Raw genomic sequence first — 54,207 nt, 5'->3', positions numbered from 1 at the left:
CTTAAAACAGCTCGTAGTCATGTTCGTCTGTGAGTATTCTCTTCACGCCTTCCGACATCTTATTTCCATAACAAAAATTAGGAAACAAATAAACAAATAATGATAAATGGTAATAAACATCTTATCACATCGATTATAGAGAATGTCAAAATGATAAAGATATAAAGATATATCTATATAAAGATTTTCAGAGGATGTGAACGACATGCAGAAGAAGGCTAATTTCATTTGTTGTTTCGATAAGTCCTTCCTAAAACAATATATCTCCACATGACAGCATTTGTTACATTTTTCGGGATTCCTTCTTAAAAAATATTAGTCCTTCTTACATATATCAGAAGTTGTAAATTTATCATGTCAATATCAACGTGTTCATGGACAGAAGTAGAGCCTAATCCAATAGGCGGAATAAAAAATTGATTTAATTATATTAAAGATTCATGATAGTAACCTAATGATAATGACAAATACCTATTTCAGATGGGCAATAAAATAGAACGAGGTCCATCAAAACTTGTGTGTGTTCGGTGTGTAATCGTATTTTTCGTAATAACGATTGGTTAGCCGGTGTGAGCTCCGCCTTATTTCATTCGCCATGTTCCCTGAAATAAGATAGCGTAGCATCGAATAGCGAATCAGAAGAAGTATATAAATGCGTTTTTTTTATGTATTAATAAATGAGTAAGTATGAACACATACATATGTACCTACACACATATGTATGTATGTCTGTTCTTGCTAACCAAGTTCCTTAGAACTAATTGCTGATTTCACAAGAAAAAATATTACTGATGCGGTTTTTTTTTTAAATTTTTGGTCCATTCGTTATTTCATTAATAATATGGAATATTTATATATATTATAATAAATAAGAAATTCATACTGACACGTTTTCTAAAGAAATTCAGAGTAAAATATTTGCCATCTTTTGATCGTCTATTTGCAAATATTTAAGTGAATATTTAACATCTTTATCGATCGATTATTTGGTAACTTAAGAAAGTTTTTGGTTGCGAATCCAATTTATTTATTTTTTTTTTTTCAACCATCTAAGAATTTCTTAATCAAATTTTTTGATAGCTTCATCATCCTCTATACTTAAAAGTCGTGTTTAGTTTTTATTCAAGTTTGTAAAAACATATTCTACATACATAGTAGGTTTTAATGAGAACAAGTTTCGTTCTGTCTGATGTATACATACATATATTTAAATCTTACAAGTTTGAAACCTAAATATACAATCAATCCATTTCGGATTATTCTGCAAAGAGTTAGAAAAATTCTGCGTATTTTGGTTTTTGGCGGAGAACGACGTATCAAAAAAATCGAACAGTGGTTCAAAAAGGGTTAAAATACACTGTTTACGAAAGTGGTGTTATGTTCACTTATATTAATCCTATGAAAAACAAAACTCTCTAATGAAAACGAAACTCTCTTGTCTCTAGACTGGCAGTAACTTGAATTAACTCTTTCATGTCATAGATACACGGTACGAAAATGGGAGAATTTTATTTTTGGTGTTGCCAAGAAAAGGGGAAAACAAATCCTCGCAACTTGGTAGCATTGTGCTCTATATTTATTGCACACACACAAAAAACTTTTGCACATTAAAAAAGTCAAGTTTTCAGTTTCCACTTTTGATAGCGTTGCGTTTATCTTCGACTCTCCTTGTGTTTCTTTGCTGACTCCTCTCTGGATGTATGTTTTAATTAGCCCGCAAAGCAAACAACCACACACACACCCACACATACAGCCAAAACAAATTGAGTGAGGAACCCAAATAAGGGAAACAAGGACACAGAATGAAGGACGATAAGAGAGCGTAAAATAAAGATATATTTATGCATAGCTATGACTTGGAAACACTACAATCATATTTAGATTGTAATTGTAATAGGGCCATCCAAGAAAGAAGTTAAGCTCTGATAAAACTAAAACAAGTGGAATCAACTTAATCAACAACTCAACTTAGCTCAGGTTGACACAATCCTTTCTCTCTTACCATTTTAACTCGCTTTATCCTTTATGTTTCTTTTCATCCTGCAAACGAAATTCGACGACAATTACCAAGGAAGGACGACGGCAAAACGTTATTTGCTTAATGCGGCAATTATGTTTTTTTTGTGTGTGTTGGATTTGTGTAAGTCTATCTGATGGTTGTCCTGGACAACAAAACCTATCTGCCCACATACATTCGCATATATGTATGTACATATGTTCATGTGTGAGTACAGTGTCATTGGAGCAATTTTTATGCTAGCTAAAGACTGCGAAAATTTCTTGTGATAATGATTATCACAGCAGCGTGGTGCTAGTCTTTTTGTCTCCTTCTATTGTTGTCTTTTCTTTATGAAAATTTTCCATTTTCTCTTCTTTTATGACATTTTTAATGACACATGAAATTTTATATGTCATATTGTGTGTGTAGTAGATGAGCTTTTTGCTTAAAATAAGTTGCTAAGTAGCAAGGGAAAATAGTTAATTTTTCTTAAAAAAGTTAAAATTAAGTACTGAAGAAAATTTTTGATTTTGAATTATGCAGCTTAATAATTTAATTTTCTTTAAGCAGATAAGTATCCATCGAAATAATTTTTATTACATTTTATTATCTTAACTTCGACTTGTAGTTAATTTCGATTTTAATAGTTTTATAATCACAAACTTTCCCGTCTTTGTTATAGTTGTTTATTTTATTTTCGTTGATTAAGGTAAACAAAGAAGTGAAAGAACTTTTCGGCAATTGGCTGATTGGTCTTTTATCCGAGGCCCTAAAGGACCTCACGTCATAGCTGCATAAAACCTATTGTTTACTCATTCAATTGAGTTTAATTTGGTTTTTTATTTAGTGACGCAAATGTATACATATATGCGGGAAAATCTCGTTGCGTTCTGACGCGGGTAATTTAAATATGAAAATATTTCATTATCAACTTACTCATTTTTTCAATAGCATTTTAAAAGCTGTCTAGGAAATTGGGTTATTGGAACGATTCAATGACCTAATAATAATGGAACATTTGACACCTAAAACACATAATAATAAACAAATAAGATTAATTAAAATAATTCTCAAGAAAATAATATTATAATATTCCCAAGAAATTTTAAATTTCTTGGAACATCAGAACTTATCAGCAAATTATCGATAATTGCAGTGACGCATACTTGGGTTCTGGCTAGATTTCTGGGAAGTTGAGTCGCTTTAACTAGTTGGGAATTACACTAACTGCAAAAAGTGTAGAGTACACAAACGTATTTTTATTACTAAGTACTTTTTTTGTGAAAAATGCTGGATAAAAGTAATTCCAAGAAACTGGAACAACAAATCTTCTTACGTTTCCTTCAAGCATCAAATAAATATCGCGAGCAGCATCGCCTGTTATACTCGGCACTTTCTATTGAAATACTCATAAGTTGTTTGTAGTTTAGACAAATATAAACTGTTCAATAGTTTTGTAGGATCTGATTAAGTTAGTTTCTTTTTTTAAAGTAGAAGCTGTGATACAATTTTTATGATATATTTTTTCCATGTGTTTTCTTAAGTCTTTTTTGTGGCGGATTGTCTACTTTTCGCAGGTAAATATAATTTCTAATATTAGGTTGACAAGTAGAGCAACTAAAGTCAAGGTAAATTGCCAGGTTTGTAGCGCCAAATTGACACGCGCTACTATTTAAGGTTTTGGGCGCAATGAGTCTTCATTGTTATGACTGGCTGTCGCAGTAACTGAGTAGAATAACTCAATAAATGGTATTGTTGCTGCTGCTGTTGCTGATGTTGTGATCCAAGCAAGCGAGGCAACAACCGCGCACATATTAAATAAGCAATATGAACAACTAACAGGGAGCGAGAAAAGCCGTGGGAAATTGGTCGAGGTCGGTTTACCGCAACATAAATTATGGCAAACGCTTGGCTTGCCTCATCAGTCAGGCGTCGCATAGTTTTATTAGCTACGACGTTGAAAGCAGCAATGGGGACGACTATAGCATAATTTCATGGTAAACAGCTTAAAAATTTGCATATGTACATACATATAGACTATGTTTGTGTGTGTGTGTGTGTGTTGAAGGAGAGAGCCATAAAGCCAACTTGCGTTTGCCTAATTGAAACTGTGTGGCTGCCAAAATTGAGACAATTAGAAGCAGCAGCACCAACAAAAAACACCAAAAGGAATTTTCTCGAAATGGTTTTTCTCTCCATATGCAATCTTGATTACCAGCCTCTTGCATATTTCTCAATTTACAGTTTTGCTTTCGAAAAGGAAATTAAATTATGTCATCGTCAAGGAAAAGGCAGTGCAAAAGAGTTATGCATCAAATGAAGAACATTATAAATCTTACGAAGTAAGCAGTTTTCTACTCCTCCCCAAGAACGGTCCTACATTTCCAGCTGTCAACTGTCTTAGGCCCTAATCTAAAATGATAGAAAATGCTATATTTCTGTTCTTTTTTCTTGCATTTTGTTTTGATTGAATTGAGAAATATCGCTTACACACATAAAAAGTAACTGATGAATATGTAAATAACTCAAAAGTGTGTATGTGTACAAGGACGGAAAAGGACTCGATGTGAAACGACACATAGAAATAATATTCTAACTCTAAAATATCATTTAAAAATAGAGATTCTTTGTGCAATATTTATACCCTTGCAGAGGGTATTATAAAATTGATCAGATGTTTGTAACGCACAGAAGGAGACGTTTCCGACCCCATTAAGTATATATATTCTTGATCAGCGTGAGAAGCTGAGTCGATATAGCCATGTCCGTCTGTCTGTCTGTCCGTCCGTCTGTGCGTACGCGTTTTACTCAGCCGTCTTAAGAGCTATCGAGCTGAAATTTTTTTCCGGGGTTTTTATTACCCGGGAAAAATAAAGTATGAAAACCATAAGGATCGGACCACTATATCATATAGCTCTAGAAGAACTAGAAGAAACATTTTCATAAAAATCGAGTATGCTATGAAATTTACATATGTGATAATATGAGAGTAAAATTGTTTTGTTTGTATATTGATGAATTGAGTTGCAGAAAACAAATTTTGAACATGTAAAATTATTATTACCAAGGACTGCAAGGGTATATAAACTTCGGCATAGCCGATTTTAGCTTCTTTGATTTTTTTACTTAAAATTATATTAAATGAGATTATGATATTTCATCGTGGTTGTCGAGAAAAATAATACGTGTTTCTTTGAATCTGGGAATAAAAAATGTTATATTTTTCACTATAATTTGAGCTCGGTTAAGTAACAAAAGTCTTTTGGAAAATTTAAAAAACACTTTACTTTTTATACCATACACCCATATGGTGAAATGGTATATTAAAGTCGCCAAAATGTATGTAACAGGCAGAAGGAAGCTTCTCCGACCCTTTAAAGTATATATATTCTTGATCAGGATGAATAGCCGAGTCGATCTAGCCATGTCCGTCTGTCCGTCCGTCCGTCCGTCCGTCCGTCCGTCCGTCCGTATGAACACGCAGATCTCGGAGACTATAAGAGCTAGAGCCACCAAATTTGGTATGTATACTCGTGTATTATGTACATATATAGAGTTAATTGGAATTTCGGCCACGCCCCCTTACGCCCCCAGGAATCACATAAAACTGTTTTTCTTAAAAAGTATAACAGAGACATCAAATTTGGTTTATATACTCGTTTAGTTGGCTGATTTTCTTAAAAACTATGACAGCTACCCACATCAAATTTGGTATGCAGACTAGCTTAATAGACGCGCAGAAACTGGCTATTTAAAAATTTTGCCACGCCCACTTCCGCCCCCGCAAATTAAACAAAACTGATTTTATCAAAAACTAACAAAGCTAAAGGCACCAAATTTAGTATGTATACTGGCTTAGTATGCGCGCAGAGTATATATATTTTCATATTTTGCCACGCCCACTTCCGCCTCCATAATTAAGAAAAAACCGATTTCCTCCCGTAGTTTTTTGACCATCGCATTCAAATTCGGCAGACTAATTAATCTTATCTATTTCTACAAAACTACCAAATTTTATTGAAATCGGACTAGAAACATGCAAAATATGCGTATGAACGTATTTTACTAAGCGGTCCACAAGGCCAGAATTGGCCGTTGGCTAGTGGCGGCGCTAGAGTGCTCGTGTGTTTGTAGAGTCAGCGAGATAGCACATAGTATGAAGCATGTAAAAACAATTTAATAGACATACACCCATGATGAATATAATAGGTACACCCTTTAAAATTTAATTTAAATTAGCACAACTTTTTTCTTTTACCTTAATTACCAAAATTTAAATGCACATTTGTTTATTGAACATTTGTGTATTCTTTACCTTAATTTGGAAATGAAAAGTTATTTTATTCAAAAGTTACAACAAAAATATGAAATTTCAGAATTTCGTGCTTGATGAAAATAATAGGTACACTTTAATTCACTAAGTCATATTTAATTTTTTTTGTTTTCAAATCACTGAAAATCTATTTTTGTTTCATTATCTGATTAATATGGAATGTATCCACCTTAATATTACCGTTACTTTTCCCATCCGATTGGGGATACTCTTAATCAAAGCTTGGCAGGACTCTATCGAAATCTTCTTCGACGCACTCCCACAATTGTCGGTTGTTGCCACTTTTTTCTGTTCGAGACTGATCCTATAGCTCACCCCACAAGTTATCGATGAGATTCAGATCACGAGACTAACTGGGTCAAGAGAAAACCACTCCTAACCTAGGAAATTCGGACACTTTCGAGTCCTTGAGAGCCATTGGATCCAAAATGGACAATGATATTAATGTTTTTCCAATTAGGATTTGACTACAAATGGCTAATCTATCAGTTCGTATCGCAAGAAGGGTTCCTTTGATGCGAACCAAAGATTTGATCATGTAGCAAAGATTTCTTAACGACTACTTCACATGGGCAGCATCTGAAGTTCAAAAAAACCGGCCTAATATCCTTCTTAGCAACGAAACTAAAATTTATCTTTTCGGAAATGACTGTTCCTAACATTTAAGGCGCCCTATAACCAAAAACTTTGATCACCGCTACAGTGGTGCATGGTGTTAAAAATATTATAGTGTGGGGTTGTTTGTCTTGGTCAGAACACTATCCAATATTCCTAATATCTGACATGATGGGAGCAGCTGACTATAGGGATGTCCTGGAAAATATTATGCTAGCATATTTAGAGGAAAAAAAGTCCCTGTGGTGGGTTTATCAACAGGATAACGACGTAAAACACACCTCCAAAATTTTAAAAACTTGGTTAGAGGTCAATATAGTGGTCGCTCTTACCTAGCCCACTTAGTCTCCGGATCTGAATCTCATCGATAACTTGTGGGGTGAGCTATAGGATCAGTCTCGAACAGAAAAAAGTGGCAACAACCGACAATTGTGGGAGTGCGTCGAAGAAGACTTCGATAGAGTCCTGCCAAGCTTTGATTAAGAGTATTCCCAGTCGGATGAGAAAAGTAACGGTAAAATTAAGGTGGATACATTCCATATTAATCAGATAATGAAACAAAAATAGATTTTCAGTGATTTCAAAACCAAAAAAAAAAAAAAAAACTTAGTCAATTAAAGTGTACCTATTATTTTCATCAAGCACGAAATTGTGAAATTTCATATTTTTTGTTGTAACTTTTGAATAAAATAATTTTTCTTTTCCAAATTATGGAAAACAATACACAAATGTTCAATAAACAAATGTGCATTTAAATTTTGGTGATTAAGGTAAAAGAAAAAAAGTTGTGCTAATTTAAAGTCAAAAAAATTAATTTTAAGGGGTGTACCTATTATATTCATCATGAGTGTATGTACATTTGGTTTTCGAAATTTAAAAAAATTTGTTTCACCTGGTGTATGGTATACCCGAGTCGACGAGTCGACTTACTTGCTTCATTTGTAAAATTTTTAACTTAATTTGGAAAGATATGTCTATACATATATAAACAATTCAGACGGTTGGACAGTTAAATTTTCATTTGTGTTTACAAAACTGCCGGAAAAGCGGGGGCTTTCATCATTGCTTACAACATTGACGAAAGAGAAGTGAGATTTTCATCAGTGAGTACAAAACTGACGCTTCAGCAGGGGCAGTTTCATCAGCGCTTACAATGCTGATGGTGGAGAAGTGTAAGTTTCATCGGCCCACAAAATATTATAATCATATATTACTTCTTTGATTCAAAAACGAAGTGCTCGGACGATTTCCGGCTGGAAAGTCATAAATGTTTAAAGACCGAGAAATTTAAAAATAAGCGGTGCCAATCATTGATTGTTTTCTATGAGTAATAAATCAACGAGATAGAAACTTTGACAAAGGAAATTTTAATTGTATTTTACACTCACAACTACACATAGAAAATTAGTTAAATATTTCTTCTTAATGGTAGTATTAAGTTTTTGAAATAGAGAGAAACCGAGACAAATAAGTCCTATTATGCAAGTAAAAGTTTGTACTAAACTTATTAAGAAAAATTCTTCATAAGAATGTGAACATGTTGTTCTAAATAGTTATCATAGTTTATTTAAGTTGAAATTAGTTTAAGTGGTGAGCATCAATATGTTTGCCATGTCAAAACCTTAAAAGTATCCATTGCTTAAAATACAACATATTTCCATGTGCAGAATTTCCCATCCTGCACCTGAGTCTAGGCAATACCCTGGAAACTTATGCGCGATATGCGGAGCGAAGGCAGATTGAGGTAAAGCTTGCCCCATTTGTATGCATTTGGCCAACTGAGCCAGAGTTCAGCACGTTTAGTATAGTTGTATGTATGTGGGGTGAGTGTGTGTGTGTGTGTGTGTCTTTGTCTTGTCAGTGGTTGGGTTCCTGTTCCTGTTCCTGGCCTGAACTCATGTGTGGGAGCTATGTTTTTGGGCTCATTGTTGATATCAACACAATTTAGTGTCTTATGCCATGCAGTTTCACATGCAACTAGGCAAAGCTTTTCCTAAATACCCGACCTCTCGCCTAGAATCCCCTGCCCCTAAGTGTAGCCATGCCTAAGCAAACAAGTCAGAGAGATACATACACACACACACTATGCACACTTGCATGGAAAACAAAATGAGTTGCATGTTGATTAAGTCACCTGTACACACTTTTGCACAAGCAAACAAGGCAGACTCCATACACACACACACACCTACTAAAGCTGGAAGAACTGCACTCGAAACTGAGCACAGTTTGACACTATTTTAAAGGGGGCATTTTTCTAGATAAACATAAAAATATCATTACTTATCGTCATCTTCTTTTAAAAATTTGTATATATGTAGCTTCCCATTTGCCACTTTTGTTATTAATGATATCAGCCTTAATAAATGATCCTAGTTCCTTGTAGCTGTTTGTTGCTACGCCTCTGGTGCCACTTCCATGTGAGCCTTTTTGGCTTTAGACAGGAAGTTGTTGCTTTTATGCCAGCAGCAACAGAAGTTGCAGTTGGCCTCGTTGCTTCTACTTCTTGTAGCTCAAAAATTGCTTCATTAAGTGTTTCTTGTTGGCTGTAGTCCTGTTGCCTTGTAAGAGCATGGGTGTGTGTGTGTATTAGTGATGCTTTTATGCTAATGTCCTTCGAATGGGCACGTCCTTGCAGAAACAAAACTACCAGGAGCTCAAGCCGACCAAGCAATTTGACACCCTAGCAAAATATGCGTGTTTTTGAACCAGCTTATGCATGTTGAGAACGCTATTACGCGTCTGTATGTTTTTGTGAATGTGTGTGTGTGTGTGTGTAAGTGTGAAGTACAGCAATTTTTTGGCAAATTAACTTGGCATCACCAAAGGATCATTCGACCGATTCAACACCACAAATAGGTGGACCCAACCACATGCTACCTGACTTCCATTGACTTTTGGTGAGATTCAAGTGGCTTTTTATGGCCATGTCTTATTAGGACGTATTCAACTGGGCCCAAACAAAACATACAGAAAGTTTTGGGAATATTAATTAATAGTAATAATACGTTTAATTACTTTTGCAAATTCTCAATTCTCTTGATTAATACAATGTTGATTTTGTAGTTGATCAGATCATCTCTATCGATTCTGGAGTTATAGGGTGAAAATATGGTCTTTTGCCAGCTGCTATAACTAATAACGTGAAGATATTTCTACCATCTTAGAAAAAAACCAAACTTAAAAAAAGACATAGTTTACAATTGTGTTTATCAAGATTGCTAAAAAGTTTTTCTTTGTGCACTGTTCTGCCAACTTTAAAACAATATTTAAATGATTTTCGGTGCGCCAGAAGGGCTAAGAATTGAATAAATCTTAAAAACAATCTCCAAAATCAATTCGATTCAGTACTTGTTGGCTTATGTCAAGTTTGGTTGACAGGCTGTTTTTCAGAAGACGCTAAATTCAATATTACTAATACAGAGAAGATTAGGTATAGGTATATATAGGTATATATATATAAACCGCTTTTAAAACAATAGATTTGGAGACATATAAGCAATTCCGGACTTCGAGCAGATCGTTGGTTCAATGCGTATAAGTCTTGTCTCAAATCGGCTCAGGACTATTTGGTTTGGAATCTTAATTTTTTTGTTTTTAATATTTTCTGTTTAAATTTTATCACTACTTCGTTTTCAGTGAATAGTTTATAATCATTTCGTTATAGTCACTTGTTCTTACTTCTTGTCTTAGACTCGTTTAAATTTACATAAATTGGTTACAATGATTCGAAGTAATGGCAATAGTTAAAAAAAGGTTTTGACCTTCACCTGCCATTTCTATTAAAAACCCGTTTTGTATTATAGTTTCCAATAAGTATAAGTATGTTTATTTTCCACAGTTACCACAACAGGAAGTAAATTGTTATAAATTCTTTGTTTAACTCCTTTTTTTTAAAATAAAATTTGAAAGTTTTTACCCACTTAATACATATGTATATTATTATTGTTGTTGTTTAATTTTTAACAATTTTTGAATTCTACTAATTACTTAATTCTGGTTACTTGTCATGCTTTTTGTCCTTTCTTTTTTTTTATAGATACCTTCTGAAGTTGTTTTGGGACCTCTTTATAGAGTTTTATTAATTTAGTTTTATGTCATAAACTAGATTACATCTAGCGACCAGTCCAACAAAAGCATCTTCTACATTATCATTTGTAAAGTTCCTCAGCTGCATATAATAAATCTTACTTCTCAGACAATTTCCATGAGGAAGAAAAACTGAAAAGAAGAAATCCAAAAAAAAAAAAAAGGAAAAACTGGAAATAAAAACCTCAACGAAATTACATTGCATATTAAACTAGACATAGGGCAAAGCACTTGAGAGTCAAGTGACATGCACATTCTGTCTCGTCGACTTGTCTTAGCTGACAACTGCAACACTTTGGCTATTAGAAGGGAAAATTTAACAATGTCGCAAGGTGAACCTGAGCACTACACCCGGTTAGTGCTCCACCTGTGTGTGTGCGTGTGTTTGTGTGTAACGCCACAGGTCATAAATTCAATTTGGCTAACAAACATGTTGGCATGCATATACAACACACATGTAAACGCACACACACACACACACACACACACAAACCGGCATACAGATGGACAGATGTTCAGATACGAATGGAATAAGGAAAAGAAGCACCTGGCAGATGCAATTTTTCATTTGACCAAATGGTTTACTGGGGCATGGTTATTTCGCTTTATCTAGGCAAACCGTAAACTAATTAAAATGATTAAAATCTTTTCGACTACAACAAAGGGCCATTTCGAGCCAATTTCCAAAGATATTTTTTATTTTTCGAGAAATTTTATTTGAAAAAAATAAAAACAAATTGTTTAATAGAAAAATAGAAGCAACAAATATCCGATTAAATTATGCTCAAAGTCAAAAGCAACGACAAAAGTGGCCAACAGAAAATTGTAGGAAGCTCCTTTTTTTTTTTTTTTTGGCTTTCTATACGAAAACTTTTCCAGGGACATCCACTAACTCACACACACACACACACACACACACATGTACATATGTATATATGCAGTTCTTGGCTCTGTTCAGCTCTCGTTTTCTGTAAAAATAAATCAAATAATTCAATTTTAAGCTAAACTTATTTTCGTATTAAAAATGAAAATCAAATAGAAGATAAAAAAGGATCAAGCTGTGCCAGTCGAGAGCAAAATGCTCTTACTCAAACCGCCCACATTGTGTGACATTGGGTTATGGGCGTAGATGGGGGGCGTGGTGGCCTGCTGGAACGCATGAGACTGCAACCACATGAACTGGATGTGTATGAGTGTACTATGTGTGTGTGTGTGTGTGAAAGTCATATCCTTTTGCAATTTTCGTAGTTGTTGGCCACTAACCTCACTCATATCGTATTGTATCTGCGTGTGTGTGTGTGTGTGTGTGCACAATAAAATTGTTTGTCGTTCAACGTTGGCTCTCTCGTTGGCCTTAGATTTATGCGGGGCCCGAAAGTAGTTTACTTTTGCTGCAAATTGCATGAAAGTTAAGCAGTTTCCCTCAGCATTTTCCAGTTTTTCGAAGCTAATGCCGTGCCCCAATGCACAAAAACCACACAAAGACAGAGACGGAGTGAGAAAATGTGAAAAAGACTGGGCAAGAGAGTGAAGGGGTTGTAAGTTTAATGTCAAAGACAAAATCAATTAACAGTTTCGGACAAACTAAACCACAGGCGGGCCAATTATTATAACATCTCAATGCCTTCATCCCTGTCCATTGTCAAACTCGAATAACAATTTCAATTTATTTGTTAGCCCACCTCTTCCGGCTACCAAGTAGTTATTTCAATTTCATCTGCATTAATATCATATATTTTTTTTATTTTTCATGATATGTGCATTTTCTAATATGACTTACCCTTTCTTTTGCCAAAATTCACTTTTGTTCTTTGCTAAATAATATACAAATTGTTCAGAATGACTCACCTATATAATCAAGGCTACAACAGACAAAAGCGCAAGCAAATCAGTTGCTAAAGAACAAAAGGAAATAAAATTTTTCATAATCGAAAACGTGACTGTAATTTTGAGCCACGCCCAGCCAAATTGGCGTATGCTGTGTGTTCCGGAAATTGATTCAACCAGGAATATATATATGCATATTATTAGAAAATCCTATGAAAAGTGAGCTTTACTTTAGCTGATGAAAAATGATTTTTAAAATATCCGAAAATATTTCTGCGACATATATAAAAATATTACAAGAATTTCAATTACTTATATTTCTGGTCAACTTCAATGGGCTACTTTTTCAAGGTAAAGATTTTTGTGAGTTGTATATCTAAGCATCAATTTGTCAATTTTAATGGACATTTACATTTATTTTTCCTTTAATTAATTCACAACCATTGTTAGAAAACTTCTTTTATCATTATTATGTAATTCGACATGTACCTTTAATATATTGTTTTGAAGATTTCATACGTTTATAAATATATAAACAACTTTTCACTTATTCTGCTTCAACAACTTTTATTTCAGTCCTGCTGTAAAGTTGCCTTCTTGTAGTTTAGACGGATGTTAGTTAAGTTTGGTTTAATTAATGGGCTCTGACAAGCCCAAAAGCAAATTTTTTAAATGCAATAAAAACTTTAAGCGATTTTTGGGCAAAGTTAACGAGAAGTTCAATGGTAGAAATATTAAAAATCTTTATTCTTAATTCAAGAAAAGTTTTACTATAACACATTGCAGAAAGTATGATACATATATTATTTGAATCCTCAAAATGAACAGGTATTTAGTTCAATTGTTAGGATTAAAAGTAAAGTTAAAGTTTGTCCCTCTTTCCTTCATTATAGCCGTCAAAGTGGAAAAACGTTTTATCTAAAAAGTCGAATGTTTGCAAAAGTACGGCTTACAATCTTACCATAGCAAACAACGAAGTTAATGATCAAACTCACTGTTTTCCACCGATCGTTTCTATGTGAGATATATGATATAAGCACAGTTGTTTAAAGGTGTAATAAACTCACCAATATTTAAGTTTATGATTGTCATGAAAGGAATTAGAAAGTAACAAAGTTATTGAGAAAAGTCACTGTTCGTGACTTTGCCGTTTGTATGGGAGGTACTTATATGATCTAGTGGTCTTATACGGACTATGAATCCGAGATATACAAAGTGTGCATAATATACAAGCTACATACATGCAAAATCTCCACCCTGTAGCTTTAACGGTCTAGAACGGACAGACGGACATGGCTACTTGGACTCGTCTCATCGTGCTGATAAATATATGTATATAGAATAAAGAATATATAAAGAATAATATATTGTCGGAAATGCTGCCTTCTATGCGTTGCACAGTTCTGACCAAAATTAGTCTTCCATTTGGGAAGGCTATAAAAATTAAATCGCTTAATCTCTTTTTACTTAAAACTTATCTATTGCAACATTTAATTGAAACATGAATGGAAAGTACGATATTGGTCGTCTGTTTTTTTTTTTTGATTGGCATGTGTTAATAAAATTTGAAGGCAACAATTATCAAGTGGCACGGCATGTTGTCCATTTCCCAACATTTTTGCCCCGCACATTTGTTCCACTTGCCATTGTGTGCGAAAATTGACACGTGTTTTGTTTTGTTGTATTCTACCATCATCCACCATCTGGATGGCAAATTAACCCACACTAATTTTGTGGTTCAATGGGCAAAAGTCTACCATGGTAGCTTCAAAATATCACTAAAATTGAGTTCAGTAAGTGCTTAGAAATGTGGAAGAAAAATAAATAGAGAGAGAGATAGAATTAAGTGTCAGTTAGATTGTCAATAAATATGTTTGCTAGTAAATAAAGTTTTATTTTATAGGTAAATAAATCAATTTAGAATTTGCTATCAATAAATTAATGCTCTAAATGACTTGAAATTGGCTAACTTAGTTTTCCTACTAATAAGAAGCATAAGCGGATTATTCAATTATTAAAAATTTATTTAGTTCAAGCTAATCTAATAAAGAGCAAAAGGATTTTAATTTGAAACATTATGTTGGCATATTGGTAAACTTGATTTATTTTAGTGAACAACTTTAATATAAGTTTAAATTGAAAGTCAAAAGATAGGAATCTTTTAAAGGCATTGTCTTATGCATTTTGTATGCTTTTTACTGTTTAGTAAAACTTTTTCTTTTCCATATTAGTAATGCGACTTTAAAGAAAACAATAACTCAAAATTAGAAATTTCATTAAAAATTAGACATTAGAAGGGTATAATTCGATTTTGCTTTCAATTAAATTACTTATAATTATTGCTCTTTTCGATTAATAAATAATCTCTGATAAGCCATTTCCATTTTTCCTTTTTCCGTATTCACATTTATCTCAATTTATTTATATTGAAATACATTTTTACTTCTCTTTCTGCATTGCCATCAATTACTCAGCTTCAACACTTCAAAAACGCTAAAAGGGAAAACCATTTTGGCGGTACGAAAAGAATAATTGGAAGGGCTATCGCTTCAAACTTCATGGCAAATTAACTTAAAACGTTTTTTGCATACTCAAATAAACAGAGCCACACATTTTTATGGTGTTATTTGTTTTTTTTATATTTATTTTTTTTTATTAAATTTAGCTGATATCATTGAAATATATGTGTGTATATATAAAAATAACATGGCTATGAATACAGAATCAACACAAACCTACGAGAAGAGGTTGAAAAGTTGTCTCTGATTATCTTTTAAGCCGCTTATACATGGGAGAATAGAAGCAGGTCTTCTTTCACTTATATGTTTCTATACTTAATTGATGACTTGCAATATAAATTTATATATATTGTAAGATTGGTTCTGACATTGCCGATCAGCAGTCCTCAAGAATAAGTAGTAAGAAACGACAGAGCAAATTCATCAAGAAAGCGAAGTATTCGCATCAAGAAGACGAAGATGAGGATTTTTCCTTGATTTATTGTGTTAACTGTTACTCTAATCTACTCTAACTGAATTCCTATAGTATTTTGAAATCTTGAAATATTGTCTTACATTTTCAATAAGAAATGTAATATTCCATACAAGTTTTTTCTTGGCAAATTTAAGAAACACATAACGGCTGAGGAACTATTTTCCAATCTTTAAATCTAAAAAACATTAACCTTCCAGAAACCTGAAGCCTTTAGCCAACCCTCGCACATGGTAGATAAATTTTCATTTCAACATTTATACATTCCTAAATCGGCATTCATCAAACATTTGACAATTTTATCAGTTTTGCCTTTCGTCCCTACTCGTTCCAGACCAAAAGCCGACCATTGGGCACCCAAAAACCAAAAAACAAAAAACGAGCAGAAAAAAAAAAAAAATAATAAAAAGGGAAAAAGAAAAACATGGGAAAAAGGAAAAGTAAATTTATGTTATTTGGACATTGCCATGCAGGAAATGCGTGTTTAGCAAATGTTTTTAAATTGTATAACGAGAATTTATGATAGGCAGCGAACGGACAACGATGGAAGGTAAGAATTGCATGTTAAAATTCGTTTAGCATTTCTCGTATTTTCGTACATATATAAACATTTATCTATATATATCTGTATATGTATATTGTGGGTGTTGGCGAGTGCCGAAAATATTGCTAGGGGCTCACATATAGAATATATAGAAAAAACATTCCCCTTGGGTTGGTGACAATTTTTCTTACCCAGTGTTAGAACTTGATTAAAAAAAAAAAAAAGAATTTATAACATCACAAATAACTTTTGCAGCTTTTTACACTTTGTATTTAACTAAAATGATTTGAAAAAGAACATCATTTTGAGGATATTAAATATTTGTATAGATCTGTAAGCCTTAAAGACCCCAAATGCCAATGATATACCCTCTAATAAAAATGACAGTCGAGACTCTTCTGCTCCGGCGACACATAAATTGTCATTTATTTTTGAGGCTTGTGGCATTTGGCTGTATGGGGCGTGGCATTGGTGTGCTGGTGTGGGCGTTCAGTTTGTGCTGCATTTCAATGAGCAAATGCAAATAAATTAAAAATACATGCAAAAATACAAGAAATTCACAAAAATATTGATGCTCTTTGCGTTTTTTTCCATATATTTTATATCTAAATTTTTGGTGTTATTCTTTTTGTACCTGAACGTGATGAAATGTGAGTGGTGATGGTGGCATTTGTTTGATGGTCCTCCTATGCTTCATTTTCTTTCATTTCTATTTGTATTTGTTTGCCATGGCACTTGAAAAATAACCGCCACGTCCTATAAATTAGATGGCATTTTATTTTGACATTGGATTACTACAGACGAGAGTGAAAAATGTGGAAGGAACTTAAAGACGTTGCGGCTTTTTCGCTTGACATGAGTCAGTGTAATCGCGTATGTGTGTGTGTGAGGCTAAGTTGGGTGTTGATGAATAGGTGTGGATGAGGGTGGTGCGGTTTGATGCCTTTACTTGGCAGCCTGATGAATGCGTGTAAACCGCTTAATTATTCATTGAAGCCAATGCATTGGAATGCCAAGCCGCAACCTTATAAATAGCGCACAAACTATGGAAAACCATAGAATTGTGTGGCTTAAATATGTATATGATCAAATAAACGAATACATATATATACAAATGTATGTATGAGCAGTGTGCTAGTGTTTGTCTGTTTGTATATTTAATGTTGAACATTAATCAGCTAGTCGCATTGATTAGAGAAACTGCAGTGTAATAAATGCTCAGACAATGAATGCATTGCAAACAAGGAAATCAAAACAAACAAATAATCATTGAGTATAATCGCTGATTATAATACCGACCATAGATTTCTTGATTCCATAAGTAATTATCCTATTATACTCTTAATAAAGAGAAACTTATAACCCCAACTTAAACAAAGCTGTGTTTACAAATCTTTTGTTTTGGTAAAGTTTTGACATAAATTTAAAAACTTAAACTTACTCATCTTAAGTCTTGCTTGTAAGAGTATACAAATTTCAACCTTGTCAAAGACAAATAAAATCTTCTTTCCTGCTTTTATGGTTCGTATTAAGCAAAGTGGAATAAAAGTCAAGTTTCCTGCTTTGTCGACAGTCATTGTCGGGCGCATTTCTAAGTCAGTTGCCAAGTGATAATAATGCACATGTCCATATTAATTATTCGAATGAGTGCAATGACTTTGCCATACTGGATGCAAAATTATTCATTTTTTAATGGGTCACTGGTATCATTATGCAGTCCTAGCTTGGCAACACAGTCTAATCTGTTATGAGATAAGCAAATGTGAACGTTGAAGATAGAGAAGCAAGTTCGCAATAATAATAAGTTTATATTTTTGTGTGTTCCATTTAAATATGTTTCTAAAAATAGCATATACGTGATTTTAATTTCATAATATTATATATAAAATAAGAGCTTAGATAAACCCAGCCAGGTTGGAAGTTAAAATCACAAGTTACAAACTGTTTGTTGTTAAAATCAATCAAGTCAATGATCGCGACGGCTTTGCTATCAAGTGATATCAAGTGGGCTTTATTAACCTAAATTTATGCTTATTAATGGTGTTTTAAGCCGTTTGACTAAACAGAAAGAATTTACTTTATACTTATTATGATGTTCTGCCACATCTCAAGCTATATAAAACAATATTTTAAGATTTACAGAAACTAGTTAACGCTAAAAGAGCTGACAAAAATTTTGGAATACGTGTTAGAATACATAGAAATGTAATATTCATTGACAAAGGATTGCTAAGCTTATATGGCGAAGACTACACAACAGCTGCAGTCCTCGGTAGATGAGTTGTTTTAATGGCCCAGACATTGGGCAACTGAACAACGAGGATCCGGGTTCGAATCTCAGACTAGTGTATGGATGTAGTTTTCGTCTAATTGTAAGCCGAAAGCCTTAGTTGCCAGTGCTTGTAAAAATATTAGGTTGATAGTTTACAACTATATCCTATACTTATAATAATGTAAAAGGATAAACAGCTTTCAAATAAATTTAACAAATTATTAATATATATTTTAAAAACTGTTTAAAAGCGTTTCTGGCATTTACTTCGTCGCCTGAGACGGAAATATATGCTTATGTACATTCAAAAGCAACTGCATAATTACCGCACATGTCAATGTACGAACATAAACACACCATACAATAAAGTATGTTAATATGTGTAAGAGTGTGTGTGTGTGTGTGTGTGCATACCATTTTCCTTTTCAGTTTGCTTTTTTCCTTGTTATAAATTTTGTTTCCACCTCTTTTGTTTTTCATCATTTAGCAGCATGCACAAATCGTGGGCTTGCATTTGGCAGTGTTTTGTACACATACTTACATACCAAATGACCGAGTTCTTTGTTACACTTGTACATTTATGCGGTCGTGGAGAAGGAAGAGCCGATGGTGTGTGTGGAGTTTCTGCCTCCAGTTGCATGTACCCGCATTTATGGGATTCATACAGGACTCTCCCTTTTCGCCAACGCTTTCAATTGTAGTGCAACAAAAGTAGACGACAATGAGCTTCTGCTATGTTTTTCTGCTTTTTAGCGTCGTTTTTTAGAGAGGAGTTTCCTGCAGCTAAGTGAAAAGTGAGAATTGCAAAGGCTTGGACTATTATAATTAAGAATATAAATTAAAGTGGTTTGTCTGTGTGCATATTTTTTGTAAAAGTTGTCAAAAATGCAAAAATGTCATATTTTACAAAATTTATTTCTACCAGTTTGTTATTTTTCTGTTTTTATTTTTGGTTGACAATTAGAGAAGGCCCAAGCAAAGATTCAGTTTTGCTGTGGAGCATTTTCTAATCTAATGAATCATTTAAATTATTTTCCAGACTCTCTCTACTCACCATAACATAAAGAAAAGTAATTTGTATGCAAAATAGATGTTGCTGCCGGTGACTGAAACTGACGCACTTGCCCCAAGTTCTTGTCTTCCTCTCTCTTTCTCTTTGTATTTCTCTATTTGTCTCTTACACTGAGTCTGTGACATGGCTCAACTATTTGCCACTGACTTACATTTACATGCTAAATAGCTTCCAGTGACTAAAAGCCGTTGATGACGACCTTCTAGACTGACTGTCTGTTGGTTTCAGTTTTGGTCCACATGCCACTATGCCTACACTCTCATGTGGAGTGGGCATTGTCTGATTTGCTCAAATAAGCCAAGTAGTACAAATTTGATTTCGAAATGGACTTGGTCTTGGTATGTAATTGAAACGTTAAATAATAAAGACTGTGGAGTGTAAGAGATTCAATCAGTTCATGAATATTATATACACAGGGAGACGGCAATTAAGCTGTAGGAGAATCCATTTCAGCTAACAAAAGGCCAATAAAATGGAATAAGATAAAGGGAACAAGACTAAGGGATAACACGTAGCAGACAGTCCTTGAGAAGTGTGAAATGCCTTCCCCAAGATGGGCGCAAGTGGAGAATTTAAATGATTTTTCTAGCTTCCTACAGAAAAGTTACACCTACCGAGCTATATTCGAATAATCAGATTTATGCAATTCGATGGTAGTAGAGAATATGATGCAGGGCAACTTAAGAAACAAAACAAAAAGTTGATGCAATCAGTTTCATTTGCCTTACATACTCTCTTTTAAGGTTTTCTTATAGTTGTGTTTCCTTTCTCAACACTTAGGTGACACAGAACACACACACAAACACACACACACGCATATACACAGATGTGAAGCAAAGTGGTAAAATTAGCAACTGCTGCAACCTGCAGAAAGAAAAGTTTTACGCTTAAGTAAAAGTGCAAATGCTCCCCTTTCCTCTTTTTCTTTTACCTATCAGTCTATCTATATTTCTCTTACTTTTCGCTCTATTTCTTTCTCTTTTCATTCATTGCCTTTCTTTGCACAAATTGCGCACAAATTAGTTCAAGTTGAGGCGCACTTCAGCGTTATGACTGTCAATGAGCCAATGCCAATGCCTAGGAGAAGCCCTAGTCGAAACTGGAGATTCTACTCCCCAGTGCTTGCAGCACAAAAACTTTGGCCATCCTCTGTAGTCGCATCCTTTGGATTTGGTTAGACATTGTGTGGTAGTGTCAGCAGTTTTTGTTTGGGCTAATGATGCGAAGGATGATGTCGATGTTATTGGTATAGCTATTGATGGGTGATTGGCTTCATGTAGTTGTCGTTGCTTCTGCTGCTGCTGTCGCCATCACTGTTGGATATCAATGAAAATGCTGTTGATGCTGGCTCCCATTAAGGCTTAACTGTGTATAAAACAGAGCTAAAAATATTCGACGAATAATAATAAATAAAACGTGTTAATAATACAATTGCTAGTTATTCAAAATTTTGTGGTATACTACAATGATTTCTTTCATATCATTATCTATTCTGAAATACTGATTTTTATTCTGTTATTGATTTTAAGCGATTAATTTAACCGCATTTTTCACGTTTAATATAAACGATTGAGTTATAGCTGGACATTTTGTGTATGTGTTACCTCAAAATCTATAGCCTATTTACCAGAGCAAGGAACAATGGAAGTGAGTTATTGTTAGAGTCAAGTCTGAAGAGCCATCCATAACCGCAAGTGCCGTATGAACTTGGCTTAATCCCTGCAATGATCTGCATGGAAAAATCAAGTTAATAAAACCATTACCATTACCAGCAAGTTAAATCGCCTAATGACCCATTTCTTAAATTAATATGGACATGATTAACTATGCAATTATATGAATTACAATTATATTGTTACCGATTTGAAAGAAAATTGACTTAGAGACTTTGAACGCTAAAAAAGAAGAAGTTATTTCTGTTTTAGCCTTGCAACCGTCGATGGTAGATGATAGTGACAGTTTAATTCAAATCATATACTAACTTGCCATAAACCATAGAAATTTCCCAGTATTTTAACATAGATTTTACCAAGGGGTCTATACAGCTGCTGGTTGCAAATTGGCAATGAAACACTGTAACCACCCACTCGAACACGACCAAGACCTTTCCTTCGGCATAACTTTCTCTCTCGCACTGGCTCTCTGTTTCTTCTTCTCTCTCCCTAATGTGCTTTATTCTCTTGGACTCTCTCGCGAACTCTCGCGTAGTACCCCAACCTCAGACAATGCGAACAAGTTTGTGCGAGCGTTTGGCATTTTGGTGTACGTTTTGGGTTACATTTCGAGGGTACCACAACTTGGACTCGGGTATTTTCTTATCCTCTGATATCCGGTCGTGGATGGCATTGGCGTTCGACAATGCCCCGAATCAAACATCGTGTGAGCCTCAAGTAAAAACCAGGTAATAAGGAGAGCAAAGCTTTTAGTCTTGGTCGGTTATTGGTGCTGTGTGGTTGAGACGACAGGACTCTGTATTAGCGGCAGGCTACCTACCAAACAAAAGACATCGCCGATGAGGCGACCAAGCGAAGCGAGTATCTAAAAAAAAACTCGTGTGTTTTTGGGGCGTGCGCCTGTATGTGTTTAATATATACGAGTGTGTGTGTATGAGTTTAATTTGTATGTGTGCCAGTGTTTCAGTGAGCTGCTGAGAAGGCAAAAAAAAAAAAAAAAATTATGAATAAAGCATAACAAAAAGTGACGTAGCCAACGAAGAAAGAAGGAAAAGCAAAAAGAAGAATAAAAAAAACAATTGCAACTATTGTATAATTTGTTTCATTACAATTCATATTCATAATCCAACAACAACCACAACAACAACAATAAACTCGCCAAATTCTTCAGAGTGTTTAGCTGATGCCTCGCGTCTCGCACACACATTTCGTTTGACAAATTAAAATGCATAAATTATGAACGAAAGTACCGTTACGTGCGTGACAACTAATAATTTGTTATTATTATGATGCACGTGGCCAAAACGAACAACAACAACAACGACAGCAATAACAACAATGAGAATGATGTTAGAAAAAACTGGTCACCCTGTGTAACATAAAAAACCTTTATTTGACTGTGCCTCCATCCTCCAACCGACACCAACACATACATATATCTCAAAAAGGACTTCATCAGCAGTGCGCCTATTATTGTTGTTGCCGGTAAAAAAAAGGACAAGGCAAAAAAAAAAAAAAAATAAACGAAAGCAAAAGTAGATCCTATTTCAGTAACACACAACAACAAAAAATATATGTAAGTATAAGCATTTGGCTTTTTGTCCTATATTTACCTCACTGCCCACAACACACACACACACAAATTGAACTTAAACTTTTATTAACTTCTACAGTTTAATTTTCTACCTCACGCGCCTCAGGTGTCAACATAAATTATTACAATTATGAAATTGTATAGGTATCTCCTATGCATAGATATACTTACATACATACAGAGTGTAGGTACATTGAAATTCTCGTGTAATGCCAATTAATTTAAGACTCTTAAATTACGGCCTTTTATTAGCCCAAAACTTTGTGCAGTTGGGGCAAATGGCCATCATAAATTTCTAGACAACCAAATTGCCTCCGAAGACTATAAATACATTTTTTTCCTTTGTTGTCTTGACTATTTTTAATATTAAACTAATTAAAACAATTGACAACATTTGACAAGCTACTGAAAAGTTCTGATCATGTTTAAGAAATTTTTAAGTATCTGCTTGTTTTTAGTTAGTTGCAAGAAAGATCCATTTAAACTAAATATATTCAAGAGAATACCAAGTCCAATTTGGTGCCGAGAAATTTCTCTCTTGTGCTTCTTTTTGTGATTAGGAGAAAAAAGCCCTTGACAATAAATTTTAATTAACAATTTGATGGAAAGTTTTTTTTGCTTTTAGGAGCAAAAAAATAGTTAAAGTAAATTATTTTATCCTCATTTGCAATTTTCAGAACTGTCTTGAACATAAATTTAAATATTAGAAACTATGCCAAATAATATTTTTGATAACTTCATCAGCCAAGTTTTTTTTTTTTTAAGTTTCTACTATGTATTATTATTATATACTTATTATAATATAAGATTTGTTATGTCTACAGTTAATCGGCAAAATGACGGATCATATACTAAATTAGAAACCCCAGAAGTGATCGAGTGCTTGAACTAATACTCAGAAGTCCAATTAACCAAATGTTAGGAGCATAAATACCGATAATCCTATAAGATATCGATAAAAAGCACTCAAAATCATCGCTTTCTTACGAAACAGAAATGGGCGGAGTAAGCCGTGTTTATCGTAGGTGCGTTTAAAGGGAAATAAGAACTATTACAGTCTCATATTTATCGATTTCTCGATTTATAAAAAAAAAATAACTTCCATGTTTTTTTTTTTTTTTATAGAAGCTGGGTATAAATTTGATTTGTTTAAATTTAAAGCAAATGCTTGCCTAAAAGCCATCATCAAAGTGAACGTAGAGAGGTGGAGATGGCAACCAGCTGGCCGTGGCCCCATCACACACACACACACACATTCATATAATGGAATGGCAAAACATACACAAACATACATATGGAGGTATATCAGTCAGTCAGTCAGTCTGTCAGTGCAGGCATTCAGTCATTTCTTCATTCATTCGAGGCATTCACAGAGTTTGCCCTACTAACACGACTCAACTTGTGCCTTTTGTATATGAGTGAGAGATTGTGTTTTTTTTCTTGCTCTTCTCTCTGTGTGTGTGTGTCTATATATGTGTGTACAGATGGCCATTGAACATGGCAATAACCATGTTTTTCTTTTTTTTTTTTTGTTGGTTTGTCTCGGTAGCCCAGAGACACATTCTCATACACTTTAAATTTGTGCCTCTTAAAGAGACCGGCATATGCGGCGTATGCGCAATTTAATTTCATTAGGCAATGTTTGCTTATACACACAAAGAGAGCGGAGAGGTTTGTGGGGAGAAAGGAAATCTGTGTGGTTTTCTTAGTCATGTGACTTATAAATAGGTAAACAGCGTATGAGTGACCTCTGACAGCAGCTGTAGTGCTTTGTCCTTAGTCCTGAGTCCTTGCTTCTTAGATCCTGTGCATGAATATTTGCATATTTAACAAGCCCAGCGCCATTCTTTGGCACATAATTAATTATGCAAAAGTCAGAGAAAAATACCAAGAGCTAAAGCTAGTGACTGAGACTGAGCTTGAGCTACTGCCACATCAAGCATACGCAGCGTTGTCCAAAAACTATTTTACATAAAGTTAGTCGTAACATGTGAATATGTCTCGTTTTCCTTTCGTTACGTTTCGTCTGGTTTGTCAGACAACAGCAACAACAAGGTGCTAAAAATTATTCATGACTTCTAATTATAAAACATGATTTTCATTTGAAAAGTTTTCCATCAGTACAGCTCAGTTTTCATGCTGTTGATGATGATCATCATCCAGTTTCCCTGTTAGTTGTTGTTGGTGTCGTTGAGCATGTTTCGCTTGAGGCCTATTTTAATTGATTTTATGTAAATTTAATTTACTTCACTTCATTGTATTTGCCCTTTTTGCTCTGACACAATAGTATTAATTTATGCACTTACTTAAGTAAGTAGTTAGGTATAGATTTCGATATTTGCCAAACTAAACACATATGTACGTATTGGTAATGGAAAATATTTGTTTCTTTGCCTTTAGGGCAGAACATTGCACTCTGAATATTTAATTCATATTAATTGTTATTGACCATAGAATTGTATGATTAAATAATTGTATTAGTAACTTTCGTATGTAAGCAAACGGTAGAGAGATTAGACATATGCATTTGTGAGTCAAGGATAGGACATAGAGTCAACTAGAAATATCACTACCTAATTGAATCCTTGCATGTCCCAATAGAGCAAATTTGTTTGTAACAATATATTTATGTGATTGAACTCTGCCTGACGTCAAAAGCTCGAAATAAAAACTACGTTCTTTAATTGGTCTTGTCTTTGATTTGACATGAAGTTTAATAAACAATTATTATAAACTATTTAGTTTCGTTGTATTGCTACAAACTGAAATGATGTGCTCCTTCTTATAGGAAAGGCAGAGCCAGAAAAACTATTTCAGAGACTGCTTAGTAAAACGTTTAAAAACTTAAGAAGCATAAAATAATGTTGCTTTTTTTCGATATATAAGATGTATTAGATAAGAAATCTCATGTTTTTTCTTTTCAATTCAGATATAAATATCAAAGAAGCTATCAAAGAAGCTATCATGGGCATTCCTTCAACATATTTCTTGGAATAGGATCCGAATAAGTTCCCAAGTATACATTTTTGTATTTCATAACACTTTTTCATATGGATGTTTCTTACAAAACCTACTCTAATAACATTTGTTTATACTTTCATATTGTGAGATGTATTTCCTTAAAGTTCATTATTTTAACGATAGTATTTCTATTAAAGTGACAAAAACCAACCCTCAATACACAGGGCTGGGAATGGAACACAGGAAACTTTTTTGTTCATTTAAAATCTTGCTTATCGAGGGCCGTAATCAAGACGTCGCAAATGTCTCTGTTGCTGCGTTACACAAAAATGTGTGTAATATCATTCAGAAAAGTTGAACAAGTACACATCTTTAATTTTTTAAACTTAAAAACATCCAAGAAAAACAACAAAATTTTATAGATTGAATTACTGAAATCTGAAGTACAATTCATACTTTTCTAAATGGTCCAAGTTAATAGGTAGTAGGCAGAATAAATCGATTTATTTCCTCACACATTTAAGACATTGACAATTGCTTCTGAAAACAAAGCCCTATCAAATCAGTTTTACATGCAAGATTCATGGGCGGATGCAATCGGATATACATGTTATTTTTTTCCGCATGAAGTTTGTTATTTTCTCTTACGAGTCCTAGTGCTTTAAACAAGAAATCCTACAATTTTTACAAACATTTTCTCTTTTCTTTTTCTAGTGAGAGCTGCATATTTGACATGTTGGAAATGAACAAAACTGACATTTTGCTGATGTTTCAATTAATTCGAGCACATACATAGAGCCCAAGTTTGGCATAGAAATCGAAGAGGAGATGAAACAGGCAAATACCAATTGCAAATAGACAGGACATGAAAATGGAACTGCGTAGGACATAGAATATAATAGAAAAGGCAAATACTGCAAAAAAAAGAAGCAAAGAAGACACGACAAAACAAAAACGAAATCTAAATAAATAAATGAAAGACAACATTGGTTAACTGTTAAGTGAAATTTATTACATTCCACAAATGAGAGAAGAACAACAAGAAAATGCAGAAGAAAAACGCCAAGAAAATTTTAAAAGAGAAATAACCAAACCAAAATTGTTCTGAAAATTGAAATATTAAAGGACATAGAGAGAAAATAAGCAAAAAAAGCAACAAAAGTGTTACAAAGAGAAACACTAATAGAGTAAAAGAGAAGGTGAAAAGAAAATACATAGAAACCATGGCAAATAGACGACAACGAAGTTTGGAACAAAGTTGTTCCCTTCTGGTCCTGCAAATCCTATTTCTTTTACTATGCAGAGGTGAGTAGCACTCGTAATTACATTTAAGTTGCAAATTTTTAAAATCGATATACCATGGAGCACTTTGCCCCAGGCAACTGTGGAAATCTTAACATTTTGCTAATATCTCACCCAAATCCGCCGCAAAAGTTTGCGGGGCCCGCGAAGGCCACAAAAACTCTGGCATCTCCTTCAGACGCTTTATCGTTACAACCGCGTCTGTCTCACGACCCTTTGCCGCATTAATAAACAAGTTTTTGCCGCTGCCTTATTTATTTTTAATTAAGTTCATGCAAACTACTTAAAAATATCAACAAAATTAACTGGCGTCTTGTTGATGCGGTTTTCAAAATGAATAAGAATGAGTAAGGCAAACATTTGATCTGGGATTATTAAAGCAGCAAATACGGCATCAGAATCTATCTCAAATATTCATTATATTTTGTGGTTTTTTACATTTATATTAACCAGTTCAAGACATCTCCAAAGACAAAACTTAAATTAAGATTTTGTATACCCTTCTTAAGAAAATTTTAATTTTGTTTCAGCCTAATAGGAATATTTAAGTTAACTTTAACTTTTCTGTTTCAAAACTATTTCGATTCTATACTTTACGGCATGTTGTTTGAAAATCTTTCCTCTATAAATGTTGATTGAGTTTTATCTAGATTATGCCATAATATTCTATAAGAATTATGAGTAATTGCATTTTAATCTTTGTTACTTTCCCCACATGTGTAACTTTAAGATATAAGTTTGATTTCAACACATTTCTACCTGACTATTTAAGACTTTTATCAAATGAATTGAATCAATTAAAAGCATTACTTAAAATGTCTTGTTTTTTTCATGCATTTTCATCTAAAATTTGTGCTATTACAAAGGACAACAAAAGTACTAAGGATTAAATAATTTCTTTGACTTTCATTAATATTTCCTTCAACTAATTAGCTTGATTGCTGCCAGCGTCTAGCTAATGGATGCATTAGTTTGTACAAAAACTTTCACGAAGCCGCATTTAATTAAATAAATAAATATGGACATGTTTTTCTTTTTGCCTTAACCATACCCCGACCACCAAACCACCCAATTACCCACCCATCTACCTCCCATTTCCACCCATTCCCTTCTTGCGAGCCGTGGAAAGTTGTCAAAGTGAAAGTTTCCCATTTGAAGTAGAACACAAAACTAAATTTAGTTTGTTGTATTTTTTTAGTCTTTAGCCCAATTGTAGTCGAAATAATTAGCAACAAATGCAATATCGTCTAGACTGGCCAGAAAAAAAGAAATGATTATTATTACAGAGAGGTTGCTGATGCTTACTAGTCGTAGAGGAATAGAACAAGGGGTTTGAGCGTCGTCATCACTTGAATTATAGATAAAAATCTTATTTTCCTATTATGAGGTCACGTACGCTTGCCATAGAAAGTACCAAAGTGAGGCAACTTGGCCAACTGCCGCAACTGAACCAAGTCAGTGGAGTGGAGGCCAAGGAGAAAAAAAAAGAAAACACAAACATAATGGAAGAATAAAAGAAAAAAAATCGAAAGCGAGCAACAATAATGAAATTAAGTAAACGTGGCGCACACTATTCCAGTTTTCTTTTATTTTCTCGTGTTTTTGTTTTGTTTGCCAAAAATGTAACTAAACAAAATATAGAGCAAGAAGTAGGAAGTACATATTTATTGGCGGCACATGAAACTAATGTGAAGGCACACGCAGACCACTTGCCAGTTAATGAAAATTGGGTTCCAGTTTATTAAGCTAAGACTAAGAGTATTTTATAAATATAAACATCTATCAAGGAAAATGCTTGATTAAACACTTTAGCATAAGAAAAAGAGTTTCAATTAATTTCGTAAAAAATGACAAAAATTAACGAATCTGATTTATTCTTTACCTATATATATTTTATAAGTGAAACTTTAAATAGTTTTGAGATGGAAAATATACTAGATTTGGTAGATACAAACTTTACTTAGATAGTTTACCCAGGCCACATATGTACATACATGATACATTTGTATGTATGTGTGTATTTGTCGAAAGCCATTTTAAAAATAATTTCTAATACGGATAAGGTAATTAATAATTAAACAGGAAATTAATATTTTCATTTTCGTAAATTGAATTAATTGATTTCATATGATGGTTTGTCTTGGGCCTCTCAGCCTGTTGACGAGTCGAAATAAATTTTAATTATATTATTACAGCTGTGAGTACATAAGTATGTATGTATGTATGTATGTATGTACCTGTATATGTGTGTGGGTACTTAATTGATATTCTAATTAAAGAAAATATGATGAATTTCCTAGAGCTTCGGCAATTCTATATTTGCCTTTTGATGGCTTCACATAACAAATTGTTTAATTTGATTTATGTGTTTAGCCAGTTGACAGTTGTTTTTGCTTGATTATTAAATTGTTTGCCTCAATTATTACACTATTTCGTGCAAACGCCTTAAACAAGGTAATGAAATTTTGAAATGAATTAATGTGAAAAATATTAGTGTTATTTAATTTAATGTTCAACCAATTGAAATTCTTTTGTGGAAAAAACGAATCTAAGACAAAATGCAAATTGCAATTCAGCTTAGAGTTAGACAAACAGATCAAAAGAAACTCATCTCAGGAGAGCAATTTGCAAAACCCAAATTCAAATATAAATCCGAAAATCGAAAATCCAAGAATGCCACAGAAGGCCAGATGTGTCCACAAATAACTCGACATGTGATGCAAAATGCAATTAATTTTATTAGAGTCCACTGAAAACACATTTTGCACAAAAAGGTTACTTATTGAAGAGAGAAAAGGGTACAGGGGTGAAGCAATTTATTGCCAAGCCGAAGGTTTTACTTACAATGTAAATTTTCCTAGCCAGACACAGAAAAACGCAAAAAAAAAAAGCCATACACTGAGGGGTAGGCAAATGGAAAAAAAAAGAATGGAAATTATGATGCGGCTAAAGAGTGATGTGGTAGGCAGAATGGGTTGAAACTTTAGACCGGATGCCAAGTCTTGAGCAAATAAAGATGTTTTTTGCATGTTTCGCAGCGCCAGCAGAAGCATCAATACGCATCAATCCGACTCTCCTTCCATTCTGGGTCTCCTCCATTCTGTCAGACAGCTAGAACGTGCTTAATCTGCAATCAGAAGCGGAAGTTTTGTCTCCTCTCATCTCGTCTCCAAAGTCTATGTTTCAGTCTCCTGCTGCGACAAGGAGACATCGACATCGACATCGTCAACTGGCATCCCCATTGTCTGTTAGACCAATCCTTCTCCTTTGACTATGAGCACTACAAAATGGAGCACGTTCCTCCCCCATACCCTGACCCACCGTCATCTCTTCATAGACTTCTGCTTTGCTGCAATGCAGGCACACTTGCATTTGCATATTGTCAGAGTATAAAAATTTCACATACAAATATAGTATATATGTAAAAGGAAGAAAAAAAAATTATAACAACATTTTCCGATCGATATTGAGCCTGCTCATAGAAATTTAAATGCCCTGGAATTAATCGCCCTACAAAGTCACAAAGTTTATTCATTTCTTTTGCACAAACTGTGCCAATATTTATGTTTATTTTCAGTTTTTGCATGTATATATATATATTTTTATATTTTGTTACGTTTATTTGCTGCTGGAACAATAACTTTTTCTCTTCATATAATATTTTTTTTTTTTTTTTTTTTGTTTTGCATATGAGGGAATGCGCTTTTGTTTGGCCAGCTGTAATCGATGACCATATTTGCTTTGGCCCACTGGGAGCTTGGTAATGTGATGCACACACGCATAGACATATATCTGTTTGAAACACGTGTTAGTACACGGGATATTCGTAACAATGGATAGACAAAGGCTTTTGTTAAACAAGCTATAAGTTGACTGTCTGACATGAGACAAAAGCAAACCAAATAGTTTGAATACACTACGAAACTCGCTCGATAGATAATAAGTATATATAGTTTGGCTCACTAAAGTTTCAACACGTTAGCAAGTAACTTCATAACAATTTTATATCAGAAGCTTGTTTAAAATCATGCCAGTCTTCCGAGGTCGTAATCTGTCTAAAACTAAAATTTAAACCAATAAATTTATTTTATTGTGGTCTTATAGAAAACAAATTTTAAGAAAAAGAATTATATCTGGATGGATAGAGATTAATGAGAATCATCTTTTCAATAATTTGGAACAGTATCAACTGCTTTATCTGACTGCTTCAATTAATATACTGCAGTTGTAGTTTGCAATTGGGAAATTGGCCCATGAAGAGGCATCTGAACATTTTTTTTCAGCTTAAAGAGCCCGTTGAAATCGTTTCTGGGCCATACCAGTCTGGGTAAAAAGATCATTGACTAGCTCGTCACTGAGATTATTTATAATTTATATATACAAACTTACGTGCTTTATTAAAAATTTCTTGTTCTTCACACATTTGCTTTATTCTTAGAAATTAGTAGACAAAAATAGTAATTATTGTTGCGGTAAGCTATAATTAGCTATGGTTTTCGTTTTCGTTAATTTTATAATCTCATTCTAATTTTCTTTTATGATTTTATATAAATAAATTCTTTAATTAGTAAAGGCTTTAGCATGTGGTTGTACGTAGGTGAAAAATTAGTTAGTTTAGTTCAGGTACACACCAAACTTTCTGTCTGATATGTTATGTTAACCTGGTTCAAAGTCACAGTCTTCAATAGAACTAATGGAACAACTAACATTAATTAACTGAAAAGCAAGCGTTAGAAATGTATAAAATTTGTTACACGAGTTAATCTTCATTTGTTAACTGTAGACTTTTCTTAATTTCCTGGGACAAAACATTTTTCATTAGCTATTATTTATAGCAATGAACTTGTTAGCTGATTACAATCTTATTTTGGTCTTGACTGTGAAATGCTTCTAACAATTATTACAAGTTCATTAAAGAGCAAAATACTTGGATAAACTTTTTTTTTTATATAATAGACCAGTTCTCTTGGCATGGTGTAAAAATACTTGGCATATAAGTTTAAAAATACAATTGTCATTAGGGACTGGGCGGTTGTAGATGGTTTTTGGTGTATGGCGGTTGGTTTCTAAAAATAAGCGCACATTTTCATTACTCTCTACAGTCACAGCGGAAGCGGCGGCATTAAAAGGCTTTTCGACTTTTTTTATGGTCGTCTTTTGCCTTTGGGCGGAAAACCAAGCGACAAACAAACAAATACAAAGCACTTGGCGCACAATGCACAAAGGCAAACAGCCGCCATTGAAGCCGATGATGATGATTATGTTGACGATGATGATGACGACAACGACGACGACGCCGGCCAGGACCAAAGTGGCGCCGCTAACGTCAGAGCTCTCTTTTGAGTGCATTTCCTCTTTGAGTTTGGCTTGGTGTGTGTGTGTGTGTGTTTGTATTTTTTTATGCGTGGTTTGTGTGGCGAACACTTTGTGCCAAGTATTTTATGGCATAAGTATGATTTAGTATTATATAGTCGCCATCTTTCTCTTTTTCTAACCTAAACAGCCCCTCCCACGCCTCACCTCTTTCAGTTTCGTTTAGCTATTTTCCGGGAAACGTCAAACAAAGAATGCGTAACCAAAAGGCGTGCGCTACACTTGGCGAGCAAATGTCCTTAGCGGCTTGTTTTGGCGGCATCTTTCAACCATTCCCGCTTTAAAGCGTTATAATTAAAATGCATATACCAACCAACCAATTCATCCAACCACAATTTCGTTTGGGTTGGTACTTATAGGACAGGTTGTTTGCCTCATAAAAAATTGCACTATAAATAATTTGCTTTACTGAAATAAAGTACTTGAAGTATGAAAGACTGAATAACCTGCAGTAAATCATACATATAACTGGTTTCGGCTTAGTTTTAAAGTCCTATTGAATTCCAACTTTTTAACTTTTATAGGAATTCCAAATAAATATGGCGTGCAATAAGATTAGATAGATTTGTTTTAGAATTAGATTTGAAATCTGAAATATAATTTTTAAACTAAAGTTTTTCATTTTTGCCTTAAGTAAATAGAATACCATTTAGCCACTTATCACAATTATTTTAAAACTAAAATTTGTAATATACAACGTCATTTCTTTTTTATGATATTGTCAAGCTGTTTATGACTTTAAATAAATTTTTTGACAAATGTCAAGTGACTTAATGCTGACAGCAACTTATCAACTTCCACTCCAAAAACAAAAAAAACAAAAAAATCTAATTGTTAAGCCAATGACAACGATTCAAAGCTGTAGAAAAGTTTTTGTCATCTAACCTGAGCTTAATTAACAGACACCGGGGCTAAGAATAGTGGGGAAACTTTTCCATTTGATGTCGTTATGGCCAACAAGAAACGTTCTGGGCTAAGGTTATGCCAAAAATTTTGTTGAAAATAAAGTTGCCAAACGAAAAGTTTCTTACATAATTATTGTTGATTTTTAAATGATTTAATTTGATGCTTGAGGCCAAAATGTCAGGTGCAGACAAAAGTTAAGCGGCTTCGCACAAATGAAAATGAAAACGAGTTAGTTGAGTTGGAAAAGTATTAATTCCGCACCGAAAGGCAGACTGTGAAGCAGAATCAGAAAGAAGTCTTTTGCTTTGCGTCTTACACAGCAGACGTCACTTGATGGTTAATAAAATGAAATTTTTAATCTTTCATTTATAAGTCCTGTTACTGTCTACTGCATATTTTTGGTTTTTGTTTACTCGATATTTCTTAAATTTCTCAAACGTGCTTTCTATTTGTTTTGTGTTTTTAGTAGTTGAAGTATGAGTTTTCAATTGAGTAACTAGTCCGTCAAAAGGCACCTGAACACTGTATTTCAGCATAAAGAGCCTTCTGAAATCGTTCGTACTAGTTTGAGTAAAGGGAATCATTGTTAAACCCATAAAGGGTACTCTCGATAAGAAGTTTGGTGTTCATTATCTTCGAGACTGGAACCATAAATGTTTTGAACACCAAGAATCATTTATAATTATAGTACAAGTCAAGGAAGTAATTTGAATTACAACCGAATCAACATTCAAGAGTGTACGTTAAAACATTAAATGTTCATTTAATATTAGTGTTGGCTATTATATTAGTTTGTTTTTACCCAACTAATTATTGGGCGACCACACTACAAGACAAAAAGACTGCAGTTATTTGGCAGACTACAGTTATTTTTGCGTTTAAGTTGTCCATAATTGGTACTTATCCTCGATTTCCATCATATAATAATTTTATTAAGGCGATTGTGGAATAACTATTTTAAATTAATCTTTGGAGTCACAAAGGGATGGATCAAAGTCAGGTGGTCTAGACGGTTTTCATTATTCGATTTGAGTTTTTTGACTCGACGACCACCAAATAGTTTTTCTATATTTTTTAAAAAATTGAGTTAAGTAAGTGGGAAGATAAATATCAAAGAAGTTAAATTCGGCTATGCCGAAGTTTATATACCCTTGCAGTCCTTGACAATAATAATTTCACATGTTCAAAATTTGTTTTCTGCAACTCAATTCATTAATATACAAACAAAACAATTTTACTCTTCATACTATGTACAATTTGTTCTTCTTCTTCCCTCATTCCCTAAGCAAAGCAACGCACGCATACACATACAGTTTATGTAGCGTTGCGTCTGTGTGTGTATGCATGTGCTCTGTTGATTTGATGATGACGTAGTAGGCAGCAAGCAGAGCTGCCGGCAGCGATTGAACCGATTTATATAGACTGTAACTTGTGTTCTATTTATCCGATCAGGGTCAAATTTTGGGATCTGAGATTTTATATCAAATTCTATTATATTGGTAAATTTCATGGGGATACTCCAATTTTTGCAAAAATTTTTGTTCCAGAGTTATATGATATAGTAGTCCGATCCCAAAGATTTTCATACTTTATCTCACCCGGGTAAAAAAAAGCTCCCAAAAAAATTTCATCCCGATAGCTCTTAAGATGGCTGAGTAAAACGCGTACGCACCGACGGACAGACGGACATGGCTATATCGACTTATCATGCTGATCAAGAATATATATACTTTATGGGGTCGGAAACGTCTCCTTCTGTGCGTTACAAACATCTGACCAATTTTATAATACCCTCTGCAAGGGTATAAAAATATAACAAATGCAAAAAAACAATATTTTTATACCCTTGCAGAGGGTATTATAAAATTGGTCAGATGTTTGTAACGCACAGAAGGAGACGTTTCCGACCCCATAAAGTATATATATTCTTGATCAGCATGAGAAGCTAAGTCGATATAGCCATGTCCGTCTGTCCGTCGGTGCGTACGCGTTTTACTCAGCCATCTTAAGAGCTATCGGGATGAAATTTTTTTTGGGAGCTTTTTTTACCCGGGTGAGATAATGTATGAAAATCTTTGGGATCGGACTACTATATCATATAACTCTGGAACAAAAATTTTTGCAAAAATTGGAGTATCCCCATGAAATTTACCCATATAATAGAATTTGATATAAAATCTCAGATCCCAAAATTTGACCCTGATCGGATAAATAGAACACAAGTTACAGTCTATATAAATCGGTTCAATCGCTGCCGGCAGCTCTGCTTGCTGCCTACTACGTCATCATCAAATCAACAGAGCACATGCATACACACACAGACGCAACGCTACATAAACTGTATGTGTATGCGTGCGTTGCTTTGCTTAGGGAATGAGGGAAGAAGAAGAACAAATTGTACATAGTATGAAGAGTAAAATTGTTTTGTTTGTATATTAATGAATTGAGTTGCAGAAAACAAATTTTGAACATGTGAAATTATTATTGTCAAGGACTGCAAGGGTATATAAACTTCGGCATAGCCGAATTTAACTTCTTTGATATTTTATCGTAAAAAGCGCTGAGCTAAATTCAACATTATGATTTCTATATACATACATACATATATGTAAATGCATCTAAATAAACACTAGGGAACATGCAGAAAACAAATAATTGCTAACGAAATATTATCATTAGCCGTTGTTTGCTTTTCACATAGCGAATTATTGGGACTCGCTTTCGACTGTAGAAAATAGAAAATCAGGCGAAAAACAATTATTTAATTAGAGAAACTTCTAAAGGTTAGACTTAATTAAAAGTGAAAAACTCTGTCTACATGTAAAATTTGTGCACTAAGCAAACTCATGTGTTTGTTAGGAAATATCAAAAATGAACTCATTAGTCTTTACTTACATGAAATTATTTTAAAAATTCAAATTTTTGGCTTAATAACTTTTTTGAATTTTTGTTGAATTCATTTTGTCGAATTCACCCGACCACTTCAAAGTCTTATTATTTGGGTCACATAATAAAATATATAAGAAGTCAAGTCATTTTTAAATTATGCTCATTACGGGAGTCTAGATCCATCGGGCTCCTCTGTCCATGAGTCTGTGTCTCTTAAAATTTCACACAAATTTCATTTAAGAAAAACTTTAAAAGAGTTTAAACAATCCTCGTTTAGCTTGATAATTAAAATCCTCACTAACGTGTCTCTTATGTTCCCAGCCTAATTTGTGTGTTTAGGTTAGTGGAAACATGACTTCCTTATACAATATATTCTCTTTTGACGGCCGATTTATGTCATTTGGAATTATATTATTATCAAAGATGTTTTTTTTTTTTTTTTAGATTAAAATGATGTACATTTTTTAATACTTCTCTAAAAAAGTTTTCGATCGATACAAAAAGGTTCGCAGTTTTCTTTTTATTCATTTTAAGAAATTTACCATTTCCACTCGTCGGAGCAAAAATTTAGTGTGACTGATGATAAGTTAAGTAAAATTGATATATCTAAAGGGCCGCAAAGTCAATCGCTTCGACGAATTTGAATGCTTACGCATTTACGTTGAGTAATTGAAAATTTAATTGATTACATTATTTTATTGTTTAAATTATTAGCGACCCCATGAAGATGATGAAGATTTTGTAGATTGCAATCGGGGTCCTGCTCCGAGAGGCAGCTGAACATGTAATTTGAGCTTAAAGAGTCTGAGAGTATCATTTCCCTGCTGGATGTCTTCGAAATAGTCATCTGCGGTAATGGTTTGGGAGAAGAGAGTCATCATTAGACCCAAACACATGGTTATGGTGAGAAGAAACTTATTGGTGTTCATCGTGATCAAGAGTGGCATCAATTGTGATCCGTATACTTGGAAGTAGAGCTATTTATAGTGTTGAATGAAGTAATTAGCAACTGAGTTAATATTGTAAAGCGTGAACAAATTGAATAATTGCTCTTTAAATATTTGAATTGATTATTAAAGTTAAGTTATCGACTTGCAAATGAGAAAACTTTAAAAGCGTGTGGAATTTTCCATTAATAACTTACTTATTTTTTGAGTTTAGTTTCACTTCTTGGTTATCGTATCACAGTACTCTGACCTAAATTTAACAAAGAACAATAAATGCTCTTTTGTGCGCGTTAAAGGCGACGAAAACTTTTCATTTCATCATACGATTCGCGTTGTCTCGAGACTGAACCAGGCCACGTTTAAGCTTTTTTCTCAAGTTGGCTCTATTCATTCATTCCTAGTCTTAGTCCTTCCACCCGGGCGCGGCATTGTGCTAGCAAAACAAAGGCGCATTGTTTTAGACACCAAACCAGTGAGTTTTCTTTCGATTTCCTTGACTTTTATGCACTTGCTGCAAGTTATTTATGGGACTCTGGCATTGAAACTGACTATAGACATTGTTCTCCACACCGAAGGCTTATTAAAGTTCTATCTTCGTCTTCTTTTCTTTTGCAGAATCCGTGGACTGCCTGACAATGACCGAAATCAAGATACCCAAGCATATAATGCGACACGAAGATGCCACTTTGGGTTGCAAATTCGACTTGGATGGCGAGAGTTTATATTCGGTTAAGTGGTATAAGGACGGTTTTGAATTCTATCGCTATGTGCCAAGGGACCTGCCACCTGGTCAGGTATTCCCCTTGCCAGGAGTTGATGTTGAGGTGAGTGAGTGATATTTAAGTAGGCATAACTTTTTCCTTAGCAACTGAATAAACATATTTGGCAAAATGTTCATGAAAAACACATCGAAATTGGTCCAGTGTCTGGTGGAGATTATTCATCCGCGTTCTTATGAAGAGGCCATTGAGGATATAGCCGAAGATATTCGCAAACCCATTGTCCATGATCCCATTGCAGCTGGACTCCGTTTGATTAAGGGCAATAGCGAGTTAAGCGTTCTCCATATGGATAACTGTGAGAAGCTATATCAGTCACTGGCACAGTTCAATGTAAGACCAACTGCTGAGACATTGGACAAGGTTGTGCCAGTAAATGATCAACAGCTTGGAAAAATAGCAGAGGCTCTCAGTCAATTCTATTCTGAGTTGGAAGATGATTATGAAGATGAAGAGGATGAGAATGACGATGGCGATGAATATGATGATGATGACGATGGGGATGAGAATGATGATGCTGATGACGATGACGATGGGGAAACGCAAACCGCCGAAAGCATCAGAGAATTCAACATTATGAATATGGCCATGTAGATAAAAAATATTTTAAATAGAAAATTCAAAAATTATAAGTTTACAATTTCACGTCTTTGACCCAAATAACTTTCAACCCAAAAATGCATTCCATTGCCGCATTTGACATAGACTTTCACTTGACTTTATACTTTTTGGTTTTTCTGTGCTTTGGTTGCAGTTGCAAAATTCAACGGACGTGGTTGTTGTCCTGCGCTCCGTGAGCCTTCAGTCGACTGGTCGCTATCGCTGCGAAGTGTCCGGTGAGGCGCCTTCGTTTCAGACAGTTTCCGGTCACGAGGACATGATTGTTGTGGGTAAGTGAACACAAATACATATACAAATACCAAAGAGAAACCCAAATAAGCGAAAAAGGAACACACAAGCAGCAAGATTAATTGCTCCAACTGGACTAAGCGACGAAAAGTAATCTCTCTCACATACACATATCCAACAACAATCTGGCACACACGCATACACACATATAAAATATTTCACATTTATTTAGTTTATGCCTGGCATTGTTTCTCGCTGCGATTTACAAATTCTCAAGCATAAAACCGGTGCCAAAACAAAAAAAAAAAAACAAAAACTATGAGAAAAACGAGAGAAAAACTGAGGGAAAAAACATTCCAAAAATTGGGTAAAAGGAGAAAAACTTTCACAAAGCTACGCAGCCATCTCTTGGCCAACGTTCAACAACCTTCATGTCTGCTCATCTGTCTGTGTCTGTGTGTATTGTGTGTGCGTGTGTGTGTGTGTGTGTATGTGTGTGTTGTGTGCTTTGTATTATTCTGTTGGCAAATTGCCCATGTACGTGATGCAATTCTGTTCTGCTCACTTACAGCTACAACGGGCATTCTTTTTTTTTTTCTGTGTTTTATTTTTTGTTTTGGGTCTGGGCTTGAGCTTGGGCTGCAACTTAATTTGAAATTTTTCCGCAATCCAACAAAACATGGCGAAAATATGGCGAAAAACGCAATATGAAAAAGTGCTTTGGGGAAAACTTAGAATAAACGTGTTTAATAACAGATGCAGTACAAACGCTGGCAAGAGCAAACAGTTGCCATTTTCTCTCAGTTGGCTTCCAAATAACTGTACAAGTTGTTGCGGAAACTCAGCTTTAGTTGTTAGGAAAAACTCTTAGAGTTAGCCCAGCGGCTTGTAAATACTTGCGTCTTGTGCGCATGGAAAGAAAATATTTCGTTTTGTATTTTGAATATTTTCAAAGGTATTCTAGACTGAGTTCCTTGTAATATTTAAAAAATTTGCATTAGTTTAGATCGTATGACTAATCATGTTAGACTTTTAGGTGTCCTAATTAATATTTTTAACATCTGTACAAATGTTTTCTTATTATAAATTGTTACTTAGAAATCAAAATTGTTTTACTTGATTAATTTATTAAATTTCCGCCTTGAATGTATTTGAACATAATAATCATTAATTTGTTCATTAAGTAATGGATCGCCGAGCTAAATATTGCAATATCTATAGTTTTTTTTTCCAATTTTCCCGCTTGCACTTCAATTATTGCCGCTTTGAACGTCGAGCTCCAAATCAAACTGGGTCAAAGTTATTTTGCCTAGTCATGCGGCCTCATCATTTAGCTTGGCACTGTAATCACATTCAATTATTTTAGCCGCACTCAACACATACACACACGTACGTACACGTACGCACACTTACACATACAAACATAGATATGTAGAGACACAGCCATAAACAGGCACTAATGCCCCAATGCGCATTAATTTCAATATTCTAGTAATTTAAATGACATTTCTTTCTCTCAGTCAGTTTTCCTCGGCTTTTCCTGGTGTTTTTTTTTTCACTTTCTCTCTCGGCATTACATTTGCCATTTTGCCGTCAGCACCTGTCGAGAAGCCGCTGTTGTTGTTGTTGTTTCTTTTTTATGGCAAAAGTTCATTAACTTTATTGATCCGTAGCAGTAATAGTCATTCTGTGATTCTGATTTAATCCGCTTATACGCAAACCATCTAAAAAAAAAAAAAAAGAAAACTGTAACATTAGGAAAGGGAAGGGAAAGGCATTAAAGTCGCGTCGATTCGAGTCGAGAGAGCGTAATTAAGTAATTTCCATCTAAAACGGATGTATATTGCTTTGATTGGTGGCGCATTGCCTAAGCCGAGGAAATATTTAGTTAGCCTAATTATGCGATATACCAATTTTGATTGTGAACCCGCAGTTGCCTCATTCACCTGCCGCAACTGTTCCACCTGGGCACGGTGCTCACCTATGGACGGAAATGGAATGTGAAATTGGCAGGGGAGCAACAATACATGCACAATTGAGCCGCTTGAATGTTGATGTTGATGATGATAATCATAATTATGTTACTGACTTTGGCTCCTTGCCAACGTTTGTATATGAATATTTAGGTCAAATGATAATAATTCCCGCCCATTTCTTGTTGCAGATTATGTTAAGCGCCATATCAGAATGAAATCGTGTAATAGGCAATTCCCAGCACACCCAAACATTTAAATAGTTTAACTTCTTAATCAGATTTCTCTTAAAGAGTATTAATATATTTTATTGATTAAATGCGTGTTAAAGGCTTTTTTATCTCTTTGTAACTCAGAGATTTTGATTTGGCATTGTCTTTTATAAACTGGGAATAGTCTTGAACTTAACTAGAAAACAATTGACAGATTATTGTTTTCAAGTTCCAAGCCAATTAGATACCGACTTTCTGGGATAAAATAAAATACAAATAAAAAGTATGTGATATTGTTATATGTATTCCTAAATGTAATACATCAGTTTTATATCGATATTACTTATATTGGTTGATTGATTGATGCTGATAGTTGAATATCTATGAAGGAACCAGTGATAAGGCACCGATACACAATGAAAGAACCAGAAGCTGTCATCGTGAAGCCAGTTCGAGAGTATTAAAATTTCTACTTAGTTCTTGATTTCACCCCATTCTTAGACTATACAAATGCATTCAACTCATTTTCTTCTTCTTGCAGCATTTTTAAAGGGGATATGTAAAATGTATTTTTTTTTTGTTAAAGTTGCTCATAATTTCTGCCATAATCAATAGATTTTTTTTTGCCCATTTGCTTTATGGACTTTGCCATGAGCTAACAAGGGCAACCAAATTTATCCTTTGTCTAAGTTCTTTCCCAAACAATGAAGGACAATGGCCACATAACAATGGAGAGAACGCTCAACAATTATTACCAATTGAAACAAGCTGGCAAACAAATGACCTACCAAAATAACAAAAATAAAGGAAAACAGGGAAAAAAACGAAAGCAATAAATGGGTTCACATTTTTCGGTTAAGAGAAATGTATGAAGCAGAAGAAGCGTGGGCAACAAGGACAAGAAACCGAGTGAAAGTGATGAGAAAGAATGGAAATGGGCCAAAATATCAACAGCTCAATCAATGTCAGGCCAGCGTAAAAATAGTCGCGTCATATAAAGGACTGAGAAGAGAAAATAATTTATGCAGTTGAATTGAGTTGAACAATGTGAAAAGGAATTAAAATAATCAACAGGAGCAAAAAAAAAAAAAAAAAAAAAAGCATTTTTCTTGGATTTCTCTTTGTTTGCAATGCTCTATAAGTAAAGGGTAAAAAAATGGGTTTATAAGACTGAACACTCGGACGAATCTCTGATAAAGTTAAGTCTGAAGGAACTTAGGATTTGTCTTTGTCTTTAAAGAGGACTTATCTGTCTTGAAGCCAATTAGATTTCGTTTACTCCCTCTTGATATAATATCTAGGTAAACGCAGATTAGAAAAAATCTGCATTTAAAAAAGATTTTCTGCAGAATTTATTAGGTTAGCAAAACTTTTAATCATTTTTTAAAAAGAGGGATAATTTTGCCACAATTACAAGGAATAGTGATAGATATAGTGATAGATATTTCCGTGTCAAACAGAGATTTGCGGACATTACACACTACACTTTTAAAGGGTAATTGGTATTCGAATTGTAAACTTATGAATCTGTTTTGGTAGTGCCACAACGAAATTATTATAATAAATGGCTTTAAAATCAAGCAGCTAGGAAATCGATTAAAGAACTCGGCAAAAAATACCATTATGGCTTTATACTGAACGAAAAATTGCCAACGCAACAATTTATTTCGATATTTCGTTTCTATTGGACTGTTGTAGTTGCTTTTACTCTTATCTGACCCAATTGGCAAACATCCAGGTCAGACTTGATGCTCAACTCTTCTCTGGGTATTTATTTTTTTCGGTTTTTTTTTTTTTTTTTTGGTTCCCGTTTTTTGTTTTCATAGCAGCAACAGCAGCAGCTGTGGCAATAACTACAACAATAACAACAAAAATAAAATGGCACAATGTGTAAAAATTTCGCTTGAAACTAACTAGATGAGAGAATGCCTTCTCTTTTGCCTTGTGTGGTTATTGTTTCACATGATGTACATATATGTATTTTTGGGCTTATTTTTACTTGTGGATTTGTGTCTATACTAAGAAATGTAGGAGAGCTTCAGACACATTATGCTTCATATATGAAGCACACTTTCCGATTAAGTATACAAAATACAATATAATACAAAATATTTGTTAAAGAAGAAGGAAAGTTTTACATTAATCTTTGTAAAAAGAAAAAAATAGAATGTCTATTAACATTTACCAAAATGACACCGTTTAATGGTTTTTAAAACTTGTTGCTCAAACTCAAAACATGAACTAACCCATAATGGAAATTGATTGTGGCCAATTTCATTTTCTTACAGTCCAACCGAGGCACGGACCTCAAATCACCGGGGGCAGCCGCGGTATCAAATTGGCGACATGGTGCGCGTCAATTGCACTTCGGCCGCATCGAAGCCCGTTTGCCATCTCAGCTGGCTGATTAACGGTATGCATGTGAATCGTTCCCTACTGCGATCCTATGAGCCATTGATTGTGGGCAGAGAAGGACTGGAAGTGGCACGCCTTGGTCTGGAGTTTCGTGTCCGTGGATGACATTTCAAGCATGGCGACATGAAGTTGAAGGTGAGTTGAATTTTTTCGTCCGTCGACTATAAGCTGATTATGGCCATGAAAATTGATACATTTACATCGCCCCCTGTACCCCCTTTACCGTCTGACCCTTCGCCATCTATGTCCCAGGCGTTGTCGTTCATTCTGATTCAATTTGTGCCAACATAACATGGGTAGCAGCAGCTCATGTTGATTATTATCAGGCGAGACCTCGGACTCCACGACAAGGCGGTTCAGTGGTGAAGGGGAGAAGTTGGTATATGAGGGAAGTGGCGGGGGGTCGGACTATCACCGAGTGCAAATGTGTGTCGAACAAGCCACAAAATTTCATGTGGACGCGGCAGCAGATGGAATGCTTTTATGATATCATCAGCTCTCACACAGTGGAATGAATATAGAAAACTTTCTGCAAATTTCCAAAACTTTTCTAGCCAAAAGGGCCAAGCCATTCTGTCAACAAAGTTTATGTTGATTTAATTTCAAATTTAAATGTAACATTCTTAACCGAATCAAGTCAATTGAGTTAATAAAACTGCGCAGTCATTTGGTTTAATATATTGCCTGGCTTGACCACTGTCCCTTTGCATATGTGTGTATGCGGGTCATTTCGGGTTGATATCCGTGTGGGTTTTGGGGCAGTTAATGAAAGCATAAAACTTTTAGTGTGTTGGCGTCAACGGAACGGCCATTGGCCAGACCGCGAGTGCACACACAGATTTCATGAGTCGGTAAATCCAAAAACTGTTTCATTTTTTTTCTCTCTATCTCTCTCTTTTTCTCTTTCGTTCTCTGCATCCTCTTTGATTTGCAGTGTGTCGCCAAAATCTCCTCAGTCTATTGGCAAAGTAACGAGGAGAGTGTGGAAAGTGACAAACATCAACGGATACCTGTGCTAGAGTCAAGGGAAACCGTTATACCCAAGTCACGGCATCTAGAGAAATCCCAGTCCCTGGAAGGTAAGTAGTGCCTAGTGCGTCGTGTTGTAGGAGGAGAGACCATCAATCATCCGACTGTTGGCCCAACTGGTAGCAACAGTTGTTATAACCAATCTCCATCTTTTTCCATCTCTTTCATTTCCCTCTGCCCCCCCTCCGCCACCCACAATACAGAGAAACATCTAAAGAAGAGTCGTCGTCCAGCAGCCGCAACCTCAGTTGCCTCCGCCGCAGCCGCTGCCGCAGAAGCTGCGGCTGGTACTGCCGCAGTATCCAGTGCATCATCATCATCGTGTGGCTCATCTGTGCCCTGGTCACGCATATTAGCTTCCAAATCAATTGCACGCATTTCGCTCTACGCATTGCCCGTCCTAATAGCATTTCTCTGTACTAGCTGGACCTCATCCATTCCGGCCAAAAGGAACAGTTGCCAGAGCCAACATCGACACCGACGCCGACGCCTGTCGACCCAATTAGTACTCAGCACAGTTTCATACAGATAACAATTAACGAAGATGTATGAGGACAGCGGTTGAAATCCGACAGCATTAGAGATTTAACAGAGTGCTCTGTAAATATTTTTGATAGTAATTCTCCCTCAAAATATAATTGAAATCACATCAAGTATACGCCATGTGTAGGGCACGCTAATATATATTGTATATAATCTAATTTAGCTTTCCATTTGATGTTAGTATTACGTACAATTGTTCCTCTTTGGGCTTTTTGCTTAGTCTTTAACAAAATGCTCAAAGGTGTTTGCGAAGAAAAGGCAAAGAAAAAACAAAAATCATAAACATAAATTTAAATGAGATAGATGAAAATTTATACAGAAATACGTATGTTGAATGTAAAGTAAACTTGATTAGCCAAAAATTGTACAACTTCAAATCAAACTAGTCACAACAATGAACTAAAAACGCTATGTACTGGACATTAGCATGGGAAAAGAAAACTATCTAATCATACATTTCATGTATCAATTGTAAAACGACATATATGTATGTACGTTTGTTAAATTAGCATAAAACATCTAGTTTAAGCCTTCAATTAGCTTAAGTGCATAAATAAATGTTGTAAGGCCAAAAGTTGAACCATTTAGCAAGTTCAATGCAATACTTAGTTTTGTATGGGATTTAAATTACCATGAAACAATTGGCTAGTTTGTGTTTTTATTTTAAAGTAAAATACACTCGACTGTATAAATCTTTTCGTTTTTCAATTGATAAAAAAAAGTCAATACTTAAACAGAAGAGCTTTACAAAGATGTTAAAGCTAATTCATTTGCTTAAGTTGTTTTGTCTACTAACCTTGATTAAATGAAAACAATCAACAGATAGTCCAACTTCTATTTTATTTTTGACCAAACGTTATCAAGAGAGAGAGAAAGTTGTATATAAGATAGTTTGATTTAAGAAACTAAAAATTATTATGCATTCATTTAAACATTGGCCAAAAAACTAATTTTTTTTTTAAACACAACCAAACAGATGCACGCCCATACCTAGATATTTTCCAGCACTTTCTGGCACATGCTTTTACATATATATACCTTTATATATATATATATATATAAATAGATAATACTACATTACTACATATCTCTATATTTATGAAAACCAAAATTGTTAAATGTTCGTATAAATTTGTGTATGCAACATGACAAAGCCACAAAATTTATCAAATTTAAGTGAAAAATGTGTAGTGCAGTGTAAAATATTGTAATAATGAATGTTATTAAGTCTTTAAAATAAAATGCAAAGCAAAACAAGAAAGCAAAAAAAAAAAAAAAAAAAACCATATGAAAATGAATAAAATGCTGATTTGGCGTTACCCCCAAAATGTAGGCAACACTTTTCACCTTGCTATTGTCGGGGCCCAAGCTCTTGACCTGAAACAGACGTTCGCCCAAACGAGGATCGTACGCAAGCAAAAATGTCCTTGGCAGGGATTGTTGTTGTTGTTGTTGGCGTCGTTATACGTTTTTTTTTATTGTTGTTGTTTTGGCACTGCCATAATATCTCGCCTTCGTGCCGCTGCTTCATTTTATTGTTATTATATTTACTTGTCGGATTTGCTGTGTTTTCTTCCATCCTTATGCTTCTTCTATTGTTTTCACTCAGTGAGTGTGTGTGCGTGTATGTTTATAGAATTTGTTGTTGGTTTTTTTGTTTGTTTCTTGATATTTGTTTTGTCTTGACGGCGATGCGTGTGCCATGCACTTAAGCATTTGATTTTGATTATGTGTCATATATCAACACATTCAGTCAAAGTCATGATTGGCTGTCATAAAAGTAGGGAAAAGGGGCACAAAAAGTTCTCCTTCCGGCAACATTATTTCGATTTAACATCAACTGGATTATTGATAAATTTAATAAACTATAACATTTTTAAAGCTTAGTCGCTCCACTGACTATTAAAAATAATGAAAAGCTCAAACGGCAAAAGACTTTTCCGGCAACAAAGTTTGCTAGGCATTTTTTTTTACTCATGCTTATTTACGTAATTTCACAGAGCTCGTATGCACAAAAGAACAGTAAAGTACGAGGGAAATGACGAAGAAGAGTGACAGTCAGATAGTCATATGGCTTGTTGGATGACTTCTCGTTCTTTTTTTCCCTTTTTTTTTATCACACAGGCACTTGCATTGCATTTTGTTTATATGCTTTTAATGCAATTAGCACGCTTTTCACTTTGATTTACGCCCAGGCCGGGCCACTTCGTTGACTGAGTGCTTGACGAGGACAGTATGACAGACAAGGGCTGAGTGACAAACAGACGACAGAAGTGCATGCCCATCGAGCGTTTTGTCTGTCAACGCACACACCCACACACATACACACACACACACACACACACTACATACATGAACTATGAGTGCACATCACCCTTTGCTGCCTCTGTATTTATGACTGAAGCGAAGTAGTTCCAGGGTTAGAGAGAGTTGGGCTTTCATCTTTTGTGAGACCTATTTTGCCCATTTTGTTGTTGTTGCTGGTGCAACTCGACTCTGGTTTTGTTTCTCTCTCAATGCTCAATGCCCACATTTTGTTCATTATGCTGCTTGCTTATGCATTTTCATTAGCAACGACTCTTTCTCTTTCTTTTTCTCTGACAACGTCATTGCCATTGAGCCAACCAGCCGTACAAGCAGTGGCGTTAGCTCCACAAAAAAGGGGTCGCGATTATTATTTTCGATCCCCTTTTTGGTTAAAGACTTCTATGTTGAGGAGTCCTTTGACCCTTTTTTTTGTATTTGTTCCTTGCCCTCTAATGCATATTGTTTGTGCCTTGAAGCGCAATTTGTTGCGTTGTTTTTGCGCTTGGCGCAATTTTAATTACGATTTGCTCACTTACATTTCGCATTGCTGCTAATACATATCCTCCAGCATCTTCTGCCACTTTTACCCATCGACTGACTAACTTTTCTGACTGGCTGACAGAATGCCAGCCTGTCTGTCTACCCGCTTGCCTGCTTGCCTGCCTGCTGATTACACTTCAATCAAACGCGCGTAAATATCAATCAACGGGCGAGCGGCAAAAGGGCCTCTTGGCAAATGGAATAGTCGAGAGCGAGTTAAGAAACGCCGTCAGCGAAACTCATTTAAAAGTAATCAACAAGTAGCGCAAAATTGAACAAAAAGAATAGGGTTGAAATGGAGACGAAAGAGTAATCGAAGAATAGATGGAATGACTAAAGAATATGAACTAAAATAAGGAGTTTAGCAACGATGGTCAGATGATGAGTAAAAGGTATAAGCTTGTTCGCAGATATTTGAAATGGAATCCAAAGTGTTAAAGTAATTTTCACCATTTTGTTTATTTAAAAAATTATACAAAACTAAGGAAAAAGACGCTACCATCTACGCTACGATTTTACATATTTCAAATATAATCAATTATGAACAATGTGTTTTCTGTCCTTAAAATGATTGAGTTAGACAATCGTATAAAGAAAATATAATTTTATCTAATATTGAGTTTTTTTTACTCTAAAAAAGGATAAGCCATACAGAAGAGTATATATCCAAAGATTTCAATGATCTTTGCTAGATTCCACGACAATTTTTTAAATCCTTAAATGCCCTTTAATCTGATAAGAACCTGATAAAAAGAAGAGAGATAAGATATCACCAACTCGGCATCGATTATTATTTTAAAATCATTTTATCTATCATAGCGGTACACATTCAATATTGACAAAAGAAAGCTAAGAGATACAGGGACTTATAGATACAGAATACAGAATACTTCAATCTCCTTTCTCATTAAAAACCTATCAATGGTGTTTTAACAATTTTTTCAAAAACTATTTCAATTTTATAAGATGTTTTTTTTTTTTTACTATTTTCAAACATTTCAAATAAACTTTTTCGCAAGAGTTATGAATAATGTGCAACACTGTCATTTCGCACTTGGCTGATGGGTCAGGATGCACACACTCCATGTTATTCACTTGTCCCATCAACAGTTGACATGTCCAATAATTATCCCTTATTAAGGCCAGCACTTATGAAGCGCCAATCAACAACTGAAAAGCAAGCTGAAGCGCCTGGTAGACGGACGTGGGTGGGCATTTTTTTTTTTTTTTAAATGCTACTTAAATGCATTTAAATGTGGCTCTCCATTAAGTATGATGTGGCGACATACACACACATGCACGCTCACATCTGCCACACCGACATACACACCTACCGCACAGATGCACGCCCCGTTTGTCTTTGTGTATCCATAATTATGGCACTGAACGAACATCGATGGTCAACCGAATGAATAAAATAATAAAATGCAAAAAGCAAAAAAAAAAAAAAACTGAACACAACACAAAAGTCAAAATGAGCCACATAACAATGAATTTTAATTGCAATTGCAAAAGAATGGCAGATACGCACCAAAAGGGAGGGAGATCAACAACTCGGTGACTCTGAAATGATGGTAAAATTTACGCTCTCAAATTATGTTTAATAAATGCACTACAACAACAACAACAGCAACAACAAAAACAACAACAATAACAATAATAACATTTTGTCATTAAGTTCTCACCGCATTCGTTAGTAAGTGCAGCTTGTCCTGAACGAAGTGCAATAAAAAGATCAGCAACTGTCAGCCAAGGCTTGGCACAAAACCCATCATCAACAGCCAGCAATGGGTAAAAATGCGATATAAATATTTTTAATAAAGCATTGAAACATAAATTATCCCTTCAATTATTGCAGAAATGACTTAATCCATAAATTACAACGTCCATGTATCTGTGTGTCTGTTAATAAATGGCAAAAATACCAACACCTCTGAATGGGTAAAGAGTTCATTTTTGTTTGGGCAATGGCCCATGATAAGAACTGAGTAAATTACACAGAGTATTGTCATCAAAATAGCTATAGCTATTAGGAGTTCCTTTAAAAAATATTTTCTACAACTTACACAAAGTGTTTTACGAATTACGAAACACCGAAAACCCATTGATAATACTTCGAACGAAACATACATATAATGCAAATTAGAACTCAGAAAAAGGTTTAGAAACAACTAGAAATATAGTGTCCAATATACAAATACATTTTATTTCTAATTAACATTTTATGATTTTTTAATGCACTTGGAAATAATCAAGTGAGAACAAAATATTTTCAATTATAGAAATGACATCTATAAATTCAATAGGCCTTTTCATAGAAAATTTAGAGGTTAGCGGTTGGTGGGATTCCTGCTAGTTTTTTGCAAATAAAAACTAGTGATGCTTTTCCTGAACACTGAACAAAACTAAGTGGCATATTATGGGTAAGAACAAAATTCATGATGTATAGTTCTTGGCTTCTATAAACATCCAAACACGCAGATACATTGTTGGCAAGGACAAAAATCGGCAGATTGGTGAAAAGCCCTCAAGCGGTAGTTCGTTGAATTCACATTGAATCGGCCGATTACTATGGAACGTCTGGTTTTGCAGCTTCAGCCAGATGTCATTGTTCTGTTTTGATGACGATCGACTATCAGCTATTGTGGCAAAATAGGATAAATTGAGAGTGGTTGTACTCATATTCTGGAGACACAATGCATAGTCTATCGAATTGGGTATACGACTGTCACACCCTTTAAAAACCAAAACCAATTTCCACTGCTCTTCAAATGCATAAAATGGTTTGGATTGCATAATAGATTCACCGTAATGATTTCGCTCATTAGCCCAGCGAACTTCAACATTTTCATAAAAAATTCGAAATGATGCAAATTTCCAGTAACAACGATCCATTGAAATATAAGGTATAAAGTCCATTTTATCCCGTTTGTTAAGAATAGGTAATAATTCTGCACCCAATTTTCTAGGGAATGTACACTTTTTGATGTGCGCCTCGCTTACTTTATAGAAGCCTTCCCAGTCGCATCCAAGACAAAAATTGTCACACTTAACTGAACGATTCATGCATTGTTCCTTTAAGTGTTTCTCCAGAAATTTGTGCTCCATTATAGCATCGCATTTGCGGCAACGTTTGGGCAATTCCCACAACGCCTGTCGCACCACCGTATTTTTGCACAACTCGCTCGAAGTTATTCGCACCCGACAATGTGGACATAAAGCTTCTCGATTGTTTATTCTAGCTTCAGCAAATACGCGGCATGCACAATCATCACATATTATATGACCATGTTGGCATTGGTTCAATGCATCTGGATGGGGAACTTCAAGGCAGACATTGCACTCAAATAAATGACGTATGCGATCGGTCAACACCTCAATAGCGGAAGACCAGTCTATAGTACTGATTGATTCGGGTTCCACATTAGCAGGTCCTTGGCGAACGATTTCCTGGCGACTATTAGCGCTATTCCAGTCATTATCATCCTCTTCATTGCTATTTCTGGACGAGGGGATTTCCATTCCTTTCTTGGAGTCGGGCATTGCAATAGTAAAAAATATAAATATTTTCTTTTTCTTTACTCCAAGTCATTCGACTTGGGTACTACAAATATAAACAGTAAATGATATGAGCTATTGAATCCATCGGCCTTGCTGATTTTGTTTTCAAAGCCAATGCTGATTATAAGGTAATTTTTTACATTTCTACACATAACGATTTATTTCAATCGGGATTAAATCTTGAGACGATTCATTGCATTAACGCTTTTTGTTCTTGTTCCTCTACCTTCCATTGGTATTGAGACATTCTAAAGCTATGCCTGAGTTGTAAGGACACATTATCTTCTTGATATCTTCAATCCGATATTAATAATCTTCTATGCGGGGTTTAAGGATTGTGAAGCAATCAAACAAAAAAGGAAAAGGAAATTTTAAAATTACATTTTTTGTTCATTTTTGCTTTCAGTAGATGCCATGCAAATTCGTTTTCACTTTCATTAATTTAGACTTTGCTTCGCTTCGTGTGGCTGATGTTTACCCGACTGGGCACACAGTTCAAATATTTGCTTAGCCTGCCAATTACCGGAGCCCAATGAGTTATTAATTTGACTCTTGCCCACCAAAACGTTTGGCACGCACTTAACGTTTTTTATTTGTTGTTGTTGTTGCTGTTGCTTTTTATAAATTTTATTTACTGGGGCGTTATTGTTGCTTATTGTTGGTGGTGGTGGTGATGTGGATGTTGTTCATTAATTTGGCAATTTGTATGCAAAATGCATACACAGCAATCTCTGTCCCTGTTTCAGACCATACTCCAGACCCAACCCCAGGCCAATCTTTGGGCCGCTCTTGTCATTGTCTGTTGTAATTAGAAGCATGTTAATGAATTTCATTTGTTTGTCTGCCTGTCAAGGATTTTTCCCATTGCCTTTACTTTTGTTATTATTATTGCTCCTGTCTGTGTGTGTGTGTGTGTGTGTGTGTGTGTGTGTGTGTGTGTGTGTGTGTGTGTGGTATGTTATTTTTTTCTCCATTTTCTGTTCTCTGTTTGTTTATTTAGCCAGGGATTTTTGCTTTTGTTTGCCGTTCGCTCAAGTGATAGTTATTTAATTTTTAATTACTTATGATGTGGCCAATGCCAATGAATACATTTTAAATTGTTCATTCAAATGTGAAATAAATTTCAATTTTTTGCTTTTTGTGATGCGAGTTCTCTTGTTTTCCGATTTTTTTCTTGTTTTGATTCTGTTCTCCCCCATGTCTTTGGCAATTAATTGTTTAATTTCGTTATTTAAAATTAATGATATGTTTTTTCATCTGTCATTGCACATTTGTTCATGGGTCATTTTGCTATTTTTTTTTCTTTTCTTTTTTTTTTGCCTTCGTCATCCTCTTTCCTTGCATATGGACTGTACGTAGCAAATACAGTTAAACATTCATTTCAATTATGCGGATAAGCGCAAATGTAATGAAAGTTGAACAAGCGGATTAATGGCCACAAAATAGGCAAAGTAATATGGCTATAAAAAAATAAAAAACACATGAAAACTGCATATTATAATAAAAAGTCCGGGCTTAAAGTCAATTTAATGAATTCCAAACGGTGACACTTAGCGACGATTTGATTCGACATGAATTTGACAGATGAATGGATCAGTGAAGCGAAATTTAACTATCGTTTTTCACTCTGCGGTCTGGGGTTTTGCATACAGGAGCGGTTTTGGATGTGTCAAAATTCGTGGTCGTGATAATATCTATCTGCTATAAAATCATAAACTTTTATGTTCTAGCTCACACTAGATCAGCAACAAAAGAATAAGTAAATAACAGCCGACTCTTACTAGCATGAATGGCACTAAAAGTGCATATCGAATTGTTTAAATTTTAAAAATTCTAAAATAGATTTTAATCTAAATCGATCGTATTGAGTATAAAACTAAGAAATTAAAAACAAACAGACGATTAACACAATGTCGAATTATTAAATTAAATTACTTTTTAAATCTGTCACTGGAATCATATAAAAAACGAATATAAATTCATTCGTTAATTCACAAAAAGGGCTTAACAATAATTATAATTTTATATAATTATTCAATTTACAAGCAGCATTCAAAATCTAACTTCAATCGTCATGCTTAAAGCTGGATTAACTCTCTCCTTTTGCCGATGAACGTACGTATACTACTGGCCAATGGCAAGCTGTGTTTACCTTTCACCTGCTTGCCAAGCCAAGATGAACTCAAATTCATTCTAAAGCTCATTTTTGAGAAGGATCTACACACACACACATCCACACATACAGATGGGACTGCATGTTGGCAATGGCAACTCAAACACAGTTGAAAGTCTGAATCAGAGGCAAAGGCAAGCCGTCAGACCAAAAATCTAGTTCACTTAAAATTTCTTTCATTTCCTTCCGCACACAAACACAGAATGCTAACAGGAAGACCACAGACTGGCCCACAGAAGTCAAAACGGTTAGTGGAGCGGGCAGGCGCTTGGTGTTAGAACAGAAGCTGTAAAATCTGTTCCAGGAGCTTAAGTTAACAACTTATGCCTGTTAGCCAGCCTTTTGGGCGGGGGGCTAGATTCCGCATCCCATTGTTGCCGTAAAACGCATTTAGGAAGGAAATTAGTAAGTAAATGTCATAATTTGCCTGGAAAAAAAT

General features: G+C 34.7%; 2 protein-coding genes across 2 annotated transcripts; both read left to right on the top strand.

Annotated features, from left to right (window-relative positions):
- Nucleotides 1-22,181: 22,181 nt before the first annotated feature.
- beat-IIIb (beaten path IIIb) lies at nucleotides 22,182-46,454 on the top strand. The gene is given in 8 exon segments (XM_068288766.1): nucleotides 22,182-22,991; nucleotides 26,685-27,275; nucleotides 38,003-38,211; nucleotides 38,921-39,056; nucleotides 43,489-43,521; nucleotides 43,524-43,750; nucleotides 44,550-44,694; nucleotides 44,848-46,454. Coding segments are annotated over 5 exon segments (657 nt in total). The 5' UTR covers nucleotides 22,182-22,991; nucleotides 26,685-27,193; the 3' UTR covers nucleotides 43,721-43,750; nucleotides 44,550-44,694; nucleotides 44,848-46,454.
- Nucleotides 38,256-38,806, top strand: LOC137577167 (acidic leucine-rich nuclear phosphoprotein 32 family member B). Its single transcript, XM_068290566.1, has one exon. It carries the CDS (start codon nucleotides 38,278-38,280, stop codon nucleotides 38,758-38,760), a length of 483 nt encoding a protein of 160 aa, XP_068146667.1. The 5' UTR covers nucleotides 38,256-38,277; the 3' UTR covers nucleotides 38,761-38,806.
- Nucleotides 46,455-54,207: the final 7,753 nt, after the last annotated feature.

Source organism: Drosophila tropicalis, unplaced genomic scaffold, assembly GCF_018151085.1.
Source record: "Drosophila tropicalis isolate 14030-0801.00 unplaced genomic scaffold, ASM1815108v1 contig_1187, whole genome shotgun sequence".
NCBI classification, from domain to species: domain Eukaryota; kingdom Metazoa; phylum Arthropoda; class Insecta; order Diptera; family Drosophilidae; genus Drosophila; species Drosophila tropicalis.
Note: the sequence above shows the minus strand (reverse complement) of the source record. Positions and strands in the feature narration are given on the sequence as shown.

Coding starts and splice junctions, on each gene's coding strand:
- LOC137577167 (XM_068290566.1), top strand. CDS start 38,278: ATGTTCATGAAAAACACATCGAAATTGGTCCAGTGTCTGGTGGAGATT.